General features: G+C 38.4%; 3 protein-coding genes and 1 pseudogene across 3 annotated transcripts; all 4 read left to right on the top strand.

The window, feature by feature from the left end:
- The first annotated feature begins 26,736 nt into the window (after positions 1–26,736).
- On the top strand, positions 26,737–29,465 carry LOC114170301 (keratin, type II cytoskeletal 2 epidermal-like). The gene is made up of 3 exons (XM_028055782.1): positions 26,737–26,903; positions 28,550–28,767; positions 29,056–29,465. Exons 1-3 carry the CDS (start codon positions 26,737–26,739, stop codon positions 29,463–29,465), a joined length of 795 nt encoding a protein of 264 aa, XP_027911583.1.
- A 1,293-nt stretch (positions 29,466–30,758) lies between these two features.
- On the top strand, positions 30,759–33,516 carry LOC114170302 (annotated as a pseudogene).
- Positions 33,517–35,987: 2,471 nt separating this feature from the next.
- LOC114170303 lies at positions 35,988–39,038 on the top strand. The gene is made up of 5 exons (XM_028055783.1): positions 35,988–36,218; positions 36,297–36,807; positions 37,027–38,282; positions 38,472–38,609; positions 38,817–39,038. The coding sequence occupies exons 1-5, from the start codon at positions 35,988–35,990 to the stop codon at positions 39,036–39,038; spliced, it is 2,358 nt and encodes a 785-aa protein (XP_027911584.1).
- Positions 39,039–42,833: 3,795 nt separating this feature from the next.
- LOC114170304 lies at positions 42,834–58,187 on the top strand. Its single transcript, XM_028055784.1, has 12 exons — positions 42,834–44,153; positions 44,235–44,378; positions 44,514–45,866; positions 46,044–47,160; positions 49,903–49,955; positions 50,054–50,155; positions 51,124–51,198; positions 51,626–51,802; positions 51,953–52,181; positions 53,067–53,162; positions 53,363–53,462; positions 58,043–58,187. Exons 1-12 carry the CDS (start codon positions 42,834–42,836, stop codon positions 58,185–58,187), a joined length of 4,911 nt encoding a protein of 1,636 aa, XP_027911585.1.
- The last annotated feature ends 1,940 nt before the right edge of the window (positions 58,188–60,127 follow it).

Genomic DNA, 60,127 nt, shown 5'->3' on the forward strand with positions numbered 1-60,127 from the left:
GATCAAGTGAGACATAGAGTTGGAGTGGGCCGGTCTGGGAAAATTATTTATCAGAGTTTTGATGATTTTACTGTGTTTTGAATAAATTGTAATCTTTTACATTACTAGACTTTTATAATTACAATGGAATTTTATAATTATGGATTTTGGACTCTTGTCGGTGTAATAAAAGTTTTAAATTTTCTCGCATTTTTGGGAAATGATATTTCATTAAATGTAGTTTAATTATATTTCTTTATTTTATTATTTAAATCCGTAATATATGGTCGGGATGTTACACTCTACCCCTCCCGACCATGAAAATATTATCCATATCACTAAGCCTCTCCAGGGATACTATATCCCAAGCCACCCCCATCGAAAATATAGATGTTATTCAACCCAAAATTTAGAATCCTAGACCACTTACACTTAGAAAAATATTCCCTCACCAAGGGATCCTCCCTAGTCTCCCTAACCGTCTCCATAACCACCTTCATCGCCTTGGGTGACATGCCATCAGAAGACAACATTGACCAACTACTCTCACTACTACTAGAACTACTTGACTCTCCCCTATCACTAATATTTGAACCACTATGGGACATACCTTGTAGTAGGCGATAATTACAACACTTCACTCGTAATGATCTCGGCAGTAGAGCAAATATTTGAATCACTTAGTGACAAATTGAAGCAAATTAGCCTTCTATTCATAACCACACTTGGTGACCCTTCAACTTCTCGCTTACCCTCCCTTAGCCATTAGGTCATCTCAGATAAAATGGCCAAGGCTTACAACTCTAAAAACTTCTAAGACCCTCTTCGATTATTATGCCCATAACTTTACACCACTTCATCTCCCTCACTCTCAGACTTGTCACTTCACCATTATAATTTCTTCGTCACCACATTTCTCGAGGCTAGGGGGTTATTATAGCTATAGGGGCACAACCAAAGAAATAAAAATTTTCTTCGCAAAAGTACACTAGGCATTGAAGGCTGACTAACAAGTATTGAAGGTAGACTGCATGACATTGAAGTTTGACCATCGAGCATTAACAATGGACACCTAACACTAGAAGCCTTCAACATGTTCCATACTAAAGACTGAGGTTGGTGTACTCCATATGGTCACACCATCCTCAGACTAGGTAGTGATCCCCTTTGGCCCAATACATGTCAGCTCTCTAAGCTGACACATATCCAATTTTCTCTTATTCGACTAAGGTAACCCACACACAAAATAGTTAGGCTCACGTGAAATTGGGCTTACTAGGTCATTGGGCTAACAAATGGTTGGATCACACGAGAAGTGTGAATCTCTCAGGTAATTGGGCCTCTTGGTCCAAGTCCATTCAGGCTTCTTGATCCAGGCCCACTTGTGTAAGAATTTACAAAATATAATAATATAAATAACACGTAAAGCATTTGGCTAACTTGGGCGTTTGAGTGACTTCTACAGGCATAACCCCAATCTCTGTTATGAGGATGGGTACCCAAGGAGTGAAAGACGAGTACCCAAAGTTCGAAGTGCTACATTGCTTTTGAAGTCTCCACAGAAAATATTCGGTCTTATAAGAACAATAAATATTTTTTTATTGGTAAAGAAAAAGTACCACTCATATGACTTAAAAATGAAGTAGAAAAGCATAAACATCTCTGTGAAGTTACATCTTCTTTGTCAAATTTAACGTTCACACTATGTACGAAACTAATATTATACATTAATTTGTAACCAAATTAGACAAAATAATCAATATACATCGATATAAAAATAGTATTACAATCATAAGACACTCTTGTTGTTTCTAACTTTTAATAGCTTATATTACAATGTTCAAACCTGCACGAGAAAAAAATTCTCCAAGGATAACAATAACTACAAAAAAAATGACTTTAGGCAATGGACAAAAAATCATGGCCTAAAGTAAAATAACCGTGGCCTGAAGATTAGACAACGAATTGGCAACGAATTTGCAATTGTTGCATAGGTGGTCGTGGCCTATACTAGAGGCAACGATTTTTTTTCCGTTTAGGCCAGGAAATTCGAAAATCATTGCTTATTATGCAACAATTAAAAAATGTTGCCTAAAATGTTCCAATAGGCAACAATTTTTCGGCCAATATAATGCAATGGTTTTTTTTTTTTTTTCGTGTTACTTATTTCTATAGGCCACATTTATGAAAGTGTGGAACAAAGTAGATTTTTTTAAACAAGGCTTATAAAAATTGAATGATATAAAGTAATTTAAAATATAATTTTAATTTTATCTATACATTTAGACAATACTATTTTAAATGAAATATTAATAATTTATTTGAACAATATTAATTAAAATATATTTATTCTATTAAAATAGTAGAAATAAAATAAAATAGATTAAATAAGACACTTCTAACAGATAATATGGAATTGAAAATTTTCATATATTGCAAAATTATATTGTAATATTGTGTATAATTCCATAAGTAAAAATGTTTACAACTAATTAAAAACTATTATGTTCTCCAAAAAAGAAAAATTACAATTTATCTTGCACTTTCATTCCTCTTCATCTTCATATACCATTTGGATTTTTTATCATTCTTTATCCTCTTTATCTTCACCAACATCCTGAAACAAAAAATAAAAGTTCACTTTATCTCTTATCTAAATCCCAACTAATAAAACAAAAATAATGCAAGTCTTAACTAATAAAACATTTGATCAATATGTAAATAGAGCCTAGGTTGCATTTTGTATATATCAATTCAACAAAAGTTATTAGGATCAGACAACTATATTGAAAAATGTAATACCTATTTAAATTCATTGAATAAAATTTCTAGAATAAAAACTGTATTACAATCATAAAGCTTGAAATATGAATTTTTGTCATGCTTAAAGAACAACCCCATTACTCCTGTATATCATCTCAAAGCACTTGCATAGCATTCAACATCTTAAATGGATGACGTAAGATCCAATGCATAGTCTATAAAACTGGACCAGAATGGCTAGTTTGATTGAATTGACTGTGCACTACTGGATAGCCTAATCAATGCTAAATAACATTAAAAGCCAGCCTAGAACATGCTAAACTCTAAGTGAATTGAACTAACTGGGGAATTGGTCATTTAGGGTTTGACCAATTGAACCAATGCAAGCTTAATGTGAACACTATAAGACCCGAGTGGAATAGAAACGTTTAAAGCAATTAATGTGTGGAACTATGACGTGGAAAAGTGCTAGCTCAAGTGGTTGAGAGTACTTTATTGTGTGTGAGGACTTGGGTTCGAGTCTTATGGGTGCCACTTGAATGTTATTTAATTTATGCATTTTGTTTAAATTATATATTGAATGCGTGGCGTGATGATAAATTCCTAAAATTGTAGGAGTTATCACGAAAGATGAATTGGTTGAATGGTTGTGAAATTTACTTAGTGATTGATGGGTTGTAGGTTCAAACCTTGTTGGGAACTAATCAATTTTCTTTTTTTTTGCAAAAGTTTCATTAGCATGAATATGAAAGGGTTTAAGAACCCTAGCAGCCAATGGATAGGTAATTCAGAGGGCTGGTTACATCATGTTAGGGAACTTAATTAACCATTAAACCTTCATTATATTTAATTTTCGTTTTGGTGGTAAAAAGGGTAATTAGAAAGGTAGTGATTCAAGAAGAGAGAGAGAATTAGCAAGAGGAGAGGTATTGGGACTGGAGTGTGAACGTTGGGTAGAGAACGGTTGGTGTGGAGGTACTGCAGAGAGGAGTTGGAAGGGAAAAACAGTGTGATGGGTGCAAACAAGTGAGAAGGAGGTTTTGCTTCGAGGCACACTCACCAATTCGGGTTTGAGAGCGGGAAATCCAGGTAAGGGGAGTTGTTTTTTGTTGGTTTAGGTCGTATTCATCATATTATATGTTGTTTGGTCATAAAGGTATGAATCTGTCATCTGATGTGTGCTGTTTCTGCATTTTTCTGTGATTCTGTCCAGAAACTGCCTGGCGGGTATGCATGTGCCGCCAGGCGGCTCATTAGTTTATGCATGGTTTTTGGTTCTGAATTGTTGAACCGCCTGGCAGGGATGAATATCTGCCAAGCGACACATCTGTGTTCGCGTTTTCTGTTGAACACTATTCATTACTAATTTGTTAATGTATATATAGATACTTGGTATTTTGACACAACAACTCAAATTGCATGTCCAGTTTTACATCATTGAATTTTGATAGGCCACAATCTAAAAGTGTTTATATATCAGTTGACAATATGTTTGATTAATGCAAACTTGGATGTACCTTGTAATGCCCATTTCACTCTATGCTTTTGAGAGAATCCACCCATTTTTTAAAGGTAAAGATCACCGAGTAAATATCATAAAGGTATGTGTCAAAAACTTCTCCTTTGTTCTTCATGCTGAAGGATAAAATTGATTTTGTCCCTTGGAAATTTCAGGCAATAGTATACACATGAAACATCCTAACACTATACATGACCAAACGCCAAGGATTCAAGTATAAAAGTGGAATGTATATTTTCATCAAGTGTCTAGATATATCCAGTTTTGAATGGTGATTACCAATATTATTGGATAACAGTGACCATAGAAAATATTTTTCTTCAAAAAATTACTCAGATTGACTCTTGTTATAGGCATCCTTTCTCCATCACTTTAGCACCCGGAGATGAGTACTTGAGCATCCATGTACAAACCTTGGGAGATTGGACTACAGAGCTTAAGAACAAATTTACAAGGTGGTTTTTAGTCTGAACTGTGAACTCAAACCTATGTGTTTAATTAGTGAAAGGGTCACAGAAATGCAGTAATTATTGAAAATCTTATTTTACTAATACTCAAAAATGCAGGTTTGTGAGCCTCACAGTGCATAAACAAAAAGGGGAAGCCTTATGAGGATGGAAACTAGAGCACCGATTTCAGGCTTTCCTTCAAAACAAGGGTGAATAACAACTCTTTGTTCTTAACTTATCAAAATGATCTACAAATATTAATACTATCTATTGTTTCTAGCATTAGATATCTAAAGATCCTCGTCAAAGGACCCTACTGAGCCCTAACACAAAGCTCTTTGACAATTTTCCAAAAGCCTATGCAAAAAACAAATAACAACTCTTTGAATTTTATCTAGTCGACACATCACTGCACACATACGGGTTTCCGCTAAGACAAATGACCACATATCACATTTAGTGACAATTTTTCATGATATAAACTTCTTTTACATAGTATAATTTTAGTTCAAACCAAGAACAATTGTCAGACCATTCCTAATTCAACACAACACTACATACATTTAGGATTAAAAAGAATATTCTAACAAGTAAATTTGTTAAAAACACTCTTACAATATAGCTTGCATAAATTATAAGAAACATCTTTAACCGCAGTGTCAAGCATTTCAGGTCTCTACTAGAACATTTTACATCTACAAATGTAACTTTGCTCAAAACTCAAGGATTTTAGGTTTCAACTACATTGCAACCACAATTTTGATCACATCAATATAATTTATCTACAAAATAAAAGAAAAACAACGAACAGATGAATATCCATCACAAGTTCATCATCTCTCACAGAATATCACTTTTACTGTTATTGTCCACAACCCTTTTTTTCCCACATTTAAACCACATCAGGCTAACATACTTGCGTTTTTCGAACTGAAATGAAAAATTTATCTGAAAGTGGAGCGTACCAAAGAATAAAGACACGCTGAATGCTTAGACGATGATAGTGAATGATCACTGCGGGACGACGAAGGTGAACCGATCATGGCGCAACGACGAGGGTGAATCGATGATAGCGTGACGACGACGAGAACTGACGATGGCACGACGATGAAGGTGAACTGATACCGCAACGACGAGGGTGAATGGCACGACGACCACGGGAAGTGATGACGGTACGTTGACCACGGGAAGTGATGACGGCGCGACGACCACGTGAACTGATGACGGTGTGATGACGACGATGGTAAGTCGATGGCCGATGAGATGGTGTGCAGTTGATGATGGACGGTGTGAAGGGTTTCACAATTGGTGGTGATGGAGTCGAGAAGACGAAGTCCTTTCGAAAATAAGTTTTGAATTTGGACAGTGATTGAGTGGGAACTAAGAATTATTAAGAATCATAATCATTTTCCAAACATATCAAAGCAATTTTCTAAGTATAATAAACAAAGGGTAGATTTTGAATTGAACAAAAGCACTGAAAAAAAAAAGTTTTCTTAGAGCTTGCAAAATGAACTTTGTATTCCCACTAGCATATCCTAGATTGAATATGAGGATTGTTAAAATGAGGTAGGTTCACGTAAAAGTGATTTTCTTCTTCCAAAACGAGGTACACACAAAACTCAACAATAACTGCAAAAGAAGCAATAAAGCTTTCTTATAATTTATAAAGAAAAGAAAGGAAAAAATAAAAAAATAAAAATTATAAAGAGAAGAAAGATAAAAATAGGGGAGTGTATGCCTATCTATTTCATGAATGAGAACTAGGTTGAATACCTCATGTTCATTTGTTTCGCGTCTTCATTAGATGAAAATTCACTTTGTTTGAACTTCTATATGTTAGACGAAGGTTTTAGATGAATGTTTGACTGTTAATTGATGAGTCAAATGAATCATGTATGCCTATGTTGTAATGTTGATTTAGTTTATTTGTAAAACATATATAAGGTTATCATGATCATAGTGTTGGAAAAATTAGTATATTACAATTTTGGAATATTATTATTATAATTCCTCTCCTAAAATTTTACTCACTTTATAGATGGGGATAGGCTTCTCTAGTCTTTCCTTCTAATTCATAGGTGACATCTCAAATGTCTTTTCGTCTATAATTTATTGTTTTGAAAGTAAAGTTATTCTTTAATTGTCCAAAGCATATCAAGACAAGGTAAAAAATGGGAAATTTAGGCTTTGGTTAACCGAAGCATATTTTTCATAGATAGGCTTTGGTTGCTTTTAGAATTGAAGCCTACATGTGGAATAAAGTAAAAGTTTTAAATTATTTAAATGTAGAAATGGGAGCATGTTTTGAACAATGGAATATAGAAATGAGAGACAAAATGTGTACGGGGTGCGCAACACAATGGAAGCAGAAGGCGTAAGCAATGCTTGAATAATGGAAGGAGAAGGCGTGAGCAATTGACCAAGATGTCAACAATGGAGCAAGGCATAACCTTTACGAACCTGCGATGAAGACCAAAACATGTCATTGCATGTCTCTTCATTGCGAACAAACATTAACACAAATTAAAAGAAATGCGAGAAAGAGGAAAACGAACCTCCAAGAAACAAGAGATGGTTCGTGGCAACCAAGAACGAATATGAAGAGGAAAGGAGAACAAGATTCCTCATGAGGAGAAGAGACAAGAATAAGATGCTTCAAGATGACCAACAATGGCAATGGAAAAGGACTTCACGTGGAGAGTAGATCAACAATGACCTATTTAGTTGCAATGGAGAAGGGAAAGTGTGTGCTTCTACAAGAGCATAAAAATAGGCTTTAGTCCTACAAAGAACCGAAGCCTAAAGTACTCCAATAATTTTGAAAATATCACTCTATTTTTAAAGATTTGGTTTTTCTTGAAAACGAAACATATAAGATAGAGTTTGAAAGTCATTTTGAATGATTAAAAATATATTTCTTTAATTAAGACACGTGAAACATATTGTGGATATATGTTATCTTTCTCAACTAAAAAGTTGAAAGATTTTGAGATCCTTGATAAGTCTTTTGAGTTTATAACCATTTTTGGTTTCTTATCTACTCTCTACCTTCCATCTTGTAAGAAAAAGATTGACTATGTACACTTACTATGGACATGTTCTTACCATTCTAATTTTATCTTTTCTTGTTCCTCAATTACCATTAATTACTTGTCTCTTAGATTCAAATTATTCTTATTCTAAGTTGTTTGAAATTAGGTTAAGACTTATGTCGACACTAGTGCAAAAACAATGTTCCACGACGGTTGCCACGTAGGAGTAGTCGAAAGGAACGCGGTGGCAGATTCGTAAATAACGTGATCAAAATTGATGACAGTTTTACACTTGACCGTCGACAATTTGAATGGAAGAGACATCAATGACGACTATTAGTAAAGTCGTCATTATTTTCGTCGTAATGTCGACGGTTATACTGAGAACTGTCATGGAAACGCGTCAAAGGTTAGAAAAATAGTTTCACTTTTCCCTGTTTTCACTTAGTGCTTTTCATAGTTTCCTCTACCACCGTCTCATAGTTTCCTCCGCCACCATTGAAGGTTCTCTCTGCCACCGTTGAACGTTGCCGCTGGGTGAGTGGCTTCCACCGTTGAACGTTGTCGTTGGGTTTTTCGTGCCACCGTCGAAGTTGCCTAAAAGCCATCTGCAAGTCAATATGAAGAACATGTGTTGTTATGTTTAAAGCTATCTTGTAAAGTGTAATTAGAATAGTTAGAATCAATATGCAAAAAGCAAATTTTGGTATTTCTCGAAAAATCAAAGTGATAATCGATTGTCACTTAGGATAATCGATTATCCTGAGCTGAGTTAATTTTTTCAGGAAGCACTAGAATAATCGATTATCACCTTTGATAATCAATTATCTGCTCAAAAATTTGTTTTCAAAAAACACATTGGAATAATCGATTATCACTCGTGATAATCGATTATCCTGGTCAGTTGGGCACGACTGTTCAGTTTTTGACCTAATTTTTGGAACCCCTATTTAAGGAACATCAGAGTTACTTCTAACTTACCTTTTTTAGAAGCTAGATTGCTAGTGTTGTGACTGCAAGATAGTTCTCTGAGTGTTCTCAAAAGAAGCTTTGCAAAACCTAGTGTGGGTAGAGCGATAACTTTTCCTGAGAGGTGTTCTAAGAAATTGAGTGCTGCTGCTGTTGCTAGGAAAGCTAAGGTCAAGGTTCTTTGTGTGATCCAGAGAAAGGTGTTCATCTCTTGTGTGTTCAAGAGAGGTGTTTTCTTTTCTTACTTTTTTATTATCTGATTGTAAATCTGATATTTGTCAGTGATTTAGTTAATCTCATTTTTGAGAGATTAACAACTGGATGTAGGGTCTTTTGATCTGAACCAGTATAAATACTTGTGTTCAATCTTCTTCTCTATCTCTTTATTTCATCTATTATTACGTTTAAAGGAATTAATATTTGATTTAATTGATAAAATTTTGGAAAATTTTTTAAGTATTGATTTTACCACTTAAAACCAATTCACCCCCTCTTGGTTTTTGTCCTAACGCTTAAACATTCCGTTGCGCGATGCCAACAGCTGGTTGAGGCGTTGCGATCAGCGAAGCTGCCACCAATGCTCCCCTACTCGCGCCCCAACTATGCTCTAGTATCCACCGTTGTCGCTGCTTGTGCGAGGTTCGCTGCTGCTTGCACGAGGTCCTGCGTTGCCGCTGCTTGTAGGAGGTTCATCGCCACCGCTACTTGCGCGAAGCTACAACCACCATTGCTTCTGGTTTATTGCTCCTCCCTCCCTCATTTATTTGAGCTCCATTGCTGCTCCATTGCTTCATTTCTAAAGGTAAGTTTTTTTTAATATTGTTTAATATTATGAATAAGTCTCTTGTTAAACGTGTTGGTATTTAGTCCGGGGGTGTCCGACCCTCGACAATTATTATCTATGGTTATTTTTGGAATTGTCAATATTATTAGTATATTGGTATTGAGTTTGGGGGTGTCCAACCTTCGGCAATTATTATCTATAGTTAGTGTTGGAATTGTGAATATTATGAATATGTGTTTGGATGAACGTATTGGTATTGAGTCTGGGGTGTCAAACCCTCGAAAATTATTTTTTGTATTTAGTTGGAATTATTTCTCATTACAGAATAATGATGGATCGTAGTTGGATTAATCTATCACGTATAAGTGATGATTATGAGAGAGGGGTCGGGGAGTTTATAGAATTTGCTCAACGTCATGGTGATAGTGCTAAAAATAGAGGAAAGATGAGGTGTCCATGTGTCAATTGTTTGAATGGAAGAATATTGAATGTGCCTGAGATTAGAGAACATCTTTTATGCGATGGATTTCTAAAGAATTATACAACATGGATGTGGCATGGTGAATTGGTAGAGACTCAAAATGTGACTAAAGAACATTGATTTGTGGAATCAACAATGGAAGATAGATTAGAGGACATGATTTGTGATGTTGAAGTACAAACATTTGCTAAAACTGTGTATGAAAATATGACTACAGATGCAGAGACCTCATTATATCCTGGTTCAACTAACTTTTTACAATTATTAGTTGTGTTAAGGTTAATCAACTTGAAAGCATTGAATGGCTGGACTGGTAAAAGCTTCACAGAATTGCTTTAGTTGTTGAAGGAAATGCTTCCTCAAAGTAATACATTACCTAATCGAATGTATGAGGCAAAAAAATACTTTGTCCGATGGGTATGGAATATGAAAAGATTCATGCATGTCCTAATGATTGTATTTTATATAGACAAGTGTTTGCAGAGTTAAGAAGTTGTCCTAAGTGTGGGTTATCACGTTATAAGATCAAAGATGGTGATAAAGAGAATACTAATGAGGTCACAAAGCATGATCCTCCTTCGAAGGCTGTTTGGTATCTACCAATAACTCAAGGTTTAAATGTATGTTTGTGAATCCAATTGATGCCAAAAACCTTAGATGGCATGCTGATGAGCGGAAATGTGATGGATTAGTTCGTCATTCTGCAGATTCTGTCCAATGGAAGAACATTGATAAACAATTTTCTACATTCGGAAATGAATCAAGAAATTTGAGACTTGGACTAGCTTTAGATGGAATGAATCCTTATGGGAATTTAAGTACTAATCATAGTTCATGGCCTGTTTTGTTAGTGATTTATATCTTGCCTCCAAGTTTGTGTATGAAGAGAAAATACATGATGTTATCTATGATGATTTCTGGTCCAAGACAACCAGGAAATGATATTGATGTTTATCTTAGTCCATTGATTGAGGACTTAAAGTTGTTATGGGATGATGGGGTTGAAGTCTTTGATGGGTTTGCCAATGAGTCTTTCCAAATGCATGCCATGTTATTTTGTACTATCAATGACTTTCTTGCATATGGAAATTTGCCAGGTTATAGTGTGAAAGGTCATAGAGCATGTCCGATATGTGAAGAAAACACATCATATGAACAGTTAAAGCATGGGAAGAAAATAATTTATCTTCGGCATTGTAGATTTCTAAATCCATTTCATCCGTATCGTAGATTGAAGAAGGCCTTCAATGGACACCAAGAACATGACATTGCTCCAATTCCGTTAACCAGTGCTCAGGTTTATGGGAAGGTGAAAGGTCTTCATGTTGATTTTGAAAAAAATAAAAGAAAGGTAACTATGACTAACATATGGAAGAAAAAGGTCAATATTTTTTTATCTTCCATATTGGTATAAGTTAGATGTGCGACATTGTATAGATGTGATGCATGTTGAAAAGAATGTGTATGATAGTTTAATTGGAACACTTCTAAATATAAAAGGGAAGACGAAGGATGGTGTCAATGCTCGTTTGGATATTATTGAAATGAATATACGAGAGGAGTTAGCACCAAAAGAAGTTGGTAAGAGAACTTATTTGCCCGCAGCATGTCATACTTTAAGGAAAAAGGAGAGAACAACCTTCTATCGATGTCTTCAAGGAGTTAAGGTACCACAAGGATACTCTTCAAATGTAAGTAAACTTGTATCCATGCAAGAGCTGAAACTAATTGGCTTAAAAAGTCATGATTGTCATGTTTTAATTCACCAATTATTGTTTGTGGCCATACGTGGTATCTTACCAAAAAATGTGAGGTTTAGTATAACTTGATTGTGTTCATATTTCAATTCCATATGTAAGAAAGTTGTTTGTTGACATGGGAAGCCAAGGTGGTTTGCTTCTTGAAGATTTGATGAAGACTTAATGAAGCTCTTTTGAACTATTTTGAAGCCATTACCATTGGAATGAAGCCTACATTGATGAAGGAAAGGAGATTTGATGATAACTATGTTGATCAAGGCTGGAACGTGCGCTCTCCATGTAGTTACATCTAAGAAAGTGTATTTGTAGTTTGTAATTCATGTTGTAGACCTTATAGCATTAATTAGATGTAGTTTGTTCTTTATTATGTTTTTAATTTGTTGAATGGTCTTTCAACAGGTTAAAATGTCTCTTTTAATCTATTGAATGATTTTTAACAGGTTAAAAGGTTGGCTGCAGTTGATTTAGTTTTTAATCGACTGATTTCACTTAAGTCAAGTGAAATCAACCGATTGATTTGAAAATCAACTTGCTGAATTTCGTAACAGTTTGACTATAAAAGCTGTGATTTTCGAAAGAGAGGTTTGTTGATCATTTTAGAGCACGAATTTGTTTTGGAAACTTGTGGAAACTCTCTCCTTCGTGATCATACGTGTTACAGCTGTTGAAGATTGATCTTGGATCAATTCTTGAAGCTTTTGGCTTAGTTTGAAGCTTGAAGAAAGTAGTTTGTGGTAGGCTAGGTTGTGCTACCACTAAGGTTTGATCTTTCTCAAGCATTGTGTGTGTGGTTGGTGGTTTTCCAGGTTTGCAAGAGGGTTCTTGCTGTGCTGGTGTGATTCTTGTGTGATTCAAGAGTCTTTTGTGGTGTTTTTGCATATTTTGGAAGTGTAAGGGTGAATACTTTGTAAAACTTTTGAAATAGTGCAAAGTCAAGCTAAGGTTGCCTTGACAAACTGGATGTAGCTCCGGTTTGAGTGAACCAGTATAAAAATCTCATGGTGTCCTCTCTTCTCTAACCTTTCTCTCTTGCATTTTCATTTTAAAGTTTCAAGAACTTGTGCTTTAATCATCTTTTTCATGTTCTTGCATGTTTCCATGACATCTACAACATGTTTGTATAATCATTTGGAACTGGTCTTGATCATTCTTGAGCATTGTTTCTAGTTTAAAATTCAAATTTGCATTTCTGCATTTTTCCTAGTATTTTAGTCGACTGTTTTTCTGTTTCAATCGATTGATTATACCAGAACAGAATCTGTTTAGTAAACTCAATCTGTTAACTCTGTTTTTGATCGATTGAAAGTGTACAGTTCAGTACTGTTTGCATCCTAACTTGGTGATCTATTTGATTTAATTAAAGGTGGTTTTTAGCTTGCAAAGATAGTCTAAATTTTTAACTAGCCAATTCAACCCCCCCTTCTTGGTTTTTCAACCATTTCAAAACTAACATTGTTGACCCTTAAAATTTGGAGGAACTTCAACAAGAGGTTGTTATTGTTTTGTTTCAACTAGAGATGTTTTTTACCCCATCGATTTTTGACATCATGGTGCATTTGATCGTTCATCTTGTAAGAGAAATTAGATTGTGTGGACTAGTTTATCTACGATGGATGTACCCAATGGAACAATATGTGAAGATTTTGAAGGGATATGTGAAGAATCAATATCATCCAGAAGCTTCAATCATTGAAAGATACATTGCAGAGGAAGCCATTGAGTTTTGTTCAAAGTACATGTCAAAAGCAAATTCTATAGGAATGCCTGACAATTGTTGGCATTCACGTAGATGATGTAGTTGCAGCTCGAAAGATCACGATATATATATATATATATATATATATAGATATATATGTATATATATAGATATATATACATATATATATATGTATATATATATATATACATATATATATATATGTATATATATATATGTATATATATATATATACATATATATATATGTATATATATATATATATATCTATATATATATGTATATATATATATACATATATGTATATATATATGTACGATTTATTGTAAATTTTTTTATCATTAAATTTATTGCTTTTATTTATAAGTAATGTTATTAATGTTTGTCATTTTCATTTTAAAACAGGAAAATGTCTTCCTATGAAGGCCCGCCAAAGAGATCTGGCAGAGGAACTACTAGATTAAAGTCCCTCCTTAAGAAGTTAGCTAGTGGCGAGAAGACACCGGTGGATGTCGATGTCCACACTGGTAGGGCAACTATGTCTAATGCAGAGATATTTCACACCTATCTTAGTATAGTGGCTCAGGAGAAGATTTCTATATTGACACCATCTTGGGATCATGTCACTAAGCATGAGAGAAACATCATTTGGGATGATATTATGGTAATTAATTTTGTAAATTTTAAAATCTTTATGAAATATTAGATGTTCTAATTTATATTTTTTTACATATATATGTAGATGATTTTTGATATCCCTAATGTGAGGACGATGAAGTCAAAGATTTTGTCTTCGGTTGCCATCCAATGGCGTCAATGTAAATCAAAATTGACATCACTCTATGCTTATGGTGCAAGAAAAGGAGAAAGTCCTTGCCTCAAGTATACTTGCATTGTTGAAGAAACCTGCAACAATTCTTACAGATTCGAGAAAGTGAAAAATGGGAGGTTAGTATTATCCTTTGTATCTATTTTATTCCATATTCTACTAAATACTAAATAAATTTCATTAAAATGTTTATAGGGTGTTCGAAAAAGAGCACAAGACATACAAGCACATAATGAGATTCCACACTTGTTTTCTCGTGGTAGCTATCAAAACCTAGAACAGAAGATAATTAGTGAAAAGTTGAAGGCATGTGGTGGTTCAGGTGATGACGATGGTATTGCAGATTCCATTGAACCTCCATCCCCACCATCTAGGCATGAGAAATGGAAACAGGCCCGTCTAGAAAAATCAGGAACATGGACTTCAGATGAATCACAGCGGGTTGTTGAGCGAATTGTGAGTAATTTTGTTTCTATGTTTTAACTTTAAACTTATTATTGCAAGGAAAATATTTTAATTATATATGTTTCCTTGTTGTAGGATTCTCTAGTTGAACAACAAACCCAGGGTGCCTTCAATCCTCATGGTCGAGAGGATATTCTTAGTATTGCTCTTGGACAACCTGAACACCCTAAACGTGTTCGTACTGCTGGATACGGTGTGGGGATTCGAAGTTACTTTGGAGGGTCATCGCATCGACAATCCCATTCATCATTTAATGTGAATACAGAGGAAGCCTTGCAGAAAATGAAAGCTGACTTGGCAGAGCAACTACGAGAGGAGATGAGACAAGAACGGGAGTAGATCGGGCAACAGCGTCAAGAGATGAGATTAGAGCGACAAGCGATGATGGATGCATTTGACAAATGGCTAGAAAGCTTACTACTCTCGCAAAAGTTCCCCATTGTGGGAGAACCTAACCTTTCTATCGATGTAGTCAAAGTCAGTACAAAAGGAAGTTGTTCAACTACAACTGAAATAGGGGGTGACATTGGCTTCGGTCCCCAATGTGAGTTGTACACATTGGTAGATTATGTATCTCCACCTCAGTTGGTGGCCCATGGGAAGTGCTTTGAAGGTTCAACCATATTACATGGTCAATGTCTACCCTCTCACTTATTAAAGGTTATGGTGGAGACGATATGTTATGGTGATGCTGCAGTTCCTATACCGACATCAGAGGTTGGTATTGTATCACAAGCAGTTGGAACTTTCATCACTTGGCCAAAACATCTCGTGAGGATGACACCACACATTGAATTGGTTTGTATATGTAGTAATATTTTTCCATATGTACTATATATATTATCCTAACTAATAGTATGCTTGTTTTTGTTTGTAGCAAGATGAACCAGAGTTGCATGTGTCAAAAATTATGAGGATCCAATAGCGGCATTAGTGGAATATACTAGAAGCATGACTATAAATGCAATTTCGATTCCTTAGAATGCCACTGTTTTTGGCAAAGAAAGTGAGTTGTCGCTGTACATATATAAAAATGATTTAATGGACATATATATCAAGGACGGAGGACTTAAATGTGTCTATTGTGCAATTATGGATGATATAAGTGAATCATTTATAAATCATTTTTTAATCATTTCCTTCTTAGATATTAATTGTGTGTTTTCATTGTCAAATTAGGTACTTGCATGGTTTGAGTGTGGAAGCGGGAAAGGATGACATATATGGATTTTTAGACCCTCATTTCATGACTCTAATGGGTAACAAAAACCCTGGAACAAAAACGTACATCCAAAATTCCATAATGCAACGAAATAAAAAGATTTTTATTGCTCCATATATAGATAGGTAACTATATCCTTATCTTTAATTTCATAAGGTCTAAATTTTGCAATAATAATTTTTGATGTATTTAAATTAATTTTCATTGCAGTTGTCATAGGCAACTGCTTGTTGTATCAGTGCTAGAGCGTACTGCTTTATGGTTTTGCTCTTGTCATAGACCTCCTCCCCCTATATGAAGAGCATAATTGATACGTAAGTCTTTTTCAATAAATGCCGTCATTTACACTTTAATCTTGAATATATATAATGTCATGTTTTCTAACATTGATAATTTTAATTTTAGTGCTTTTAATGGACAAAGTATATTGAGTGGTAGATCAACTGCCAATACTAAAAGGGTCACTTGGATTTCCCTTCAGGTACTTATACGTTATATGTCATTCATTTACTTTAGTATTGTCATGTGTATTTATAATTAACTACAATTACAATAAGTGTACTGTAATAAACAAACTAGGAGTTTTAAGTGTGGCTATTATGTGATACAATGGATGGCAGCCATTATTCAAGGCAATTATGAAAATGGTTGGGATGACGTAATATACTAAGCTATTTCATGTACCAATTTTAACTTGAACTAATTTATATATGTATTGCTAGTAATTCTCCTACACTTTTGCAGAAATTCAATGACCCAAGTCCGATGGATTCAGGAGCAATAACTTATGTTCAATAAACTTGGTCGAAATTATTTCTATCTAGAGTTAGTGAAAGTTAGGTTTAGGGAGACTTAGAAGTTTAGACTTACTTTATCATATGATAAGTTATTTGTAACTTTGTTAAAATTGTCTGAGTTGGAACTGTGTTGCCATTGTTTGTTTGTATTGCAATTGTGTTGAATGTTTTTTTGACTTCCAGGTTGGTGTTAAGAAATAAAACAAGTCTGCCTTAAAAAAACGAAATTAATGATGGTTCTTACCAATAGCGCTGTTAATTTTGAAACTTCCACGACGGCTAATACTAAGACTGTTGTTGTTATTGGCAGAGAGATCTCATCCTGCTTCAAAGAAAAAGCCATTTCCACGACGACTTTTGAAGCGTCGTGGAATAATGTCACAATGACGATGATGTTTTTAGACTATCATTATTACCAGTTACTTTTAATGACAGTCTTATCAACGACGATTTTTGAGCCGTCTTCATAGGCTTCCAATAATCGTCATTAATAGGAGTTGCTACAGTAGTGCCACTTAGGTTAGAGTCACTTTTACTACTTTCAATTTACTTTTTTCAAATGTTTACTTCCATGTTAATTGCCACTTAGGTTAGAGTCACTTTTACTACTTTCAATTTACTTTTTTCAAATGTTTACTTCCATGTTAATTTAAACTTTTCATTTTAATTTGTTATCTTTTCAAGTTGTCTTGATTTTTTTTTTGGTAAAAGTGTAATTGAATCTATAAAATTAAAACTTGATTTATTTTTTGTTTGAAAAGGTGTAATTGAAAATCTATATACTTCAAAATTTATAGAAAAATTGATAACGTGATCTTTAACTTTCATTATCTAGAGTGATATTGTAACGATTATGAAAGGTTAAATTTAATCCTTCCACTGATGAATTGCTCAATGAAATTAATTGTCTCGTTTAAATTTATTAGTTTATCTTATCATCTAAATTGAACACATTATGATTGTTGGTCTAAATATAAAGAATCTAAAAATTGTATTTGTTTTGGTTGAATTAAAATATTACAAATTAATTTCGGCCAAATACAAATTAGAATATATGTGGTGGAACTGTAATTATATAGTAATGTGTACGTTTGTATGATTATGTTAATATACTTGTATGTCTGCATTTATGTTTATCACTTATTTCTAGTTTTAGATTTAAGTTTATGTTTTTTTACATAATCATAATGTCTACTAATTAAGTAATAATAATCAGAATTCGGAAACTACTAATAACAAGAATGTCACAATGCAAGGAATACACAATCATATGCAAATTCATCTATTGCATTGAGACCTACATCTACAAGTCTTGTATTAATACATGTTGTTTCGACCATAATCACAAGAATGAAGCAACTTTCTCCATTTTTGTTAATAATGAATTTGAAGAAGGGACATTGTTTCAAAGGAATCAAAATGGTACACCTGTCAAAAAGTATCTATGGTATGCCTCAATCACAAATCTTAACTTTAAAGCTTTTCTGTTCTAAATGAATTTTAGGGTCAAAGTTTGATTTTATTCTTTTTATCATCAGAGAAAAAATATATAAACAACGAAGTACTTGGGTATTTCAACTCCGTATGCAATAGTGTAATTTATACAAAAAGGATGATTGCGACTAATAATTTTGCATATTGCATCTAAGCGTACATGTCCAAGGTTCTCACCATGATACATCATAATCTCCCTTCAAAATAGTGTGAAGAAGTATTGATAAATCCAACTAATTTAAATCAGGAAAATGATAAAGCTTTTTTTGACAAAATTTGACAAATTACTGCAACTGCAAAATTTCCCCCAAAATTTTTGGTTAAGTTTATATTGCATAGTGTTTCGGCACTTTTGTTAGTGAACCATTGAATATGTTGGGCTCGGTGACGAAGTTAAGCCTCGATATGGGCATGCTAAGATCGTTGACATTTCCAATTTTTGTTTGACCCCTCCTTTGATAGCATATGAATAAATTTCTTTTAAGTTTTTTTTTATGTATTCTTCTTTGTCCTGAAAACAAAAACGAGAACCAACAAGCCTTCTCCGTAGGAAGTGTTTTTATTTTCCAAAACTCCTTAAACATGTCAGAATCCTCCCCTCCCCTGCAGTTTTATAATTTGTTATAGGTCGACTTTACTGTGTATATTACCGTTTCAGTGTCATTCCATATCCACGTATCTTTTTTTTTCTTTCTTTAAAGTTTTTCCTTCTAATTCTTGAATCAATATATTAATTTGTTCCCTTTCCCACTCAAAGCATTCACAAACATCCTCTCATTTAACACATGCTATCTTTCTAGTTTCCTCCTCCCATCCCTACAAAAATGTACTTTACATTTTCCTAATTTCAGCTCCTACCTTAGTTGGTAATTTAAAGAGTGACAAGTAAAAAAAGTGGTAGTGCTGTAAGAATAGATTTTAATAAACACACTCTTCCTATAAAAGTAAAAGTAAAGTATCCTCCTTTCCTTCTTGCTAATATATTCTTAAATTTGTTCAAAATTGGCTACCAGAACTTAAATTTCCCCAGATTGCCCTTCACATTTATTCCAAGGTATGTAAATGGTGAATGCATAATGATGCAAATAGGAATCGAAGAAGAGGTTTCAATGATTGATGTGTCTATCACCCCTATTTTACTACTGTGAAAGTTCACCTTAAGGCCAAACACCAATTCCAAACATCTTATAATGCTTTTTATAGTCATTATGTTCTAAATTTGAGCCTCCCATATTAATAGTGTGTAATCTGCAAATTGTCCAAGCCTTAATATAGAATGTGGAAGATAGAAAGCAAATAAAATGGCAGTGGGAGACTAATAGTTCAAAGGGAAAACACTTGTCATTTTGGTGAGACACGTATAGAATATCCTGACATCGGAACTCATTCATATCTAGTGTCGTATCCATTCTCCTATCTAACGTTTTACTCGTATATAGACCAATTTCATTCATTGACTCAACAGGAAGCGAGTGAAGCAGAATCTATAGTTGAGGCAACAGAGTCGAGAGCAGGAACCTTACTCCTCTTACGCTTCGGCACCATTTTTATCGGTTTCAGGCTTCTCCGGGAAGCTTCAGGGATTAGGTCACGGATTTCGTTCATCCTCTTTGACTGGCTTGAGACTGGGAAGCTCTCATCGGAGGAAGCAGGCAACATGCTCTTGCCTTCGAAAAAACTGATTCTCTCGACGGAGGTTTTGTAGCACTCCTGCCATTTGAGCTCTGCCAAATCCGCCACCACGTCCTCTACTGTCACCGCTGCAAATGCCGACACGTTGTAACGTAGGGTCGAGCGCGGCACATCTACAAGATCCAGCGACTCCACCGCCTCCACCAGCACCTTCTGCTCACGGAATCGAGATAGGTTTTTGCAATTTCTCAAAATGAAAACCTATTTGGTAATCATCTCCTGTTGTTCGAAGATTTGCGGACAGATACCTAAACTACCAAGGCAATCTAGAACTTCTAATCTTAAAGCGCATTAAATTTAAATAAAAGTGAGGAAGAAACATTAAGGAGAAAACGATGAAAATAGGCAACGTTTTCCCGCAAATTTTTGTTACCAAACAGAACTTAAGATTAGCTAGATAGAGAAAAGAACCTTGGGAGCGTGGTGGATTTTCTTGAAACCGTGAATGCGAATAACCTTGTGGCAGTAGGAGGAAGAAAAATTAACAATGAAATGCACAGTGTTGAGAGAAAATTGACGATGAAAATAAGAATTGAAAAGTTCATCAAACGAATGGAACCTGATTAAGTTGATTCATTGTTAGGTGAAGCGTTTGCCGAGAATGAAGGAGGTGGAGATAGTCATCTAGCCACACTTTGTCGTTCTTCGAAGGTTGTTTCTTCATGGAGCTTCCTTGCGATTGCAGAATCGCAGTTGGTAATTCTTCTGCCATTGTTTCTGAAACAATGAAAGAAGCGTAACCTTTTATGCCACTGTTGCACGCGCGTTAGATCGATGTTTGTTAATATGAAAATATCTACCCAAATCTTATAACTTCTCTCACTGTCCGACTGACGTGAGAGACTTTTTTTTTAATTTTATTTTATTCTCTTTCATTTCCGCATTGATAATGTTTTTAAATGAACGCACGAGAGAAAAGTTTTTTTTTTGTGTTCGTGAAAGAAGTAGAGAGTGTTGCAAAAGTTATTAAGAGGAAAAACAGACATGGAGTGTTTCGTCTTTCCCTCAAGCTAAAGTTTATAAGTTTGATCTTTTCCTAAAGCTCATTACTTTGTCTTGAAATGAATCCCATTTTCTTCGTTCATTCCCCGTTCGTTGTCGTTGTTGGTGACGATGTCGTTGGTGGGCAAGCTTTGGGTTTGTGCAATGGTGGAAAGTGTTGGTGGGAAGTGGTTCTTCTTAATTTTCATGGAAAGGAGGCATTTTTCCACTACTGTAGTTAGTGGTGTGGATAATGCAAGAGCGGCATTTGCTTTGGTTGATCGGAAAGTTGTTGGGAGGTAAGTAATATATTCGAAAGTGAATTTTAGTGTTGATTTTTCGTTGTCTTGATGGGTGTGTTGTACTTTGATTTTTGTGGGGAAAGTAAATTTTTTTCGTTTAGGGTTGACTTGAATTTGATCTTCCACATTTGTGTTTCGATGAAGGAAATGAGGTTACATGTTTTAGTTCTGGGTGTTCAATATAAATGTGTTTGGCTACAAGGTGAATTTGTTATTGATTTGGTTTTTGTTCAAAGGCAAATGGCAAGTAAACAAAAAAGAAACTCTTCAGCAAAAAATGTTAAAAAGGAAGTGAGTAAAGTAAAACCATTAGGGAGTAGACAGAAAGCATCTGTGAGTGATGTGAAAGCTTCTGATAAGAAGGATGTAAGTTAAATAATGAATTTATGTATCCAAATACGTGATTTACTCATGATATTTATAAAGCACACGTATAAAGCGATTATATAACTCCTCAAACCTCAAAACATGCCACATAAATCAACCATAATTGCAAAACTATCAATGTTGCTCGTGTCGCCTGGCGGACCTCCAATGTCGCCAGACGGTGTCTGGGGAAAACCTAGAAACTAGTTAAAAGTAGCTTGCGTCCCTTGGTGGCTCAAGAACAGTATCAGGTGAATTTTGGGTAGAAACCTAGAAACCCAATTTTATTGCGCACACGAGAGTGAAAAAAGTTATCATACATGCAAAGCACCACAAAAACATATACTTTATGAAATACACATAAGTGCAGCTCCCTTTACTTGTATTCCTTGCTCCAATGTGCTTTGAGGATCTTTCAGGCACCAAAGGAATTTACACTCATGTTGTTTGAATCCTCCAATTCATCAAGATTTCCCCAAGATAAAGGATTTGCCAAAGAAAAGAAAACATAAATAGTACACGCAAATAAAAAATAAACAATGATATGTGTCAGATGCCATTTGTTTTTATCACTAAGTTAGCTCTTTGAAGAGAATGGGGCAATCAAGTTTTAAAATGATGTGTGGCCATTTTCTCCTCATCCGAAAAAATGATGAAAAATATATTTCTATTGTACCCTCTTTGAGCTAAAAAATAATAATTCGTTTATAAAAAAGCCCTGAATAAGGATCATCAACATGTCAAGAATTGCAAGGCTATTACAAGGACTCAATTAAGTGAAAAAGCATTTCAATAGAAAAGCCAAAAATTGAAAATACAAAAGAAAGTCATAAATTAATAAATCTGAATGGCTAAAAAAAGAACTTGAGAAGAAAAAGATGAGAATGAAGAGAAATTTAAAAGTTCAAGACCCTAGATAATAGCCGAGGTGATGATCTTGCAAATGATCTTTGTTACAAAATGTAAAAGCCACTAATAATTTATTTGGGCCTCCAATACCTATTTCTTTCAAAAACCTTAAGCCTAGGCCACGTTACAAGCTAATAAAAGTCCTCACTGATTGAAAAATGTCTGTTAGATTTTGTTCATGGGAATAACTTAGAAACAAAAAGAATTTGGTTTATGACACATCATTGAAAAAAGGAAAAAGAGAGAAAAAAACAAAAACTTGGTCAGTTGTTAAATTTAGTCAAAAGTTTTAAAATGGGGAAATCCTTTTCGATACAAGTTTTTCCATTGAAACACGGTGTTATCACAAAATTGAGTCAACTGTGTAACATCTATCCATGGGTTCAAACATACATGAGATGTATTGTGCATCAAAGAAGAGAATGTAAGGCATACGGTGCTCTTATTCCACGCAAAGATTTTCCTAATTCCTCATGGTTCTGATATACAGTGTGAGGCGTTAATGAGAAAAACAAATTATGAGTATGCATTGAAATTGATGATTGTAAAAGCAAATGATTATAGAGACATATGTCTTCTTAAAAAATGATGAATGAATGAAAAAATGAAAAATGAAATGAAGAATGAATGAATGATTGAGGATGAAAGGGAAAGAAAAATGAAAAGACAAAGGTTCTAGGTGATTCATGCATAACATGCATTCATATTGTCTAAACTAGGATATCATACATTCAATTACATTTTCTATATCAAGGCCCTCTCCGATGGAATGGTTATTGATTTAATATGTCTATATCAAGATCCTCTTAGATAGAATGGTCATTGATTTTCATGTGTTTTCATATCGAGCCCTCTGCAAAGCAATGGTCATCAATCTTTCATATCAAGGCCCTCTCCGATGGAATGGTCATTGATTTTGTATGTCTATATCAAGACCCTCTTCGATGGAATGTTCATTGATATTCATGTGCTTTCATATTTAGGCCCTCTACCATTCACGAAACATAAGCCTACAAACCTCCTCTACCCTCGTTCACGGGACAACAACAGTGCAAAGAGTGGAGCAGTGATAGAAACAACAGTGCAACAAAGAATATAAACAACATTCAGAACCAAGAACAGGGGATAACAATGATAGGAACACAAAGCTGAGACATTAAATAAGGTATGCAATCTTCAATCTTCAAATTCTGCTACGAAGCTTCATTCCATCGTTGTTGTGCGTTAATGGTATGAATTGCAAATTCTTTTATCCGATGCTGCTTGAAATCGTTAATCATTCAATTAAAACTGGAAAATTGGTAAAATAAAAGAGAATTGGGTTTAAGTAATTTGAAATAGAAAAGAAGTAGAAAGGATTTGATTTATTGCTAGCAAATAGAGGTTTGGTAGTGAACATTTATATTCCAGAAATCATGGGGTAGCCATGGTTGGTGTTGGAATCATTTAGTAAAGGTGGTTCGCGATGGTCACCGGTGTTGCCAAGGTGGTCGCGACAAGGGAGATGGTGAGTCACGATTGAACTAGTGTTGGATTCCGGGATGATGCGATGAATGTGATAACATGTTGGCGTTGGTGACATCGTTGGTAGCATTAGGGTCGCATTGCCGCTGCTAGTAGTCCCATCAAAGTCGCGGATAGAGGTGCTGGTTCGATGAGGGATGCGGCATATGGATGGAGGCAAAAATTTATAGCTGCCACTGTTGTTGGTGATAGTGGATCTGAGAATGGTTGTCGTTGCCGTTGTTGTCGCCATTACTTCCGTCGCTGCTGGTGGTATAGGTTTCGAGTTGGGGCAACAATGGTGTTTTGTGGAAAGGAAGAAGATGAAGTAAGGGTTAGGTCTCAAGTATGTTGTGTGTTTTGTTAATTAGGGTTAGCAGATTTAATTTGTGGAATGGTTTTTTTTTATGTATTCTTCTTTGTCCTGAAAACAAAAACGAGAACCAACAAGCCTTCTCCGTAGGAAGTGTTTTTATTTTCCAAAACTCCTTAAACATGTCAGAATCCTCCCCTCCCCTGCAGTTTTATAATTTGTTATAGGTCGACTTTACTGTGTATATTACCGTTTCAGTGTCATTCCATATCCACGTATCTTTTTTTTTTCTTTCTTTAAAGTTTTTCCTTCTAATTCTTGAATCAATATATTAATTTGTACCCTTTCCCACTCAAAGCATTCACAAACATCCTCTCATTTAACACATGCTATCTTTCTAGTTTCCTCCTCCCATCCCTACAAAAATGTACTTTACATTTTCCTAATTTCAGCTCCTACCTTAGTTGGTAATTTAAAGAGTGACAAGTAAAAAAAGTGGTAGTGCTGTAAGAATAGATTTTAATAAACACACTCTTCCTATAAAAGTAAAAGTAAAGTATCCTCCTTTCCTTCTTGCTAATATATTCTTAAATTTATTCAAAATTGGCTACCAGAACTTAAATTTCCCCAGATTGCCCTTCACATTTATTCCAAGGTATGTAAATGGTGAATGCATAATGATGCAAATAGGAATCGAAGAAGAGGTTTCAATGATTGATGTGTCTATCACCCCTATTTTACTACTGTGAAAGTTCACCTTAAGGCCAAACACCAATTCCAAACATCTTATAATGCTTTTTATAGTCATTATGTTCTAAATTTGAGCCTCCCATATTAATAGTGTGTAATCTGCAAATTGTCCAAGCCTTAATATAGAATGTGGAAGATAGAAAGCAAATAAAATGGCAGTGGGAGACTAATAGTTCAAAGGGAAAACACTTGTCATTTTGGTGAGACACGTATAGAATATCCTGACATCGGAACTCATTCATATCTAGTGTCGTATCCATTCTCCTATCTAACGTTTTACTTGTATATAGACCAATTTCATTCATTGACTCAACAGGAAGCGAGTGAAGCAGAATCTACAGTTGAGGCAACAGAGTCGAGAGCAGGAACCTTACTCCTCTTACGCTTCGGCACCATTTTTATCGGTTTCAGGCTTCTCCGGGAAGCTTCAGGGATTAGGTCACGGATTTCGTTCATCCTCTTTGACTGGCTTGAGACTGGGAAGCTCTCATCGGAGGAAGCAGGCAACATGCTCTTGCCTTCGAAAAAACTGATTCTCTCGACGGAGGTTTTGTAGCACTCCTGCCATTTGAGCTCTGCCAAATCCGCCACCACGTCCTCTACTGTCACCGCTGCAAATGCCGACACATTGTAACGTAGGGTCGAGCGCGGCACATCTACAAGATCCAGCGACTCCACCGCCTCCACCAGCACCTTCTGCTCACGGAATCGAGATAGGTTTTTGCAATTTCTCAAAATGAAAACCTATTTGGTAATCATCTCCTGTTGTTCGAAGATTTGCGGACAGATACCTAAACTACCAAGGCAATCTAGAACTTCTAATCTTAAAGCGCATTAAATTTAAATAAAAGTGAGGAATAAACATTAAGGAGAAAACGATGAAAATAGGCAACGTTTTCCCGCAAATTTTTGTTACCAAACAGAACTTAAGATTAGCTAGATAGAGAAAAGAACCTTGGGAGCGTGGTGGATTTTCTTGAAACCGTGAATGCGAATAACCTTGTGGCAGTAGGAGGAAGAAAAATTAACAATGAAATGCACAGTGTTGAGAGAAAATTGACGATGAAAATAAGAATTGAAAAGTTCATCAAACGAATGGAACCTGATTAAGTTGATTCATTGTTAGGTGAAGCGTTTGCCGAGAATGAAGGAGGTGGAGATAGTCATCTAGCCACACTTTGTCGTTCTTCGAAGGTTGTTTCTTCATGGAGCTTCCTTGCGATTGCAGAATCGCAGTTGGTAATTCTTCTGCCATTGTTTCTGAAACAATGAAAGAAGCGTAACCTTTTATGCCACTGTTGCACGCGCGTTAGATCGATGTTTGTTAATATGAAAATATCTACCCAAATCTTATAACTTCTCTCACTGTCCGACTGACGTGAGAGACTTTTTTTTTAATTTTATTTTATTCTCTTTCATTTCCGCATTGATAATGTTTTTAAATGAACGCACGAGAGAAAAGTTTTTTTTTTTGTGTTCGTGAAAGAAGTAGAGAGTGTTGCAAAAGTTATTAAGAGGAAAAACAGACATGGAGTGTTTCGTCTTTCCCTCAAGCTAAAGTTTATAAGTTTGATCTTTTCCTAAAGCTCATTACTTTGTCTTGAAATGAATCCCATTTTCTTCGTTCATTCCCCGTTCGTTGTCGTTGTTGGTGACGATGTCGTTGGTGGGCAAGCTTTGGGTTTGTGCAATGGTGGAAAGTGTTGGTGGGAAGTGGTTCTTCTTAATTTTCATGGAAAGGAGGCATTTTTCCACTACTGTAGTTAGTGGTGTGGATAATGCAAGAGCGGCATTTGCTTTGGTTGATCGGAAAGTTGTTGGGAGGTAAGTAATATATTCGAAAGTGAATTTTAGTGTTGATTTTTCGTTGTCTTGATGGGTGTGTTGTACTTTGATTTTTGTGGGGAAAGTAAATTTTTTTCGTTTAGGGTTGACTTGAATTTGATCTTCCACATTTGTGTTTCGATGAAGGAAATGAGGTTACATGTTTTAGTTCTGGGTGTTCAATATAAATGTGTTTGGCTACAAGGTGAATTTGTTATTGATTTGGTTTTTGTTCAAAGGCAAATGGCAAGTAAACAAAAAAGAAACTCTTCAGCAAAAAATGTTAAAAAGGAAGTGAGTAAAGTAAAACCATTAGGGAGTAGACAGAAAGCATCTGTGAGTGATGTGAAAGCTTCTGATAAGAAGGATGTAAGTTAAATAATGAATTTATGTATCCAAATACGTGATTTACTCATGATATTTATAAAGCACACGTATAAAGCGATTATATAACTCCTCAAACCTCAAAACATGCCACATAAATCAACCATAATTGCAAAACTATCAATGTTGCTCGTGTCGCCTGGCGGACCTCCAATGTCGCCTGGCGGACCTCCAATGTCGCCAGACGGTGTCTGGGGAAAACCTAGAAACTAGTTAAAAGTAGCTTGCGTCCCTTGGTGGCTCAAGAACAGTATCAGGTGAATTTTGGGTAGAAACCTAGAAACCCAATTTTATTGCGCACACGAGAGTGAAAAAAGTTATCATACATGCAAAGCACCACAAAAACATATACTTTATGAAATACACATAAGTGCAGCTCCCTTTACTTGTATTCCTTGCTCCAATGTGCTTTGAGGATTCTTTCTTGCACCAAAGGAATTGCCTCCACTTTGATCCTCTCTTGATCCTTTGTAGAAAAACTCCCATAGGCTCTCTTTACCCACGCTTTGATTCTCCCAGGACACTCCTCAGCACCCCACACGAATTGGTAATCTCAAAAACCCCTTCTCTTCTCCCAATTGGTTTTTAACTTCATTTTAACTAAGCTTAATGGCAAGGAAAACGAAAATTAATTAGAATGAGTTTAATTGCCATTTAAGAGCCATTACCATATGGTTTTCCAACCCTTCCATCTACTCCTCAAGACGATTAGGGTTTCTGACTCTTTCCATTCATGCCAAAAAGGATTTGGGCAAAAAGAAACCTACTTTGCATAAGTCAAGGTTCAAACACATAACCACGCAATTACCAAGCCAATGCACAACCATTCAACCAATTCATGTTTTGTGATAATTCTTATACATCTAGGATTATATTATCACGCCCCATGATCAAGATTATTATTATTAAAATAATAAAACAAGTAAATAAGTACTCTAATGAAATAAAGATAGGACTCAAACCCAAGTCCTCTTGACACATTCAAATACTCTCAACCACTTGAGCTAATATTATTTCTTGTCATGATTTTCTGCATTAATTACTTTAAAGATTCCTTTAATTGCATTTATATTAAATAAATATTTCTTTATTTATTTAATTTTCTCGGATCTTACATAACGCATTTATCACGTTTAATACACAGTGTAGGGCCTTTAATCACTTACCTCTTCACAAAATGAAACCGTGAACCCTTTCACTTCGCAAGCTTCTCAATTGGCTTCAATCACCTCATAAGCGTTATTCACAAGGGTTGTTTGCAGGCAAAGAAAGGGGGCGAAAATGTGGCTCACTTTTGCGATTAAAGTTCGTCGTAAAGAAAAGGGCAAGCTTGTGCATTTCGTTGCTTACTTGCTCATCGCCATTAAAGCTCACTTGCTCAAGGAAGCTTGTTGTAAAGGAAAATGTTTCTCTCGTGCTTGTGGCAAAAAGGGGGACAACGAACTTGCACTCGTGGCAAAAAGGGAGAAAATGAAATGGGGTAAACCTTAATGGGGTTAAACATTCACTGCAAGGTGAAACTCACAAAGCAAATGGGATGCAATAGTGAAATTGGGAGAGGGGGGAAACGTGAAATTTAATGCAAAATTGGGCCATCTGTCGCTACAATTGAGGCCTTATGAGTTGGCCATCTGATGCCACTGTTGATTCATCATTTTCCTTTGATTAATATCCGTAGAGTGGGTTGTGTGTTGGTTTAGCCGACGCCTTTTGCGTCCTCACAACAGTCAATGCCATTTTTGGAAGCTAAATAGTGACATTCTTGTAGTTGGTGGTGGTGGTAGTGGTGGTGGTAGTTCTTGTGGTAGTAATGGTCATGGTGGTGGTGGTGTTGGTTATGGTGGGGACTTGATGGTGGTGGTGGACATGGTGACAGTGGTGGTGGTAGGTGGTGGTGGGTGGTGGTGCATGGGACGTGTTGGTGGTGGTAGTTGTAGTGTCAGTGGTTGTCGTGATAGTGGCGGTGGAAATGATGGTGGGCGTGGTGGTGGTTGTGGTAGTGACCATGGTGTTGGCAGTGGCGGTGATAGTCATGGTCCTGAGGGTAGTGGTGGTAGTAACTGTGGTAATGGTAGTAGTAGTGACTGTAGTAGTGGTGTTGGTGACCGTGCCAGAGGTGACGATTTTGGTGGTGGTGGTGACGATTGTGGGGGTGGTGAGTTTTGGCCGTGGTCATGATGGTGGTGGGAGAATAATGTTGAATTGAGGAGTTTGAGACAATGAGATAGTGACTAGAGGTATGAATAAGAAGAAGGAGCATTCTACTTACATGATTGCGATTGCGGTGGAGCATGAGGGTCAAGTGTTTGATAAATGTGCTCGAAGCGAGAAGAAGAGTGAATGTGTTCGCAATGAAAGAGTAGTAGAGCATTCATGATGCGTTTTTTAGTTTCGCATAGTTTTTTCGCAATGTTCTGATCTTACCGTGAGAAGAATGAATGTGCTCTATAGTGTGAGGGGTAGACCGTTCTACCTTCTTGGAATGTTTTGTAGTTTCTCAGAGTTATCTGCACTATGGTCTTAATTTCATGAGGGAGGAAAACTTTTTATGATTTTAAGCTATTTATGTGTATACTATAAATTAAAGGCAGGAAAAAAAATATAGTCCAAAATATCAACATGTTAAAACTATGACTTAACATTTTGAAAAGTGTGAACTAAAATATCCATATTTTGCAAAATGTGTTCTATTATGTGTCAACAATTTAATAATCGTTTCTTTAAATAAGATAGATAGTGTTTCTAAAAATAATTGTTTTTGTGGGGGTTATATTTGACGTTTCTGGGAGTTTTAACCCCCACTAATGGCTTTACCCGGGGTTTGTAATTCCCCTGAAAGAACCAGCGTGGCTAACAGATTATCGGGGTTTTTAGCAACCTCTGGAAAAGTGCAACTTGCTTGAGGTTTTGGAACCCTCGCTACTGTCTAGGGTTTTCGAAACCCCCGACACTACCAGGGGTTTCCAAAACCCCCACTACTGCTTGGGATTTCTAAAACCCCCGTTACTGCATAAATTTTTTGAAACCCCCACTATTGCCTAGGGTTTTCAAAACCCCCACTACTTCCTTGGGTTTTCAAAACCTCAATATTGGTTATTTATTTGTTTCATATTTTTTAATAATAGATAAATCCTAAAATAAAAGTAAAATTATAAAAGATAAATATTTTAGATTTTTGGTATTTATAATTTGTATGTATAACGTTAATAAAAGGAACAAAAAACAAAGTCTACAATTTTAATATCAAACAATGGAAATGACAAAGCGTAAAAGTTAAAATTTATATATCTCATCATTAAGTGTAAATGTGTAACAAATATATCCAATTTGCAAAAAAAGCTAAGCATAGATGTGAATTTCCTACAACTTCCATTTCTAGATAATTCTCAATCTTAAGATATAGTAAATCATGCAAATCAAGGTGAAGAAAACATTAAAACATAGAAGAAATAGAAAAGTTGAGATCTAAACATGGCTTTCTTCCAAGTTCTCACCATTGTTGCATTATTCATTCTTCTAGCCAAACTTAGTACAATGCCACTTTAGCTTGTGAAAATTCTACCATCTCCACCAACTTCAACCAAACAAAGATTTATTACAATGCCAACAATTATGGAAACACAAGCACTACACAATCCTTCAAAAACTACATCAAAACCTCATGCAACTCAACCACATATCCATCGATATGCTACAACACTTTATCCCCATATGTTGCAAAAATTGGAGCAAATCCATTGAAGTTGTGCAGTGTCTCTCTACATGGCGTATAAGGTAGCACAAAGTGCATCCATAACCATATCAAAGATTCTGAAGAAAAACAACATGACAATGATTGTTGGACAAGTGGTGCAAGATTGCTTTGGAAATGTGAAGGACTCCATTGGTGAGCTCTAAGATTCCATTGATTTATTGGGAAATTTAGATGGTGCTGACAAAAAGTTTCAGATCAGCAATATAAACACATAGGTGAGTGCTTCCATCACAAATGACCAAACATGTTCAGATGGGTTTGCTGAGATTATTTTAGAAGTGATAAGAAGTTTCATGCAAAAGAACTATGACACTTCTTCCTTTTTCTATTATTTTATTATAATACCAATGAAAATGTTACTGATAAAAGTAAATTCACAATATATAGAATAGTAAATAATAACAATAAATTAATAAATCCTAATGATAAAATTAATAATAGGATTAATTTCTTATATTTGTAACAATTTTTAATTATTTTTTATTTATTTTTGACTAGATGTGGTTCTTATATTTTTTAAAGAAAACTAATGTAATTTCTTATGTCCATCAACATTAACTTCATTATTCTTTTGTCCCTAGAATTTGACAATAAATACGTAGTGATTGCATTATAGCTTATGTCTTACAATCACGATTGTGTCACAATATCATAACATATGACCCGATTAGTAAACATTGTATACATAAATAAGTATGTAATGTGAAATTAAAAAGATGTTTGATTAATAATACTTTCATGAAAATGTGAGGACAGCTTGTAATCTTACACTGAGCATCTGTACTTAGGAAATGCTCCAATGAGGAGAACCATGTTAGGATGTCTTATGTTGCATAATACCTTAACCTACACATGTGAGAAGGAAAATTTTTTTTTTCAGCTTGCATAAACATGGAAGTTTGATTTGATACACTATAAATAATTTTAATCTACTGCTGATGAATTAAAAGTTGTGTGACATTTAAAGTATATTAGTTAGTTAGAATATGCAGAGTACACATATATCATACCTCTTTTGGAACTGCATCCTTCCATAGGTAACTTCAGGGTTCAAAATTTTGATTGCTACTTGGGTGTGTTCAAGTTGGCCTTTAAAGACAAGTCCATATCCATCCACCTTTACCTACTAATAATCTCTAAGGCCCTACTAGCAGAATAAAACACACTGATATAATTAATAAAAGAAAAAACCTAAAACGATTATTGATAATGGGTTTTGGAGTATTTATACACCTGAGGCAACTTTTCAATGAATGTATTAGAATTGGCAAGTGTTATTGCTGACTTAATTTCCTCATCAGTTGCAGCTTTTTTTCCATAGATTATGTTCTCTTTGATACTTGCTGCAAACAGGATAGGTTCTTGACTAACAAGCACAATTTGTTTTCTTATCCATCTAACTTGAAAATTCTTCAATACCTTAAAAAAAAAATCCTTTCTTAAGATTGTGTTATTTTACTATAATTAACAATATATAAGTGTTATTTTCATACTTGGAACAATATATAAGTTGGGAGTCATGTCCACAGGAAATTTCTTCATTTCACATGTAATCATAATAATTGATTAATAACCTTAGCAAATTAAAGGGCTTGTTTAAGAGAATATTTATAAAGCATAGAGAATTAGAGAGAGCATACTCTGGACTCTAAATTCATCAGTACTGTGTGTGTAACATCCTGCCAAGATATTACAGATTTTTAATAAAATAAAGAAAATAAATAAACACGTCGCATTTAATAATACCTCATTTCACAAAACGCGGGAAATTAAAATTTTATTAATGAAAGCCAATATCCATCATTTATCAAAAATATGGAAAATAGTCTAAAACATCTCATAAGAGTATACATCTGATATCAAAATCATAAAATACATAAAGCATAAAACTCCCGAGCTATCCCCTCTTCGTAGCTAAGCTCCACCAGAACCATCTGCATCAATGTAAGACCCGTGGAATTTAAATAATTAATTAATAAATGCGGGTGGGAAAATCATTTATGACATTAAATTATGGTTGGTATGACGTGGAAGAGTACTAGCTCAAATCGTTGAGAGTACTATGTGTGTCCATTGTGTGTTAATTACTTATTATTGTTTTAATATTATGATTTGATCATGTTTCTTATAATATAATGCTTGAATTGCATTAGTTAGCATGAAACTTAAATTGGCTTGATGGTTTGGCATTATCTTGGCATGTGCATGATTGTGGGATCAAACATTGTTGAGAACCGAAATTAAACTTTGTTTTAGTATAATCTAAAGGAGGATCATAGGTGATCAAGAAGGAATTCATAACAACTCGAATTTAAGCTAAGGAAAACCAGGTTAGGGGAGCTGGACTCCGATTTTCTTTTTCGTAATAATAATTATATGAGTAGTATGATAATTGGATATATGCTTTTTGTTTAATTTTGCGTTTGTTTCTGATTTCTGGGAATTTTCCAGAAACCGCCTGGTGGCTACATATAGCCGCCAGGCGGCTCATGCCAAAATTGAGTGTTCTTGGGTTCTCACGAGGGATCGCCTGGCGATGAAGCCCTGTACCGCCAGGCGACGCAAACTTATAACCATTTCTGGGTTTCTCTGATGAATTGCCTGACGGGGATGAATTTCCACCAGGCGACGCGAGTCTGTTTAGCTCGATTTTGTGATTAAGTGCATTCTAGAAGGATTCTAATCGGGGAAGAATCAAGGTTTAGGGCTTACGAGATGATTGATGGGTTATTTTGTTGAATTTCAGTATAAATGTTGATTATAATTGATGGAAAAGTGATAGGGCTGGAAAGTGTGGAGATATCTGCTACTAGACTAATCGGAGGAGAAATTTTTAAAGAGGAATGGTAAGAGTTGAGTAGGGTTTACACTTAGGGCTGTATACGAGTGAGTTAGGGTGTGAACTAGGAGAAATTGGACAGAACGAAGGTTTAATTATGATATTTGGGAGCTGTTACAGGGAGGAAGAATTCTGGAAAATCCAGAACTGATTCGCACCGCCTGGCGGAACGGGGTTTACCACCAGGCGCTATTGTAGAGATTTCGTTTTCTTTGTGGCGATGCTGAATTATTTAGGACCTGTGATTTTGGAAATGTGGGAATGTTTTATTGTATGTAAGTGTAGAGTAAATGTAGGATAGCAAGCTTAGTAAACGACATATGCAAGTGAATGGTAAGAATCTAGTACCAGGAGCTTGTTAATGAGATATAGAATAATGCAGAAGTTGTTATAAGTGTTCATTGATTGGGTTGTTATTGAGGGAGACATGTAAAGTTAGAGTTAAATGAGAACTAACAAAGAAAGATGGTAGTAAGTTCAGATGTGATGGTGCTTTCGGACTAAAAAGGGATGGACAGTATGAACATGACACTTTAGGGTGTGTTGACTTAGCCTATAGTTTATAATTAAGTGATGGTAAGGAAAAAGGGAAGTAAGGATCGTAAATTAAGATGGTGAGACCCAATTCGGTGGGCTAAGTCGACGGGAGGAGTTTAGAAAAAGACATCGAGGCGCTAAGACATTTTTAATCAGAACCACGCAGTTCTACTATAGCGTCTGGCGGTAGGAACGGTTCCGCCAGGCGATACCGAGGGCATTAGAGAATAATAGAGCGAGCGGCGCCTGGCAGTCGAGTCTGTTGTGTCAGGCGATAGATGGCCAATAGTGGGTCACTGGTACGTGGGCGTCTGGCGGTGATGGCACTTTCGCCAGGCGGTACCTGTAGCGAGAAGGGTTTTGAGGCGTTGTGCGCTTGGCGGTACGCAACACCCGCAAGGCGGTCTAGGAGTTGGCAGCGCCTGGCGGCACGTCTGCCTCGCCAGACGATTTGTACTGCTGCAGCTTGGAATTTTGATTTCGTATGTGTGGGCTACAAGGCTTCTAATGGTGCTTTAAAGGTGAGATTGCTGGTGTTACTTGAGTTGTGGCTCGGAATGTATCCCTTGAGTTGTGGCTCGGGATAGGGGTTAAGCACGTGGTATTCCTTGAGTTGTGGCTCAGAATAACATCTCTTAAGTTGTGGCTTGGGATGGCGGATGAACACGAGGAACCCTTGAGTTGTGGCTCCGGTTGGCTAGTGTTGCCGATATGAGTGTGCTGGTTGTGGCCAGTACGGATGGGTCCAAATAGATTGCCCTCCTTAGTTGTTGGCTGACGAGTTTGGTAGTCTTGGGACGATGCGAACTATGTTCATATATGGGAACTCTACCTGGCGTTACGGTGTATGATCCGTAGCATTGTTTCCCGCACGTGCTATCGGTTGTGGCCGATAGGTGTGGCAGCAAGTCACCTTGAAGTAATCACTATGAGAGGTAGAACACGAAAGTATGGTGTGATCATAATATCTGGTATTTTAAGGATGTTTGGACATGAGTGAATATAAATGTGTTTTATATTATGTATTGATTTTATATGTATTATTTGTTAAGCTCACCCTATCTGCTTGTGATTGGCGATTATCGTGTATGCGGTACACGGGAGCAGATGTTGTTGATACAGGTGGTTCAGGTCAAGAATAGTCGTGGAGAGGGGATAGATTCGGGGAAATCTTATGTTTTATTTTTCTTTAGTTTTGAGATCAGTTGTAAACCCTGATGGGTGCTATTATAACATTTGATTTTGGTTTTGGTGACTGATGGTCATGAACATTGTTTACTTATTTAACAAATTTTAAATTTTCCCGCGTTTTGGGAAAATGAGGTATTATTAAATGCTGTGTTATTAATTTACTTCTTTATTTTATTAAAAATCAGTAATATCCTGACGAGATGTTACAATTGGTAATAGAGCGATGGTTTTCATAATGATTTTTGGGGTCTATGGGGAGTGAGCTTATCATGATACTCTTGCATGACTAATTGTTTGTATTGTTGTACTAATTTTTGGATGTGAAATCCTAATTCGAGCTGTGTGTGTGAACAACTATAATATGTGGCGAGCGCAAGCTATGGCTACCAGGAGGAGAAGGAACACTACTGGAGCTGATGACATAGCTCAGGCGATTCATCGCATGGTGGACGCGATGCAGCCCATAGCAGCGCCATCCAGAGCTGTAGTTGCACCTACCAGGCCAATAACTATGGAGGATTTTATGAATCATAGGTTCGCCAAGTTCTCTGGCAAGGCTACTCCTAATGAGGCAGACGCCTGGATGCGGGAGTACGAGAAGATTTGCAGGGTACTAGAGTGAACAGATGCCTAAAGACTATTATTTGTCACCTTTCTTTTGGTGGCAAATGTAGAGTATTGGTGGCAGGGGATGCAGCGGCTGATGCAGACCCGAGGTGAGGAGATGACATGGGCTACCTTCAGGACGAAGTTCTTGGAGAAATATTTCCCGGACAGTGCGAGGCATGAACGAGAGGTAGAATTCCCAACGCTGCAGCAGGGAACCATTACCGTGGAGGCTTATATTGAGAGGTTTGAGTACCTTGCACGTTTTTACTATCTAGAGGTCATTGAGGAGTGGAAGTGTAGGAAGATCGAGGGTGGACTAAAACACGAGCTGCGCAGATTTTTGGTACCCCTCATGATCAGAGAATTCCCAATTTTGGTCGAGCAGGCCAAAACAGTTGAGCAGCTTGAGATGGGGCCCAGCCGAGCAGCACGATCACAGAAGACTGCTCCACATGTCAGATCACAGAAGAAACCATATAGCAGGCCACCGACTACCTCTAGGAGGCTACAATGCTATAACTGTGGCGGGGAACACTTGAGGAGAGATTGTACTAGACCTGCTAGCAGTATAGGTGGAGGCAGTAGCACTGGTAAGTGCTACGTGTGTGAGCAGACTCGGCACTTTGCACGTTAGTGCCCTAATAGAAAACCAACTAGGGGTACACCAACTAAGAAACCTATCGGAGATCGGCCCAGAGCACCGAGGCGTGTGTTCGCCTTGACGACCACCGAGGCAACACAATCAGGTAATCTATTATAGTTTTTGTGTTTGTTGTGTAACCACGAGGTTGTGGTGTTGTTCGAATCAGGAGCCACCCATTCATTCGTATTTAATGAATGTGTGAGGAGGCTCGGGCTTGCGATGCGAGAGCTAGGCTGCGAACTGATAGTTGCGACGCCAGCATCTAGTGAGGTATCCAACACTTCTGTATGTGTGGGGTGCCCTATGGAGGTGGCAGGCCGCAGGTTTAAGCTGAATCTTATTTGTCTGCCGATGGAGGGTTTGGACGTGATTCTGGGCATGGACTGGCTATCGAGCAACCATGTTGTCATTGATTGCGGACGGCGCAAGATAGTGTTTCCAGATACAGTCAGGTTGGAACTTATCTCGTCTAATCAGGCTGTGAAGGAGATTGAGGCTGGAGCTACATGTTTTATGATAGTGGCTCATGCAGAGAAGAGTAGTACTGTAGAAAAGATCAGCAGAATTCCTGTAGTGGATGAGTATGCAGATGTTTTTCCGGATGAAATTCCAGAGTTGCCTCCTAGTAGGGATGTGGATTTCTCCATTGACCTCATCCCTGGCGCTGAGCCAGTTTCTATGGCACCGTACAGGATGGCGCCAGCTGAGTTAGCTGAATTAAAGAAACATATTGAGGATCTACTTGAGAAGAAGTTCATCCGACCGAGTGCATCACCGTGGGGAGCACCAGTTTTGTTAGTGAAAAAGAAGGATGGTAGCTCCAGGTTATGTGTTGATTACCGGCAGCTGAACAAGTTAACGATAAAGAATAAGTACCCGTTGCCGAGGATTGATGACCTGGTTGATCAGTTGAGGGGAGCTACGGTATTCTCGAAAATAGACTTGAGATCTGGATACCATCAAATCCTAGTCATGTCGGAGGATGTCCAGAAGACCACTTTTAGGTCGCGATATGGTCACTATGAGTATGTGGTGATGCCATTTGGGGTGACCAATGCGCCGGTCATATTCACGGACTATATGAATAGGATTTTCTGGCCATATCTGGATCAGTTTGTGGTAGTGTTTATCGACGATATTCTGATTTATTCTGAGAGCAAAGAAGAACACGCAGAGCATCTGAGGGTGTTGTTGGGGATTCTCAGAGAACATCAGTTGTATGGGAAGCTATCGAAATGTGAGTTCTGGTTGGAGGAGGTACAATTCTTGGGCCATGTGATCTCAGCCCAAGGAATAGCAATCGATCCGGCAAAGATCGAGACAGTGGTGAAGTGGGAGGGGCCACAGATAGTTACAAAGGTGCGGAGTTTCCTGGGTTTGGTAGGGTATTATCGACGATTCGTGGAGGGTTTCTCCAAGATGGTGAGTCCCCTAACACAGCTCACCAGAAAGGACTAGCCCTTCTCATGGACATATGAGTGTGAGGCCTACTTTGAAGATATGAAGAGAAGATTGACTACCGCACCAGTACTGGCAATCCCTGACACGACTAAAATGTTTGAGGTATACTGTGATGCCTCGTATCAGGGGTTGGGTTGTGTGTTGATGCAGGATAAACGGCCTGTGGCGTATGCATCGAGACAGTTGAAAGTGCATGAGAAAAATTACCCGACACACGTCTTGGAGTTAGCGACAGTGGTGTTTGCCCTTAAGACATGGAGGCATTATTTGTATGGGGCGCAATTTCAGGTATTCAGCGATCATAAAAGCTTAAAATATTTGTTTGATCAGAAGGAGTTGAATATGAGACAGAGGCGTTGGATGGAATATCTAAAGGACTACGACTTTGAGCTATTATACCACCCTGGTAAAGCTAATGTCGTAGCAACTGCCCTGAGTAGGAAGAGAGTTCATATGTCGGCCATGATGATTAAGGAATTGGAACTGATAGAGTAGCTACGAGACATGAATCTAGGGTTGGATATGGGGGCAGGAGAGATACGGTACAATATGCTCAGGATCACGAATGAGTTCCTAGATGAAGTTCAAGTGGAACAAGGTAAGGATCAGGAGCTGCATCAGATCATTAGTGAGTTAGGCACTAAGAAGAGGAAGGATTTTCGGATGGGCAGAGACGGTATCCTACGGTTCAGAGAGAGTGTGTGTTTCCAGCAGTAGAGTCTTGAGGAAGATGCTCTTAGATGAGGGCCATAAGAGTCGTCTTAGCATACACCCAGGTATGACTAAGATGTACAAAGATTTGAAAGGTACTTTCTGGTAGACGGGTATGAAAACAGATGTGGCTGATTACGTCGCTTCCTGCTTGGTATGTTAGAAAGCGAAGATTGAGCATTAGAGGCCGGGTGGTATGTTGGAGCCTCTGTGTAAGACCCGTAGAATTTAATTAATTAAATAAATAATTAATTAATAAATACGGGAGGGGTAATAATTATGACATTAAATTATGATTGGTATGACATGGAAAAGTGCTAGCTCATATGGTTGAGAGCACTTTGATTGTGCGAGAGGACTTGGGTTCGAGTCCTATGTATGCTAACTTTTGATGTTATGGTTTTATTAATTAAATCTATGAAAACAGGTTCTTCTATATTATGATAATTGAATTGTGATATCTAGCATGAAATATGAATTGGCATGATGGTTTGATATTGATTTGGCAATTGCATGGTTATGGGTTCAAGCCTTGGAGAGCTCACATTAATTTATATTTTTAGTATTTTGGATTTGACTTGAATATGAAAGGGTTGGGAATAAACCCTAGTGGTAAGGCAGCCGAGAGGTGGCTGGAAAGGAGCCTTAATGGGTTGGTAAATGATAATAAACTCCATTCAATAAGAAATTTTCGTTTTAAAACATTAGCATAGTTTTAGGGCACCTTTAAAAGGATATAGTGAGGTAGAGAGAAGGGTTTTGCCAATCTGAAATTTGACTACAGAGAGAGAGCAAAGATTCTGGAATTGGTGAGGTTTGGGAGAGATTGAGAGGCTGAAAAGAGAGGAACCAAGGAGGGCTAGCGTGCGAAGGGGAACTATCCAAAGTTCAAGGGTTGAAGCTTAAAAGGATCCAGGTTAGGGGAGTTGTAACCGTTGATTTTCTTTTCTTTTGTACAAAGCGATGCAAGGCTCTCGTTTGTTTTTCTGTTACTGTTTTATGTACGTATCACAGGTCTATGAATAAGGTTGTCTTGTTCTGGTTTTTCTGATTCGAACCATCTGTGATATGTATGCACTATTATTTCTTCATTTTTCTTTGCTTGCTGTACATGAGATATACTTAGGAGAATATCTATGTGAACACCTTTTGGGAATGAGGGTAGCCTCGTTCGCGATGATTGAGATGTAGGAAATCTGCATCGGTGAGGTTAACGTAATCATAGTACAATGATAGGTTCTTCTGTTGGAGATAACTCGGGTTGAGGGCGCATAGTTTTCCCTTCGTATGCCGAGTCACGAATTATGAGTTTCGCCAGGCTTGATTGTTACTTGCAACCGATTTGAGGGACGACCATAAGTTCGTTCCTCCTTTCTTCATTTCATTTCTCTGCAACCATGCGTTTATTTTTATTAAAGCCAAGGCCATATGAACCAAATCTTCTTTGTGTACTGGTGGGACCGAGACCCAATTGCAAGGACCCACGTGAATCAAGTAGTTCGTTCACTTTTCCCTAAGATTATTATAGCTTGGTGTATGTTGGAGGAATCACTGCATGCATATAACTATTTCATTTACGGTTGTGGTGAAAACATAAAATGGACCAAATGTTAAGTGAGTTCTGGATGGAATTTTAAGAGGGAGGATATTGGATTGGAAACAAAAAAATTCACACGTGAACAAGGCTGGAATCTATATATAGATAGATATAGAATATTATATTATGTATTGAATGGCAGGGTATATATTTACATATAATTAGTATGAAATTATCATATTATGTTACGAGAAAAGATTTATTAGGTGTCAATTGTATAAAATCTTTTATATATATATATATATATATATATATATATATATATATATATAAAAAGTAAGAAAAGGAATGATTTTGGCATATGATAAAGTGCTTGGAATGGCAATTTAGGTTAGGGACCGTGGTATAGGGTAAGGTTTTAATATAAATTGAAACGGCGCAAGTCCAAAAAGCGAAACGCGTAAGAAGTCAGGATTCTGTTTTTAATAGGTATTGATTTTGTTATTAACCAACCACTTTTCTTTAAAAGGAAATTTCAGTATGAAAAGTTGTGCAGTAAATTGGTACGAATATTATAGAAAGATGGATTACTTGATTTTGGAGATCAACAACGATTGAGCAAACTGGAAGTTCCGAAAGCCTTGTGTTGGTACTAATAATGGTATAATAATAACAAGTGATGCAATGTAATAGAGTTAAACGTATAGAAATATTTTAATTGGCAAACACATGTGTTGGAGATAGCAATTACCAATGTTTGAGTTGGGGTCGGATTAAACTATGAATAGGTACGGGTTTTGTTTTAAGGGGGGTGAAATAAATTGTAAAGTGGTGCAGGCAATAGCAACCGCGTTAGTGGGGTCTGGCATGAATTCTGCTTGACGGTGAAGGTGGATCCGCTAGGCGGTTATAATGGAATTTGTGGGTTCATTGACGGGAGGCGCCTAGTGGTGTGAATTATTCCGCCAGGCGATCTGGGAGCTGGCAGCGCTTGGCGGCACGTGTCCCCCGCCAGGCGATCTATACTACTGCAGCTTTGAGTTTTCCTTGTGAATTTGTGATCTACAGTGTGTCTAGTGATGCTTTAAAGGTGAGAATTGCTGGAGTTCCTTGAGTTGTGGCTCGGAACATATCCCTTGAGTTGTGGCTCGGGATAAGGGTTAAGCACGTGGTATTCCTTGAGTTGTGGCTCGGAATAGCATCTCTTGAGTTGTAGCTCGGGATGGCGGATGAACACGAGGAACCCTGGAGTTGTGGCTCGGGTTGGCGAGTGTTGCCGGTATGAGTGTGCTGGTTGTGGCCAGTACGGATGGGTCCGGACAGATTGCCCTCCTCAATTGGCTGACGAGTTTGGTAGTCTTGGGACGATACGGGCTTTGTTCGTATATGGGAACTCTACCTGGCGTTGCGGTGTATGATCCGTAGCATGTTTTCCCGCACGTGCTCTATCGGTTGTGGCCGATAGGTATGGCAGCAAGTCACCTTGAAGAAATCATCAGACGAGGTAGAACACGAATAAACGTATTGGGAATCGGATTGTGGAAATAAAATAAAAAAAAAATATAGGGCAATATGGAAAGTTAAGTTAAGTGTTGTGATGTGTATGCATGTTGATATATATATATACATATATATATATATATATATATATATATATATATATATATATATATATATATATATATATATATATATATATATATATGTTTATGGTTTTGTATATGTGATTTTATCTGTTAAGCTCACCCTATCTGCGTGTGTGTGGCGATGATCGTGTACGCGGTACACGGGAGCAGATGTTGGTGATGCAGGTGACTCTGGTGCAGCTTAGCCGCGGAGAGGGGATTGTCTTGGGAAACTTTTATATTTATTTACTTGTTTTTGAAAACATATGTAAACCCTGACGGGTGACTTGATATATTGTGGATTTTGGTTTTGTAAGGAACGTTGTACATTTTATTCGCCCATTTAATAAAGTTTAAATTTTCCCGTGTCTTGGGTAAATGAGGTATTATTAAACGCAAGATTTTATTTATTTTATTTATTTCATTTATTTAATTATATATCAGTAATATCCTGGCGGGATGTTACATTTGGTATCAGAGCAATGGTTTTCAAAATGATTTTGGGGTCTATGGGGAGTGAGCATGCCGTGTTACGTTGCGTGACTAATTTTTCTGTGTTATTAGTTTATTTTTGGATATGAAATCCTAATATGGGCTGTGTGTGTGTGAACCAGCTATAATATGTGGCGTGCACGAGCTATGGCTAACAGGAGGAGGAGGAACACCGCTGGAGCTGATGACATAGCTCAGGCGATCCATCGTATGGTGGACGCGATGCAGCCCATAGCGGCGCCACCCAGAGCTGTAGTGGCACCTACTCGGCCAGTAGCCATGGAGGATTTCATGAAACATCGACCGGCCAAGTTCTCTGGCAAGGCCACTCCTGACGAGGCAGATGCTTGGATGCGGGAGTGTGAGAAGATCTGTAGAGTGCTGGGATGCACAGATGAGCAGAGGTTGCTGTTCGTCACGTTTCTTCTGGTGGCAGACGCAGAGTATTGGTGGCAGGGGATGCAGCAGTTGATGCAGACCCGTGGGGAGCAGGTGACGTGGGCTGCCTTCAGGACGAGGTTCCTGGAGAAATACTTTCCCGACAGTGCGAGGCATGAACGGGAGGCAGAGTTCCTTACTCTTCAGCAAGGGACTATGACTGTGGCGGCATATATAGAGAGGTTTGAATACCTGGCTCGTTTCTACACTCCAGATGTTACTGAGGAGTGGAGGTGTAGGAGGTTCGAGGACGGATTGAAACATGAGATACGCCGCTTCATTGTGCCGCTCCGGATTAGAGAGTTTCCAGTTTTGGTCGAGCAGGCCAAAACCGTGGAGCAGTTGGAGACTGGATCGAGTAGTGGGGGGAAACAGCAGAGGACCACCTCAGATGCTAGACCTCAGAGGAAACCTTACAGCAGACCGTCGACTACCGGAGGAAGATTGCGGTGTTTTAACTGTGGCGGGGAACACTTGAGGAGGGATTGTACTAAACCTGCTAGCAGTACCGGTGGAGGCAGTAGTACTGGTAGGTGCTACGCATGCCAGCAGATAGGGCACTTTGCACGTCAGTGTCCTAACAGAAGACAAGCTGGTGGTGCGCCAGCTACGAGGCCAGTAGGAGATCGGCCCAGAGCACCGGGGCGTGTGTTCGCCTTGACGACCACAGAGGCGAAACAGTCAGGTAATCTGTTGCAGTTTCTATGTTTGTTGTGTGACCACGAGGTGGTTGTGTTGTTCGACTCAGGAGCCATTCATTCGTTTGTGTCTAATGAATGTGTGAGGAGGCTCGGGCTTACGATGCGAGAGCTGGGGTGCGAGCTATTAGTTGCGACGCCAGCATCTGGAGAGGTATCCACCACTTCTATGTGCGTGGGGTGCCCTATGGAGGTGGCAGGCCGCAGGTTCAGGTTGAACCTCATTTGTTTGCTGATGGAGGGTCTAGACGTGATTCTGGACATGGATTGGTTGTCGAGTAATCATGTCGTCATTGACTGCGGACAGCGTCAGATAGTGTTTCCTGAGACAGTGGGGCTAGAACTTATCTCGTCTAACTAGGCGGTGAGGGAGATTGAGGCTGGAGCTACATGTTACATGATTGTGGCTCAGGCAGAGAAGATGAGCACGACCGAGAAGATCAGCAGGATTCCGGTAGTAGATGAATATGCAGATGTATTTCCGGATGAGATTCCAGAACTACCGCCTAGCAGGGATGTAGATTTCTCCATTGATCTCATCCCTGGCGCTGGGCCAGTTTCTATGGCACCGTACAGAATGGCGCCTGCTGAGTTGGCTGAACTAAAGAAATAGATTGAGGATCTGCTTGAGAAGAAGTTCATCCGACCGAGTGCATCACCGTGGGGAGCACCAGTTCTGTTAGTGAAAAAGAAAGATGGTAGCTCCCGGTTGTGTGTTGATTATCAGCAGCTGAATAAGCTAACGATAAAGAATAAGTACCCGTTGCCGAGGATTGATGATCTGTTGGATCAGTTGAGGGGAGCTGCGGTGTTCTCAAAAATAGACCTGAGATCGGGGTATCATCAGATCCTTGTCAGGCCAGAGGATGTCCAGAAGACAGCTTTTCAATCACGGTATGGTCACTACGAGTATGTAGTGATGCCATTTGGGGTAACCAATGCGCCGACTATATTCATGGATTACATGAATAGGATTTTCAGGCCGTATCTGGATCAGTTTGTAGTAGTGTTTATTGATGATATACTGATCTACTCCGAGAGCAGAGAAGAACACGCAGAACATCTGAGAGTAGTATTGGGGATTCTCAGAGGGCACCAGCTATATGGGAAATTGTCGAAATGTGAATTCTGGTTGGAAGAGGTACAATTCCTGGGCCATGTGATCTCAGCCCAAGGAATAGCCGTTGATCCGGCAAAGATAGAGACTGTGGTGAAGTGGGAGAGGCCTCAAACAGTTTCAGAGGTGCGGAGTTTTCTGGGTTTGGCAGGGTATTACCGACGGTTTGTGGAGGGTTTTTCCAAGATGGTGAGTCCTCTTACACAGCTTACGAGAAAGGACCAGCCTTTCTCGTGGACGGACGAGTGTGAAGCTTGCTTCGAGGATATGAAGAGGAGACTGACCACCGCACCGATATTGGCAATCCCTGACACGAATAAAACATTTGAGGTGTACTGTGATGCCTCGTATCAGGGGTTAGGCTGTGTGTTGATGCAGGATAAACGGCCTGTAGCTTATGCATCGAGACAGTTGAAGGTGCATGAGAAGAATTACCCGACACACGACTTGGAGTTAGCGGCAGTCGTGTTTGCCCTCAAAACATGGAGACATTACCTGTACGGAGCGCAGTTCCAGGTATTCAGCGATCATAAAAGCTTGAAATACTTGTTTGATCAGAAAGAGCTGAATATGAGACAGAGGCGTTGGATGGAGTACTTAAAGGACTACGATTTTGAGCTATTGTACCATCCTGGTAAAGCTAATGTCGTAGCGGATGCCTTGAGTAGGAAGAGAATTCATGTATCGGCTATGATGATTAGGGAGTTGGAGCTGATAGAACAGTTGAGGGACATGAATTTGGGGTTGGATATGGAGCCTGGACAGATACGATGTAGCATGTTGAGGATCACGAATGAGTTCCTAGATGAGCTCCGGGTGGAACAGGGGAAGGATCAAGAACTGCAGACGATAATTGGTGAGTTGGACACTGAGAAGAGGAAGGATTTCCGAATGGGCAGAGACGGGATACTACGGTTCAGGGAGAGGGTGTGTGTTCCAAACAGCAGGGTTTTGAGGAAGATGCTCCTAGATGAAGGGCATAAGAGTCGTCTTAGCATACATCCGGGTATGACTAAGATGTACAAAGATTTGAAAGCCTCTTTCTGGTGGACGGGTATGAAGACGGATGTGGCTGATTATGTCGCTTCTTGCTTGGTATGTCAGAAAGCGAAGATAGAACACCAGCGACCGGGTGGCATGTTAGAACCTCTGGACATTCCACAGTGGAAATGGGATAGCATTTCCATGGATTTCATCACTCACCTGCCGAGATCAGTGAGAGGACACGATTCAATCTGGGTGATAATAGACAGGTTGACGAAGTGTGCCCATTTTCTGCCGATTAACCAGAAGATGAATATGGATAGGCTGGCGGACTTGTATGTGCGAGAGGTGGTCAGGTTACATGGAGTGCCAGCGAGTATCGTGTCAGATAGAGACCCGAGGTTCACATCGAGGTTCTGGCAGTCATTGCAGAACGCTTTGGGTACTCAGCTCAGGATGAGCTCTGCCTATCATCCTCAGACAGATGGACAGTCTGAGCGGACCATACAGTCGTTGGAGGACCTGTTGAGAACCTGCGTTTTAGACCATCTGGGTACATGGAGTGATGTGTTGCCATTGGTAGAATTCACGTATAATAACAGTTATCATACCAGTATTGGAATGGCTCCCTACGAGGCCCTGTATGGTAGGAGATGTAGGACGCCATTGTGTTGGCAACAGGATGGGGAGGCAGTGGTTCTTGGGCCAGAGTTCTTACAGCAGACCACCGAGAAGGTGAGGGTGATTCAGGATCGGATGCGCGCGACTCAGAGCAGGCAGAAGTCGTACGCGGACAAGAGGAGGAGGCCGCTTGAGTTTGAGGCAGGGGACCACGTATTTCTCAGAGTCACTCCTACTGTAGGAATTGGCAGGGCACTTAAATCGAGGAAGCTGACGCCTCGATTCATCGGACCATATCAGATCATGAGGAGGATCGGTCCTGCAGCGTACGAGATGGCATTGCCACCACACTTGGGAAACTTGCATAATGTTTTCCATGTGTCACAGTTGAGAAAATATATAGCCGATCCTACACACATTCTGGAGGACGATGATGTGCAGATACGAGAGGACTTGACTATTGGAGTCGGACCAGTGAGAATCTTGGATTCTCAAACGAAACAGCTCAGAGGGAAGGAAATCAAAACCGTGAAAGTCCTATGGGATGAGGCAACTCAAGAAATGACATGGGAGATGGACGATGTCATGAGGCGGTCCTATCCTCATCTCTTCACTGGTAAGTTCTCTTTTTCGAGGACGAAAAATTTAAAAAGGGGGGAGTATTGTAAGACCCGTAGAATTTAATTAATTAAATAAATAATTAATTAATAAATACGGGAGGGGTAATAATTATGACATTAAATTATGATTGGTATGACATGGAAAAGTGCTAGCTCATATGGTTGAGAGCACTTTGATTGTGCGAGAGGACTTGGGTTCGAGTCCTATGTATGCTAACTTTTGATGTTATGGTTTTATTAATTAAATCTATGAAAACAGGTTCTTCTATATTATGATAATTGAATTGTGATATCTAGCATGAAATATGAATTGGCATGATGGTTTGATATTGATTTGGCAATTGCATGGTTATGGGTTCAAGCCTTGGAGAGCTCACATTAATTTATATTTTTAGTATTTTGGATTTGACTTGAATATGAAAGGGTTGGGAAGAAACCCTAGTGGTAAGGCAGCCGAGAGGTGGCTGGAAAGGAGCCTTAATGGGTTGGTAAATCTATAACAATAAAGGGGATTCCCCTTTTTGTGTCCACTCTTCAAAATACCGATTTTACCCCTTTAAATATAATAATTTATTAAATTTTTAAAAATTGACCGTTACTTTTACAAACTTTTTATAAAATCAGATGTTTCTATTTATTCTCTTTTTCTTTATTTATCAATCTATCTATCTATAACAATAAAGGGAATTCCCCTTTTTGTGTCCACTCTTCAAAATACCGATTTTACCCCTTTAAATATAATAATTTATTAAATTTTTAAAAATTGACCGTTATTTTTACAAACTTTTTATAAAATCAGATGTTTCTATTTATTCTCTTTTTCTTTATTTATCAATGGTTATTCTTTTATTTGTTCTGATATATTTTAATTTATTTTTAATAAATATAATTTTAATATATATATATATATATATATATATATATATATATATTAACTTAATAACATTATAATATTATCACCTATTAATATAATATCACGCATATTTAAAAAATGTATACACACAGGCGTGATAACGCCTGTGTTACGCTAGTGATAATAAACTCCATTCAATAAGAAATTTTCGTTTTAAAACATTAGCATAGTTTTAGGGCACCTTTAAAAGGATATAGTGAGGTAGAGAGAAGGGTTTTGCCAATCTGAAATTTGACTACAGAGAGAGAGCAAAGATTCTGGAATTGGTGAGGTTTGGGAGAGATTGAGAGGCTGAAAAGAGAGGAACCAAGGAGGGCTAGCGTGCGAAGGGGAACTATCCAAAGTTCAAGGGTTGAAGCTTAAAAGGATCCAGGTTAGGGGAGTTGTAACCGTTGATTTTCTTTTCTTTTGTACAAAGCGATGCAAGGCTCTCGTTTGTTTTTCTGTTACTGTTTTATGTACGTATCACAGGTCTATGAATAAGGTTGTCTTGTTCTGGTTTTTCTGATTCGAACCATCTGTGATATGTATGCACTATTATTTCTTCATTTTTCTTTGCTTGCTGTACATGAGATATACTTAGGAGAATATCTATGTGAACACCTTTTGGGAATGAGGGTAGCCTCGTTCGCGATGATTGAGATGTAGGAAATCTGCATCGGTGAGGTTAACGTAATCATAGTACAATGATAGGTTCTTCTGTTGGAGATAACTCGGGTTGAGGGCGCATAGTTTTCCCTTCGTATGCCGAGTCACGAATTATGAGTTTCGCCAGGCTTGATTGTTACTTGCAACCGATTTGAGGGACGACCATAAGTTCGTTCCTCCTTTCTTCATTTCATTTCTCTGCAACCATGCGTTTATTTTTATTAAAGCCAAGGCCATATGAACCAAATCTTCTTTGTGTACTGGTGGGACCGAGACCCAATTGCAAGGACCCACGTGAATCAAGTAGTTCGTTCACTTTTCCCTAAGATTATTATAGCTTGGTGTATGTTGGAGGAATCACTGCATGCATATAACTATTTCATTTACGGTTGTGGTGAAAACATAAAATGGACCAAATGTTAAGTGAGTTCTGGATGGAATTTTAAGAGGGAGGATATTGGATTGGAAACAAAAAAATTCACACGTGAACAAGGCTGGAATCTATATATAGATAGATATAGAATATTATATTATGTATTGAATGGCAGGGTATATATTTACATATAATTAGTATGAAATTATCATATTATGTTACGAGAAAAGATTTATTAGGTGTCAATTGTATAAAATCTTTTATATATATATATATATATATATATATATATATATATAAAAAGTAAGAAAAGGAATGATTTTGGCATATGATAAAGTGCTTGGAATGGCAATTTAGGTTAGGGACCGTGGTATAGGGTAAGGTTTTAATATAAATTGAAACGGCGCAAGTCCAAAAAGCGAAACGCGTAAGAAGTCAGGATTCTGTTTTTAATATGTATTGATTTTGTTATTAACCAACCACTTTTCTTTAAAAGGAAATTTCAGTATGAAAAGTTGTGCAGTAAATTGGTACGAATATTATAGAAAGATGGATTACTTGATTTTGGAGATCAACAACGATTGAGCAAACTGGAAGTTCCGAAAGCCTTGTGTTGGTACTAATAATGGTATAATAATAACAAGTGATGCAATGTAATAGAGTTAAACGTATAGAAATATTTTAATTGTCAAACACATGTGTTGGAGATAGCAATTACCAATGTTTGAGTTGGGGTCGGATTAAACTATGAATAGGTACGGGTTTTGTTTTAAGGGGGATGAAATAAATTGTAAAGTGGTGCAGGCAATAGCAACCGCGTTAGTGGGGTCTGGCATGAATTCTGCTTGACGGTGAAGGTGGATCCGCTAGGCGGTTACAATGGAATTTGTGGGTTCATTGACGGGAGGCGCCTAGTGGTGTGAATTATTCCGCCAGGCGATCTGGGAGCTGGCAGCGCTTGGCGGCACGTGTCCCCCGCCAGGCGATCTATACTGCTGCAGCTTTGAGTTTTCCTTGTGAATTTGTGATCTACAGTGTGTCTAGTGATGCTTTAAAGGTGAGAATTGCTGGAGTTCCTTGAGTTGTGGCTCGGAACATATCCCTTGAGTTGTGGCTCGGGATAAGGGTTAAGCACGTGGTATTCCTTGAGTTGTGGCTCGGAATAGCATCTCTTGAGTTGTAGCTCGGGATGGCGGATGAACACGAGGAACCCTGGAGTTGTGGCTCGGGTTGGCGAGTGTTGCCGGTATGAGTGTGCTGGTTGTGGCCAGTACGGATGGGTCCGGACAGATTGCCCTCCTCAGTTGTTGGCTGACGAGTTTGGTAGTCTTGGGACGATACGGGCTTTGTTCGTATATGGGAACTCTACCTGGCGTTGCGGTGTATGATCCGTAGCATGTTTTCCCGCACGTGCTCTATCGGTTGTGGCCGATAGGTATGGCAGCAAGTCACCTTGAAGAAATCATCAGACGAGGTAGAACACGAATAAACGTATTGGGAATCGGATTGTGGAAATAAAATAAAAAAAAATATATATAAGGCAATATGGAAAGTTAAGTTAAGTGTTGTGATGTGTATGCATGTTGATATATATATATATACATATATATATATATATATATATATATATGTTTATGGTTTTGTATATGTGATTTTATCTGTTAAGCTCACCCTATCTGCGTGTGTGTGGCGATGATCGTGTACGCGGTACACGGGAGCAGATGTTGGTGATGCAGGTGACTCTGGTGCAGCTTAGCCGCGGAGAGGGGATTGTCTTGGGAAACTTTTATATTTATTTACTTGTTTTTGAAAACATATGTAAACCCTGACGGGTGACTTGATATATTGTGGATTTTGGTTTTGTAAGGAACGTTGTACATTTTATTCGCCCATTTAATAAAGTTTAAATTTTCCCGTGTCTTGGGAAAATGAGGTATTATTAAACGCAAGATTTTATTTATTTCATTTATTTAATTATATATCAGTAATATCCTGGCGGGATGTTACACTCTGGATATTCCACAGTGGAAATGGGACAGCATTTCCATGGACTTCGTCACACACTTACCGAGGTCGGTGAGAGGGCATGACTCAATCTGGGTAATAGTAGACAAATTGACGAAGTGTGCTCATTTTCTACCGATTAATCAGAAGATGACCATGGATAGACTGACAGATTTGTATGTCAGAGAGATTGTCAGATTACATGGGGTACCGGCGAGCATTCTGTTGGATAGAGACCCAAGGTTTACATCGAGGTTTTGGCAGTCATTACAGAACGCCTTGGGCACTCAGTTGAGAATGAGCTCCGCCTACCATCCTCAGACTGATGGGTAGTCTGAGCGGACTATACAGTCGTTGGAGGACCTTTTAAGGACATGTGTGTTACACCATTTGGGTACATGGAGTGATGTGTTGCCGCTGGTGGAATTTACTTATAATAATAGTTATCACTCCAGTATTGGAATGACGCCCTACGAGGCCCTGTATGGTAGGAGATGCAGGACATCATTTGTGTTGATAGCAGGATGGTGAGTTAGTGGTTCTTGGGAAAGAGTTCTTACAACAGACCACAGAGAAGGTGAGAGTGATTCAGGATCGGATGCGCGCAACTCAGAGTAGGCAGAAATCTTATGCAAACAAGAGGAGGAGGCCGCTTAAGTTTGAGGCAGGTGATCACGTGTTTCTTCGAGTGACTCCTACAGTAGGCATTGGAAGAACACTTAAATCGAGGAAGTTGACTCCATGATTCATCAGGCCATATCAGATCACGAGGAGAATTGGTCCTGCAACATATGAGATCGCATTGCCACCACACTTGGCAAACTTACATAATGTTTTCCATGTGTCGCAGCTGAGGAAATACATAGCGGATCCTACACATGTTCTGGAGGAGGATGATGTGCAGGTGCGGGAGGACTTGACAGTGGGAGTCGGACCAGTGAGAATCATGGATTCTCAAGTAAAACAGCTCAGAGGGAAGGAGATCAGAACGGTGAAGGTTCTCTGGGATGAGGCAACCCAGGAAATGACATGGGAGATGAAAAATGTCATGAGGAGGTCTTATCCTCATCTTTTCACTGGTAAGTTCTCTTTTTCGAGGACGAAAAATTTTAAAGGTGTGGGTAATGTAAGACCCGTGGAATTTAATTAATTAAATAAATAAATAATTAATAAATGTGGGTGGGAAAATCATTTATGGCATTAAATTATGGTTGGTATGATGTGAAAGAGTACTAGCTCAAATGGTTGAGAGTACTTTGGTTGTATGAGAGGACTTGGGTTTGAGTCCTATGTGTGTCCATTCTGTGTTAATTACTTATTATTGTTTCAATATTATGATTTGATCATGTTTCTTATAATATAATGCTTGAATTGCATTAGTTAGCATGAAACTTAAATTGGCTTGATGGTTTGGCATTATCTTGGCATATGCATGGTTGTGGTCTCAAACATTGTTGAGAACCCCAATTAAACTTTGTTTTACTATATTTTTAGTTTTGGCTTGAATTTTGAAAGGTTGAAGGGAACCCTAGCAGACATGGCAGCCAAGAGGGGCTGGAAAATAGTCCTTAATGAGTCATTGAATGTAATTTATATTAGACTTAAGTCATTTTCGTTTTGGGATGAATTAATTCCAATTAAGGAGCAATTGAGAAGGGAGAAAAGAGAGTGAGAGAAGGGTTTGGAAAATTATCATTAGTCTGTGATTTTAAGAGTGAGAATTCAGAGAGGATCTGTGGTGTGTACGTGAATAGAAGGCATAATTGGAAGGGAATCCAAAGGAGGATCATAGGTGATCAAGAAGGAATTCATAACAACTCCAATTTAAGCTAAGGAAAACCAGGTTAGGGGAGCTGGACTCCAATTTTCTTATTCGTAATAATAATTATATGAGTAGTATGATAATTGGATGTATGCTTTCTGTTTAATTTTGCGTTTGTTTTTGATTTCTAGGAATTTTCCAGAAACCGCCTGGTGGGCTACATATAGCCGCCAGGTGGCTCATGCCAAAATTGAGTGTTCTTGGGTTCTCCCGAGGGACCGCCTGGCGGTGAAGCCCTGTACCGCCAGGCGACACAAACTTATAACAATTTCTGGGTTTCTCTGATGAATTGCCTGGCGGGGATGAATTTCTGCCAGGCGACGAAAGTCTGTTTGGCTTGATTTTGTGATTAGGTGCATTCTGGAAGGATTCTAATCGGGGAAGAATCAAGGTTTAGGGCTTACGAGATGATTAATGGGTTATTTTATTGAATTTCAGTATATACGTTGATTACAATTGATGGAACAGTGATAGGGCTGGAAAGTGTAGAGATATCTGCTACTAGACTAATCGGTGCGGAAATTTTTAAAGAGGAATGGTAAGAGTTGAGTGGGGTTTACACTTAGGGATGTATATGAGTGATTTAGGGTGTGAACTAGGAGAAATTGGACAGAACGAAGGTTTAATTGTGATATTTAGGGGCTGTTACAGGGAGGAAGAATTCTGGAAAATCCAGAACTGATACGCATCGCCTGGCGGCATGAGGTTTACCACCAGGCGCTATTGCAGAGATTTCGTTTTCTTTGTGGCGATGCTGAATTATTTAGGATCTGTGATTTTGGAAATGTGGGAATGTTTTATTGTATGTAAGTGTAGAGTAAATGTAGGATAGCAAGCTTAGTAAACGACATATGCAAGTGAATGGTAAGAATCTAGTACTAGGAGCTTGTTAATGAGATATAGAATAATGCAGAAGTTGTTATAAGTGTTCACTAAGTGGGCTGTTATTGAGGGAGACATGTAAAGTTAGAGTTAAATGAGAACTAGCAAAGAAAGATGGTAGTAAATTCAGATGTGATGGTGCTTTTGGACTAAAAAGGGATGGACAGTATGAATATGACACTTTAGGGTGTGCTGACTTAGCCTATAGTTTATAATTAAGTGATGGTAAGGAAAAAGGGAAGTAAGGATCGTAAATTAAGATGGTGAGACCCAATTCGGTAGGCTAAGTCGAGGGAAGGAGTTTGGAAAAAGACATCGAGGCGCTAAGACATTTTTAATCAGAACCAGGCAGTTCTGGTATAGCGCCTAGCGGTAGGAACGGTTCCGCCAGGCGATACCGAGGGCATTATAGAATAATAGAGAGAGTGGTGCCTGGCGGTCGAGTCTGTGGCGCTAGGCCATAGATGGCCAATAGTGGATCACTGGTACGTGGGCGCCTGGCGGTGAGGGCAGTTCTGCTAGGCAGTACCTGCAGCGAGAAGGGTTTTGAGGCGTTGGGCGCCTGGCGGTACGCGACACCTGCCAGGCGGTCTGGGAGCTGGCAGCGCCTGGCGCCACATGTCCCCCGCCAGGCGATTTATACTACTGCAACTTGGAATTTTGATTTTGTATGTGTGGGCTACAAGGCTTCTAGTGGTGCTTTAAAGGTGGGATTGTTGGTGTTCCTTGAGTTGTGGCTCGGAACGTATCCCTTGAGTTGTGGCTCGGGATAGGGGTTAAGCACGTGGTATTCCTTGAGTTGTGGCTCGGAATAGCATCTCTTGAGTTGTGGCTCGGGATGGCGGATGAACACGAGGAACCCTTGAGTTGTGGCTCAGGTTGGCGAGTGTTGCCGATATAAGTGTGTTGGTTGTGGCCAGTACGGATGGGTCCAGATAGATTGCCCTCCTCAGTTGTTGGCTGACGAGTTTTGTAGTCTTGGGACGATGCGAACTATCTTCGTATATGGGAACTTAGGGATGTCAACGGGGCGGGTAGGGTACGGGTAGTAGCTCCCTCATACCCTACCCGCTGGATAAATATTCGCCCCGTACCCATACCCATATCCGTCGGGTATCCATTATGCAGGTACCCGTCTATTTTTTTTATATCCATGGGTATCCACGGGTACCCGCAGGTATTTACAAAATTATTTAAAAAATAAATATTTAATCATAAATTTAAATAAAATAAAATACATCACTGTCATAAATTTTAAATAAAGTTCAAACAAACTCAAGTCCATACAAGTCAAAATAATTATAAAAATAAATATAAAATGATGGTTCAACACAATGGAAATTCTTTAATTTTTGATCAACAAGTCCACTTTCTCCGATTGATTCCTGAAAAATAATCAAATAATAAACCCCAAATGCCACGTGTCAATTATTCTTATTTTGATTCCATCATTTGACAACAAGCATACCATAAACGTCATTGTCTATATAGGGTTTGATGTATATGCCCAATTTCAAAGAAGGGAAAGAGAAGAATGTCAAGGGATGTACTTGGAAGAAGACAACGTACCAATATTTGAAGCCGAAAGAATGGAGACAAAAAAAGATAAAATGTGCAGCTTAGAAAATATTAGATCAGAATGTTTTTTACTAATATATATATATATATATATATATATATATATATAAGGATATTTGTGTGAATTAAAGTTTAGCGGGTACGGGTATCCACGGGTACGGATACTATGATACCCGTACCCGCCCCGTTAACATGCGGGTATGAAAAATACCCGTACCCGCGGGTAGCGAGTATCCATTTTTAATATCCATTTCCTATTCATTGCGGGTTTTATCCGCGAATATCCGCGGGTACGGATATTTTTGACATCCCTATGGGAACTCTACCTGGCGTTACAGTGTATGATCCGTAGCATTGTTTTTCGCACGTGCTCTATCGGTTGTGACCGATAGGTGTGGCAGCAAGTCACCTTGAAGTAATCACTATGAGAAGTGGAACACGAAAGTATGGTGTGATCATAATATCTGGTATTTTAAGGATGTTTGGACATGAGTGAATATAAATGTGCTTTATATGATGTATTGATTTTATATGTATTATTTGTTAAGCTCACCCTATCTGCTTGTGATTGGCAATGATCGTGTATGCGGTACACGGGAGCAAATGTTGTTGATGCAGGTGGCTCAGGTGAAGTTTAGTCGCAGAGAGGGGATAGATTCGGGGAAATCTTATGTTTTATTTTTCTTTAGTTTTGAGATCAGTTGTAAACCCTGATGGGTGCTATTATAACATTTGATTTTGGTTTTGGTGACTGATGGTCATGAACATTGTTTACTTATTTAACAAATTTTAAATTTTCCCGCATGTTGGGAAAATGGGGTATTATTAAATGTCGTGTTATTAATCTACTTCTTTATTTTATAAAAAATCAGTAATATCCTGATGGGATATTACAATCAACATCATTTGCTCACGTATACCGCATATACGATCATCGCCAAACACAATCAGATAGGGTGAGCTTAATAGATAAAACATATAAAAATTGTATACACATATATAATCACATTTATATAAGCAACACAATTATCCCAATGAATCTCATTCTTTTATCTCATAACATTGGTCGCCACCAGGTTATTCATGTTCTACATCTTCTGTGATTACTTCTAGAGGACTTGCTGCCATACCTATCGGCCACAACCGATAAAGAACGTGCAGAAAACCATGTTACAGATCATACACTGTAACGTCAGATGGAGTTCCCAAATACGAACATAGTTCGCAACGTCCGAAGACTACCAAACTCGTCAGTCAACTACTAAGGAGGGCAATCTATCTAGACCCATCCATACTGGCCACAACCAGCACACTCACACCGGCAACACTCGCCAACCCGAGCCACAACTCAAGAGTTCCTCGTGTTCATCCACCATCCCGAGTCACAACTCAAGAGATGCTATTCCGAGCCACAACTCAAGGAATACCACATGCTTTAACCCCTATCTCGAGCCACAACTCAAGGGATACGTTCTGAGCCACAACTCAAGGAACACCAACAATCCCACTTTTGAAGCATCACAAAAAGCCTTGTTGATCACGCCTACAAAATCAACAACCCAAGGTTGTAGCAGCAAAATCGCCTGGCGGGGGACACATACCGCCAAGCGCTGCTACCTTCCAGATCGCCTGGCGGGTGACGCATACCGCTAGGCGCCAAGCGCCCTGTTACTTGTTGTTTCACCGTCACCGCCTAACGCATCATCCGTTATCGCCAAGGCGCCACATCCTCTGATGCTCACTGGAACTACAGTTATCGCCTGACGGTCTAAACCCATCACCAGGCACTTTATCAGTACTTGCACAGTTCTGGTATCTGAGTATTTCTGCGCATATTTGACTCATCACTGTAGACCTCAATACTCACATTGCCTTCCACCAATCCAGTTGACACTAGTGCAAAATTTCCTTTTTACCTCGCCTTATATGCCTTTGTTGGCCAGGAACCGAAGCATATAATGGCACGGTGGCATTTTTGCAATTCCAGCCAAGTTTTATGCCTCGGTTCAGCTAACACCTAAAGCCAAAGAGAGCTATAGGCCTCGGTTCGCCCAAAACTGGTGCGAAAGAGAATTATATGCCTCGGTTCAACAAGACCCGAAGCCAAAAAGGGACTGCATTTTTGAAAAAGTGAACTAGTCGTTAGGTGTTTGGCCTCGGCCCAACAAGACCCGATGCCAAAAAGGGGCATATGGCTTCGGTTGTTAAAGGAACCAAAGCCATAGGGTTTATTTAGGGTTTCAATTTCGCGAACCCCCTTCTTCTTCTCCGCGCCTCTGCAACTCTTTCCTCTCTCTCTCTCTCAGCTGCTGCAAACCCAAATTTTTCTCCTCTGGTTCACGTGTGCAGGTGCTCTTTCTCTTCCTCCCTTTAATTTTAAAACCTTTTAAAAACACTATTTTTCCACAAACCCAAATCCCATATTCCCCTTTTCTTGTACACGAACGCCGAACTACTCGCGTTTTAGGGTTTTCTTGATGCAGAGGTGCGTTGTTGTGTTTTTATGCTTGTGTGTTGGCACGATGTTGTTGTTCGTGAAAGGCGAACTCGATGGAGCTGTTGGCCATGGTGGCTTCAATGGTGGATTGTGTTCGATGACACTGCGTTGAGGGTTGCTTGTGCAGAGGCAATCTAGTGGCTTGCTCACAATTCTGTTAGGTTCGCGTTGGAGGCGATGTGTGGCTCGCGGTTTACTTTGCTAGCGCGTCTTGTTTCTAACGAGTTGTACTCTAGTGCGGTTCATGGATTCAAAGCCAAGGGTGCAATGGTTGGTTGTAACAATTTGGTGGTTCCATGGTTGTAACGTTGATGGTTCAACGAGGTGGTGCAATGGCTGGTTCTGGTCGTGTGGACTGCGCGCCGACGACGCTGTTGTTCTATGCGTTGTTGCAGGTTGGTGGCGCAGTGGCTGAAAACAGCTGGTGCGTGAAGATGGCTTCGGTTCTCATATACCCGAAGCAAAAAAGTTCCTCTATGGCTCCAGTTCCTTTGCAATCGAGACCAAAGGTTCTTCCTTCTAGTCTCGTCTCAATATGCCTCGGGTTTAAAACCGAGGCAAAATGACGAAAATAACCGGGGCCAAAAGCCCTTACTGCACTGGTGTGAATCGCTTTCCGAGTGGCTAACTTACTATCCAGATTCCTACTTCCATCTAAGTCCAACGGTCCAAGTGTACCAAAATTGGTTTTCTTAAGTAAACATTATTCATCACTTCATAACACAATGTGCTCACAATGCTTATTCCTTAATATCATAATTAACTCAATACCAGATTCACTCTCTAGATCATGCACCCAAGTTAACCAAATAACAAGCAAGATACTCCACCGTAGGCCAAAGACACAACACTACTTACTCTTACTACCACTTATCTCTGCTGCCTCAACCCAAAGCAATTACACTTATTGTTTAGCAACAGGACCCTAAGTGATTCCTCCAAATAGCACCACCATTTTTTCTCCCTTACTATTAAACATATCTAAGGTCCATCTAAGTCTCAATTAGCCTCATATGCATTAAGAACATCTTCCACTTAGTAAATTATATTTATAGAAACCTATACCAATTGCGGTAATATTCCAGACCTCTACCACAATCTAATTATCATTAATTTCTATCAGCACCATTAAACCATTCTAATTCTTCCTAGTATAATTCACACATCAATCACCCTAGGTTTCTGTTCGATCACGTTTCCTAATAATAACTAGGTATTTACTTAGTTTTCACGGACCCAGTTTCTCCTAGGCACCTTCCAACCACGCATATTATTTAAACTGCGTTGGCGCCTAGCGGCTCTTTGCGTGCCGCCAGGCAGTGCATAGCCTCCTGGAGTTTTCCAGCACCTTCGCAAACTCTAGCAACTCTCAACCTCGCGTCTTTGACAATTTCATCCCGTTTCCACTTGAAATCACTTATCATCATAAAGACTCGCATTCCTTTTACACTATTAACCTTTTCCAGCCCAATTACACCACGAACCTTCCTTAAACTACAAATCCCCAATTTTTCCAACCATGAAAGCCTTACTTTACTGTTTCATTGAACCACACGCCCTATGACGTCAAATCAATCGCCATTTAACATTCAAACTCCCTTCAACGAGTAAACTTAGTTTTTTCCTCCGATCAAAAACAACCTATATCACATAAAACATTAAATTTGAGCCAATTTGCTCACGTCGCCTGGCGAGCCACTCGCTACCGCCAAGCCCTTCATACGACCCAACGAAAACTGGGGGAAATCACTATGTGTCACCTGGCGACCGGGAATATGCTGCCAGGCGGTTCCTTCTCCAGGAACCTAGAAACACCAAAACATGATGTGCCGCCTAGAGGCTATGCATAGCCCACTAGGCAGTTTCTGGCAATTTTCCAAAAACACAGAAATCCAAGCAAAACAGGTATCATTCATATTATTCACAATGTATAGCATGCGATTCAAGCTTAAAATAAACTAGAACATATAAAAACTCCCCTAACTTGGATCCTTTTGTGATTCAGTATTTTTCGGTAGATGTCTCGAATAGAGAAAACATGGGAGAAATTGGAAGCTAGGGCACACCCGATTGATTTTGATTGGAAGCTGCGATTGTCTGCGATTGGAAGAGAAATGAAGATTTGCAGAGAGCATAAGTCAGATGAGGTTCCGATTTGCACAAAGAGAGAGGCCATGCGGGTTCGATTAGTAGAAGGATCACACAAGTAGAAGAGGAATTTTGGGATACAATATGAAAGCGCTCTA

Source organism: Vigna unguiculata, chromosome 11 (assembly GCF_004118075.2).
Source record: "Vigna unguiculata cultivar IT97K-499-35 chromosome 11, ASM411807v1, whole genome shotgun sequence".
Classification (NCBI taxonomy): domain Eukaryota; kingdom Viridiplantae; phylum Streptophyta; class Magnoliopsida; order Fabales; family Fabaceae; genus Vigna; species Vigna unguiculata.

What these genes read in the sequence shown, in the direction of transcription:
- LOC114170301 (XM_028055782.1), top strand. Translation starts at nt 26,737, where the DNA reads ATGTCGTTGGTGGGCAAGCTTTGGGTTTGTGCAATGGTGGAAAGTGTT. An exon ending in GATCGGAAAGTTGTTGGGAG is followed by an intron (nt 26,904 to 28,549) that starts GTAAGTAATATA and finishes GGTTGTTTGCAG; the next exon opens with GCAAAGAAAGGGGGCGAAAA. An exon ending in AAGGGAGAAAATGAAATGGG is followed by an intron (nt 28,768 to 29,055) that starts GTAAACCTTAAT and finishes ACATTCTTGTAG; the next exon opens with TTGGTGGTGGTGGTAGTGGT.
- LOC114170303 (XM_028055783.1), top strand. Translation starts at nt 35,988, where the DNA reads ATGGCTACCAGGAGGAGAAGGAACACTACTGGAGCTGATGACATAGCT. An exon ending in AGGTGGAGGCAGTAGCACTG is followed by an intron (nt 36,808 to 37,026) that starts GTAAGTGCTACG and finishes TGTTCGAATCAG; the next exon opens with GAGCCACCCATTCATTCGTA. An exon ending in TGTATGGGGCGCAATTTCAG is followed by an intron (nt 38,610 to 38,816) that starts GTATTCAGCGAT and finishes CTGATAGAGTAG; the next exon opens with CTACGAGACATGAATCTAGG.
- LOC114170304 (XM_028055784.1), top strand. Translation starts at nt 42,834, where the DNA reads ATGGCTAACAGGAGGAGGAGGAACACCGCTGGAGCTGATGACATAGCT. An exon ending in AATTCTGCTTGACGGTGAAG is followed by an intron (nt 49,956 to 50,053) that starts GTGGATCCGCTA and finishes GGGAGCTGGCAG; the next exon opens with CGCTTGGCGGCACGTGTCCC. An exon ending in CCGCCTGGCGGTGAAGCCCT is followed by an intron (nt 53,163 to 53,362) that starts GTACCGCCAGGC and finishes ATTGAATTTCAG; the next exon opens with TATATACGTTGATTACAATT.